Genomic DNA, 69,560 nt, shown 5'->3' with positions numbered 1-69,560 from the left:
TCTTCAAGGTGCTCTCTCAGTTTACTCATGGACTCTGACTACTCCCGAGTGGTCAGCACAAAAACAACACTCTTCCTTGAGGGCTGCACATAAGCCACCCTCCTTCATAAACAGGAGGTCTAGTCCTCTTTTATTTTGCAGGACTACCTCAGATAGAGACGTCAGGGATGCCTGTAGAGCTGTCACAGATGCTTCTATTTCTTTTAAATCCTGATCTACTGCTGCCTGTAATTGAGCTAGATGCTTATCTCCCAACACTAGAGCTGTGGTCCCTGTCCCTATTCCCGTTGCTACTCCTAACCCTAGTAACACAGCTAAGGTGAATGTCACAGGTTCTCTCTTAGATATATAGTTGATCTGCGATGCCTGGAGGTAGTAGTCTCCTGGGTGGAAGGTTATGCGAGGAAGAACCTGTACAAGAACACAAAAATCTGCAGACTTGTTAAAAACAGCAGTTGCTATACAGGGTGATAGGCCAAAATTGCAGGCCCAAGACGTTCCTGGGGGTGGAATGAGGTAATTATTTGGCTTGAATTTGGAATGAATCTGGGCACAGAGTTGTGCTGTCAGTGCTGGTGGATGGCTGGAATCTCCAAGACAAGTTCCTCTACCTGAGACATCAGGGAGAGTCAGCTTGTGGTGATTGTTCCAGTCACAGGCAGATGAGCTAGAAGAACTGACAAAGGTTAAATTGAGGGCCTTTCCTTCATAATATGGGGGAGGAGCAGCCAAGCATAATCAACATGATTGGGTGAGATCAGGTTGGGTATGATTTAAAGCCATGTATGCTCCTTTAATCAAACTGAATAGGTTAGAATGTGAATATTGAGGGGCAGGTACATGATCTGTCTGGTGTAGCGGAGCTTGAGAAACCGTTATGGCTGAGGGACTTACTGTGGTTATTTGAACAGTAGTAACAGGATCTGTAGTGGGCTGATTGTATTCTGGATTTGGATAATATTTTGGCTTTAGAGCAGAGTTTGGGCCTATGGGCACAAATGAAGTCTGTAGGGGAACCTTTTTTATGAGAATAAGACTTTTTCTGTCTTTACCTGACTCATAAACTCGCAGTCCCCAGGTGCGTCCTGTCAGCCAACCTGGGTCCTCAGGAGTGGTGACAGTGACGTTTAGAACCTGACAGGATATTTGATTGGCCAGTGGGTAGTCACCTAAGCTGCACCCCGGTGGCCCCCATGTCAGTTTAAGGTGTTTATCGGGGAAGGCAGGTTGCCACCCTGTTGCAGCTGTTTCACAGCCCCAATAAGCACAAAAATATTCTCCCGGGGAATTACAATATGAACTGCCCCCGGTTGCTGCGGGACAAATGTAAAAATGACTTTGTTTGGGACATTGGAGCCCTGGAAAGAACCAACAGGGTGTGGGCGCAAACCATGGACTTCCTGATCCTATCCAAGTCCAAACCACCTCTTGGTCTTTCCAGTGACTAAGCTCCCATTTCTTTCTTTCTTTTTTTTTTTTTTAAATCTCGACTTGTAAGAATGGATAAGCTCCCATTTCCAGGGTAGATAGGGCGGTATGGAGAAGGGAGCGTGGCAACGCTATTTTTATTTTTATTTTTTTTGTCTTTTTAAATAAAAACAACCCTACATTTATTGCTCCCAGTAAAAACGTAAGGGTAGACAAAACAATATGAACAAACACTTTACAAATACTCCCAAGGCAAACCACTTAATCAGCTGCCTTTTTTATATGGGTACATACTATAATTGACATTTACCTTAATTGCCTGCTATTGCTTCTCACTGCTGTCTTAATTCATTGATCATTTCTAGTTGGAGACACTTTGTAGCAGAGTAATATTATCTCCTTTCAGCATGATCTGACCCAGTTGTTTTCTTGACTTGGTTTTAGAATGAATTTCTTCTGCATCATCTAATCGCCGTTTTTTTTTTGTTTTGTTTTTTTTTTGTTTTGTTTTTTTTATCAGTCCCGGGCTTTATATTTTACTTTTATTATACCGGGGAATCAAACTCACAACCTTGTGCTTGTCAGGCAAGCACTTGTGCCACTGAGCTAAATCTCCAGCACCTTTGTTTTTTTTTTTTTTTTTTTTTTTTTTTTTAACAGTACCGGGGATCGAACTCACGACCGCCTGCTTGCAAGGCATGTGCTTATGCCACTGAGCTAAATCTCCAGCCCTTTTTTTTTTTTTTTTTAACAGTACCAGGGATTGAACTCATGACCTTCTGCTTACCAGGCAGGCACTTATGCCAGTGAGCTAAATCCCCGGCCCCTATTTTTTTTTTTTTTCCACCAGAGTCAGTATGGAGGTGGCGCCATTTTGAGTACCCTCGTGGTCTCCAGACAAAGGGAGTGGTGGCATGTCGCCATCTTGAAAAGGCTCCGGGATCTCAAGGACAACAGAGCCGGGAGGGCTGGGCGCCTTAGATAAGCTGGGTGGAGTACAATTGCAGAAGGCAGATAATGCAGCTCAGAGATTAAAATCCAATATGAAAAAGCAGTTACAGGAACCTTTTTTGGACCAAAAACTTCATAATAGTCCTTAAGAGCATCTCCTACTCTATTCCACCTGTTTAAATTAATCGTACCCTCTAGGGAGAACCATGGACACACTGAATGTATAAACTGAAACTACTTTATCAAATCTTTGTCTTATAACCTTAATCTCTCTAATCTTGAGAGCCTCCCTGAGGCCAGTCACGAACAATTCGTGCTCACTGAGTGCTTGTCCCATGTTAATGCCGTTCACCTACCGTGATTCAGGCGAGACGTAAGGTGGCCGTCTGCACAGATCACAGGAACGAAGTCCTTGAATCAGTCACGCTGGCCAGCGCTTTACTCCTGTGAACGGGTCCCGCGTCGTTATCCCTCGTGCCAGGTGAGGTCCCTTCGTGGTCGCCACTTGACCCGCCGCACGTTGGGCACCACTTGACCCGGCCTGCGGACCAATCTATGGGTCTCAACCTGGAGAGGGGATCGGGGATGGGGGCAGGACAAGAGAAAAGAGAGATGGAGACAGGATGAGATTCCAATCGAGTCTCGTTTATTTTCAAAATGGCTACAACTTACATAGGGTGGGGGCGGGCCATAGGCAGGAAGAGGGCACAGAGTGTTATCTGATAGGTCACCATCACATCCGGATATATGATGTAAGCAGGAGAGGATTGTGGGTAATGTAGGCAGGCTGAAATAGGAAGTTTGCTTGTCATGTGCTTTGCAGGCAAGGGGAGGATCATGGGAAATGTAGGCTGACACACAAAATGCCCTCAGGCAGGAGGGCCAGGGCAGCAGCAGCTATTCAAAACCGCTCCCTACATATACCTCCACTTCTTCATTCACATTCTTTATTCTCAAGTTATAGATTTTTTTGTCATCTTGTAGCCTTTGTATTGTTACTGCTTATTTCCTTGTTATTTTAAAAAAGTTCTCCCTTTCATAGTCCCACATTGCAAAATTGTCCTCCAGTTTGGATAATCTATCCTTAGTTTCTTTCAAGCTGATTTGTCATCTTTCCATAGAGTTTTTAATTTCCTGAATTTTTTGAATCTGCTGTTTATGGCCATACCACCCTGAATGCACCTGATCTCATCTCATCTGAATCTGCTTCATGTATTCTATATTTTTAAAAAATTCTTCACCAAATGGTTCTCTCCTTTGTTTGAATTCCCCACTTCTTCTGTCTGTGTCTGCTTGAGGGGTGCTTAGTATCTCTCTTATTAATCTTCTTATATCTTGCTTTATTTGGCTAAATATTTCACTTTTGAACTCATCTATGAGGTCCCAAAGATATCTCTGTATGTCCACTTGCGCTGTGTCTGATATTGCATGTTTGCTGTTCTCATTCTCCTTTGTATTTACCTGTCCTGGGTCAATGTTCTTAGAGTTGGTGCCTGGGGACTTTTTGTTGTTGCTTCCTCTTCCCATCTTTTTTGCTTCTTCCAGAAGGCCCCAGTTTCTTTCTTTGTTGTTTACAATTCTTCTGAAGCACGCTGGCTAGGTGACCCTTCCCACTGCCATGTGTAGTGAGTTGCAGACAGGGACAGTGTATGCTGGCCCCTCCCCTCTGGATCAGTCAAGCTGCTGGGGCCTGCACTGTATTGCTTTGCACAACCTCCCTCCGGATCAGTCAAAATTCTGAGGCTTCACTGGATTAGTGTGGTTAGTGTGTGCCACTGCTGCAGAGACCTGATTTCGCCTAATTGGGTCTCAGCCAGGTCACGTGACCCAGGCCTAGCTCACTCCACCAATCCCATTCGGGAAGGGAACAATTGACTGAAGTCACTGCTGCCCCTTGTACTTGCCAGTCCGGCCCTGTCACAGAATGTTGTCTGCCTGAGCTCCCCTATTTATGGAATGACTCCACTCCTGTCACTCACCATGGTTCCATGTAGGCACCCAGCTCTCTTTTCAGCTTGCCGACCCCCTGAACTCAATGAAACTGCGCCTCCAGTGAGTTGAAGCAGTGGGACTTTGGATGGCTCAGCAAGTCCCCTTAATTTTTTCTTGGGATGAGAGAATTCATCTCCATCTGTTTGGGGCTCCCCACTCTGTATTACGTTGAATTCTAAATTGACTATCTCAGGGAGCCTCTGTAGCCAGTTGTTATCTATCTGCTATCTTTGCTCCCAAAGACTGGATCCCTTTCTTAACAGTAGTGTATGAAATTTGTGTTCCCTAACCTTACTAAAACTCTTCACACTTTAACCTGGTTATTTTCTACTTTCTCTTTTGTCCTCAGCCTTTTAGACCGTGAGTGAGCTCTCTGAGGGCAACCTCTGCCCAGCTGGGGAAGCTGCAGTTACTCACTTCTTGTCCGAGTGTGGGTGGGGCGGGACTGGGGGAAAGTCCTCTAATAATGTATATAATGATGCAACTCTGACCTAAAGCTGCAGCCCTTTACAAGCACAGATGTGCTTCTAAAGAGGGCCAATGAGTTGAGGTTTGTATTTGTGGTGCAATGCCTTTGAAATATCTTTTTAGATGCTGGAGTAAAAATCTATGGCTGTGCATCACCCACTGGAGGCTCTAAGGTATTGGCTCAAGAGGTGTTGGCTCCCTGGCACCAGTTTCCTTCTGTTCATGAAGTTTTAGGGTTTGACACAATCTGAGAAATCAGTCAGATCCCATTACCATGAAGCGCCCATCCCCTGAAACCCCTCTCATTATGTCAGGGAATGTATCCAGAAACACGCCTGCACCTCAGTCTATTCAGATGCATGAAATGAAATTGTGTTAGCATCATTTGTGCAAAAATGTGATTTAGCCCTTAGGAACAGCACAAACAAAAGTTTGGTAATGGTTTGTTTGGATTAATCATCACATTAGTATTTTATGCATTTACTTTTTGTCACATAGTGACTTACCTTAATGCTAATTTAAACAATAGAAATAGGATTAAGATGATGACTACTTGCTCAGTGATGTGACCTTTGCCCCAAAGATGTCACCCTGTGGATTTCACACCTAGGGGTATTTAATGTACAGGCACTGGCCACCACACACTGATTGGAACTTCAGGAGAACATTTCAGTCTCTGAATATAAAGATGGAATTGCCGGCAAATATGCTTTCGGTATCCCATCTGCCCTGCTCGTTCTTTGTTGAGTGGGTGCAGACACGGAAGTGGTTACATTTTCCCGATGTGTTTTCTGGAAGATTTGTGAAGCACACCTTCCTGATTTTAACATAGGAAAGGTTCCTGAGAGCCTTTGCCCATCTTCTTGGTGGGGTTTGTGTATCACTGGGGTGATGACTGCTTTCTCAATTTTGTGGAGTCAGGCAGGAAACCACTCTTTTTTAAAAAATTTAAAACAGGGTCCCACTATGTTGTTTTTGTTTGTTTGCTGGGTTTTTTTGTTTGTTTTGTTTTTGTTTTTTTGACACAGGGTCTCCTTATGAAGTACAGTTGGCCTTGAACTCACTTATGTGGCCCAAACTGGCCTCAGACTTGTGGTGATCCTCCTGCCTTAACCTCTCAAGTGCTGGGATTATAGGTGTGCCACCACACCCGGCCCTCAATATGTATTTTTTTTCTTTTCTTGTTTTGAGACAGGGTCTTGGTATGAAGCTGAGATTGGCCTTGAACACATTGTGTAGCCCAGGATGGCCTCAGACTCTTGGCAATCTTCCTGCCTCAGCCTCTAGAGTGTTGGAATTACAGGTGTGAGCCACCATGCCCGGCTCACTATGTATTCTAAATTGGCCTTGAATTCACTATGTAACCCAGGCTGGCCTCAACATCATAATTGTACCTTAGCCTGAAGAGTACAACAATCATATGTATGTACACAGCACCATTTTTACCCCTTTGGTTAGTAATACTGTAATTGCAATCTGCCTCTCTAAATTCAGGTGCAACTTATACTATTTCCTAGTGCTACACATCTTAAGTTGGGAACACAAGTTTAATCTTTCTTTGGAGACTTGCTTTTTTAATTTTTTCCCCCTGTACCAGGGATCAAACTCAGAATCTTGTGCTTGCCAGGCAAGCGCTGTGCTGCTGAGCTATATTCCCAGCCCCAATGACTTATTTTTTTACTTCTGGAAAGATGGAGAACTTCTGCTGATTACCCATTTCCCAAATGAATTTAGAGTTCTTTCTTAAAATACATTTAGAAATGATTACTCTCATTTCATTATTACCTTTTCATTCCAGTTCTTTAACAAATATTGAAGTTGTGGGAAGCTGTTTCCCAGAAGGACTGGAGTCCTCACTGCTACCATTATAGTTGTGGCCTTCAGATCTGGCTGCCAGCACTGACCCTGTGCCACAGCGACTAGGGGAGAAACATTTGTGCCTCTCCTTTTAGAGGTCTTCTTTCTGCTTCTTCAGCACTGCCCCTTCCTATGAGAGGACTTGAACTCATCACTTCTGCTGAGAATGGAGGACAGCTGCTGCCTAGAGGCATCTGCTTCTGGTTTCCAGGATGACTTTTTTCGAGGCTGTTACTCTGGGGCTCCTGTTCACTTCTTTCTCAGTGATCAAGAGATGCTGCTATATTCTTTATCACATCTTCTGAGTAGCTCTATTCTTCAGTACAGACATATCTTGCAAACTGTCATTGCTCAGTGTGAAACCTTGTCTTTTGAAGGCTTTTGGTGTGGTGCATTGGATGAGGAAGATGATGATATTTATGACTTAGAAATTCTGTCCAAGTGTGACATCGTTTTGAAGGATGAGGAGCCCGGAAGTAGACCCTATGGTTAAACAGCACCCAGGCAATATAAAAATCAAAAAAGTAATTGCAGACTTGCCCCCAAGGGTGGAAGTAAGTGTCAGGACCTCAGAAAGGAGGGATTTCAAGATCCATACATGGAGATCCATACCTCCATGGAGCACGGGGTGTGAAGTATGGTCAGAGGAGCAAGATGGAAAATACAGTGGAGGGAAAGGAGAATGCAAGACAGAAGTGGCATTTGGACCAAGCCAAAGCCAAAGCCTCTTGTCAAGATAAGGCCAAGTTGGAAAGAAGGCGAAGACTGAGATCAGACAAGGGCCAAGTGGACAGGTGCCCATGCTGCTGGTCAGGGCTGGCCGTGGGTCAAAGGGAAGCACTCAGGGCTCAAGGAACTGGGCAAATGGCCAGAACAGGTCAACCTGAGGGGAAGATCAGAAGCCCAGGCATGGGGTGGGTGGTAGGGACACCAACAGCCTGCAGCACAGGGAGCATGGTGCCCAGCCCGTCTCCCCACGTGGGTCTCTGGCTCTTAGAGAACTCTGTTTCTTTTTAATTAGTGCATATTAATTATGCAGAACATTGGGTTACACTTGGCCATTTTCATGCATATATGTCCACACAGGAGCATATCCACTCTCTCTCCTCTCCTGCAGGGCCACTTGCTCTTGTCTGACAGTCCTCCTATGGATGTCTCCTTGGCATCAGAGATGGATGTCTCCGCAGCCTGAATCTGAAGTCAGGGTGGTGCTTGCTGCACTGTGACTGTGTTAAGTAGGGTTTCAGTTTTTCAATCCAGAAATGGTGCAGGGGGCAGACAGTGTGGAGTAGGTATTAGCAACAACTGATTTGGAGCTGATCAGCCTTAGAATTGAATCCCAACCCTAGTGCCCACTGAGACCTTGGGTACAGATTCCAGCTTCTTGGGGGCATCAGTGTCGATGTCCGCTCCCGGCCGGCAGGAAGGACACACGACAAAGTCTGGTAGTGGACAACCTTTTCTTTTTATTTTCCTTCTCCGTACAGCCTGCCCTGGGTTCTCCCAGCTGAAGCCTCCTCTGGTCCGCTCCCCGCGGCTCCTTTTGTGCTTCAGTCTGCCCCAAAGCCTCTACCGGTCCGCTCTCCGCGGCTCCTTTTGGGCTTTTACTTCTGGGCTTCTACCTGGCTTCTTCTTCCGCCCAGGGGTGGCACCGGTATATATACGGGTACAGTGTCCAATCATGTTAAAGTAAGCAAGGCAAGCTGATTGGCTAACATCATCAGTTGCCAGGCAGACTATATTGTTGAGCGGGTTGTTTACGCGGTAAGCAGGAAACTAACATATTCGATGGGAGGGGTAATCTACCTCAGGCTTTGCTCTTTACCACAGGCCGCACGTCCGCCGCGCAAGGCGAGCTATCACAGACGCGGCTCCCAACATCTCCCCCTATTTTATTTTTTATGAATGTGCGCATCGTAGCCCTTCCTGGACTGGGTGCAGAGGCTTATGCCCTATGTGTAGGTCCACCGTAGGTCCTTGGCTTAGACCCTGGTTGGCCATGCCATGGTCTGCCAAGGCCCTGAGGCCCTCGTCCTTTTTCTAGGGCCAGGCACAAACTGGACGGAACCTGGATGCACACAAGCTTGCACTCATTTCCTCTCCGTAAAGAAATCCCCTCGGAGAGAAATTTAGACCTGGGCAGCATCTAACAGTCCAGCGGCTTACGTGCAGGATGGGGTAGGGCCTGGCTTAGGTTGAGTCGCACCGGGGGAGTACGCTCTTACCCGTCATTGACTCACCTACCCTGCTGTGTATTGTCACCTTATGGAGGAGAATGAGGGATGCCCGCCATATCTAGACTCGGTCGTGGGCCGATTGAGCAAGCCATGCATATGCCTGAGGATCTTCTTGTCCATTTCGAGCTACCGCTATTTCTATTCATCTTATTGGTTGGTCTGTGATGGATCTCCAGTAGGGCAGGTCTGATCTTCAGTCGAGGGCTTTGTTGCCCGTGTCAGTCTCTCCGGTATCCACAGTGGTTCTCGTCCCGGTTCCTGTGGGAAAACACAAACCGCGCCTCGGTTCCAGCTGACCACTGGATCCGGGCCCATCCATTGTCCTGTCAGGACATCTTTCCATTTCACCCACCCTTTATGGTTGGGGGAAGGGTTGCAGTGCTCCACAGCTGGGGAGCGATTATCATTATTTAAATTTAAAAAATTGTGTGTGAATAGTGCCATGGATAATCGTGCCTTTGGGGCCAGGCCTTGGCCTACTTTTCCTTTTTGTTTTTTATTTTTTATTTTTTATTTTTATCTTTTTCGTTTTTTTTTTTTTTTTTTTTTTTTTTTTTTTATTGGTACTGGGAATTGAACTCACAACTACCTGCTTGCAAGGCAGGTGCTTATGCCGCTGAGCTAAACCCCACTCCCTTTTTCCTCGACCGGCGTTTTTCTCAGCCTGCTCGGCAGAGAACTCTGTGTACCAGGCTCGCCAATCCAGGTAACTACCCGAGGGCAGACACGCCTTTGCCAGCTGAATCCAGTCCGCGGGGGTGAGGGGCCCAGAAGACAGATTCTCCAGCATGGCAATGGTGTAAGGCGCAGTCGGCCCAAAGGTTGTAACTGCATTTTTAAGTTCTCTAATCTGCTTTATCTCAAAAGGCTCCCATACATTGCGTCCCTGGCCCATAGCTACTTGTACAGGAAATATCCCGTAGGGGCCACTATCTATCCCAGGTGGATGTACCTCATGAGACAAGCGTCCCCCCTGCCAAAGCCGCCTGTAAAAATACCGACCCGCCGGCGGCGGAGCATAAGACAGCGGCCGTGATTGGGCGGAAAATGGGGGCCCGTGCATCACTTCCTGTTCTGGCGAAAGGGGAGAGAGCTCCCAGGCGGCCGCCTCGTGGCGAGGAATCGCCTCCGGAAACGGCCCCCAAGGTGGGGCGGAAGGCTTCGCCTCCCTCTCGCGCCGGGGAGCGCTCAGGAGCTCTCTACTCCTCCGCAGACCAGGTTGAGCAGAGCGCAATTCGCGGGGCAACGCTGGAAAAGAACCCTGCGACTCCTTATTGAGCGATTTAGGCTCCTGACAGCTGGTCTCTTTGGCCTCCTTGCCATTCAACTTTCCCTCGTCCTCGGAGTCAGACGACTCCGAGGCTAGAGCCCCGTCCTCCTCCTTAGCATCCTTGTTCCCCTTGACGGACCCCTCTCGGGAGCTCCCTGACTGGGCCTGCTCAGATACCCTGCGTACTTTTGTAAGCTCTTGAGAGCTTTCTCCACAACCACCCTCGCTCTTAGTGTTGCTACCTAACATGTTTCCCATCTTTTAATATGTTACTCACCGCGTGAGGCCCAAGGAATCCGCCACTTACGCGTGAGCCTGAGGGGAGTCTAAAAGCCCTGTAGGTGCGCGCCACCCAGAGCCCAGGCTTATCCCCAACTCACCTGTCTCGCAGCTCTGTACTGGAGCGTTGTCCACTTCCACGTCTCGGGGGTGATCAGTCCCCGGGCGGGCCTCCAAATGTCGATGTCCACTCCCGGCCGGCAGGAAGGACACACGACAAAGTCTGGTAGTGGACAACCTTTTCTTTTTATTTTCCTTCTCCGTACAGCCTGCCCTGGGTTCTCCCAGCTGAAGCCTCCTCTGGTCCGCTCCCCGCGGCTCCTTTTGTGCTTCAGTCTGCCCCAAAGCCTCTACCGGTCCGCTCTCCGCGGCTCCTTTTGGGCTTTTACTTCTGGGCTTCTACCTGGCTTCTTCTTCCGCCCAGGGGTGGCACCGGTATATATACGGGTACAGTGTCCAATCATGTTAAAGTAAGCAAGGCAAGCTGATTGGCTAACATCATCAGTTGCCAGGCAGACTATATTGTTGAGCGGGTTGTTTACGCGGTAAGCAGGAAACTAACATATTCGATGGGAGGGGTAATCTACCTCAGGCTTTGCTCTTTACCACAGGCCGCACGTCCGCCGCGCAAGGCGAGCTATCACAGACGTGGCTCCCAACACATCAGAATCTTCATCTGTGAAGTGAGAATAAAGTCCATTCCAGAGGTTGGTGTGAGGCTAAAATGGCATAACTGGGCATTTGGCATACAGATCCCCGACTGAATCAACAGTCCGTACTACACCAATTTAAAAAGTCAGGAGGTGAGAGCTGAGGTAATACAGTCTAATCAGACATGTTTAGCTGTTAAGCAGTTTTACTGATAGTGATTTTTCCCTCTTGCTATTGGGAATTACATTGAGCTACATCCCCAGCTGTTGTGGTCAGCGTTTACAAGGAAAAAGATTTATTACAAGACACATAATTTATAGGATAATTTTATACTATTCACCCAAACAGTCAAATGCAAACAGTGCAGGAAATCTGTCTATGCACTAGAGACCTAAAGAATCCAGCTGAGGGCCTGGATCCCATGCCAATGTCCTGCATGAGGCCAGCTGGAGGCCTAGAGCCTATGGCAGTGTCCTCCATGAGTCCAGTTAGAGTCTACTAAATGTCTCATGCAGGTCTGTATCAAAGATCTATACCAGGAAGGCCCAATGGTCAGTGGGAGAAGCTAGAAAGCCTGCACCTGTGGGATGAAGGATCTGTGCCAGTAGGTTGAGGGTTCTTTACTGGAGCCAGGAAGCATTGCCCAAAGCAAAGATCAGAGCTCCCCTGAAAAGAATCACAGCCATTCTCAGTGACAACAAGGACCCGGCTCCAATGATGAGAACAGCTGAGTCCATATCAGGAAAACCAGCGTGACAAGCTTCTCCAGGAGAACTGACATCGCACCATCTCCCCCTCCAGTTCTTTTATGCTGTTGGCAACAATCCTCAGGTGGTTCATCCAAACTCAGCACCACAGATTCAGTTCACCGAGGTGTTCCAAGGCGAACATTAGCTAATCTGCCCCACTAGCCTTTAATGTTTAATTCGATGCAGAGTCTCAATAAGTCCTAAGTTTCCCAGTCTCGGCTTGAACTTGCAGTCTTCCTGTCTCAGCCTCCCAGGTGCGCACTACTGCACCATTTTTTTTTTTTTTTTGAGACAAGGTCTTACTATGTAGTCCAGGCTGTCCTTGAACTCACTGTGTAACCCAGGCTGGACTCGAACTCATGACTCTCCTCCTGCCTCAGCCTCCCAAGTGCTGGGATGATAGGCTTGTACTACCATGCCTGGCTTCATTTCTGTTTTTTCTAATTGTTTTTTTATGCTGGATATTGAACTCACAACCTCATACTTGCCAGGCTGGCACTGCATTGCTGGTGCTATATCCCCAACCCCTATGGCCTAATTTTTTTTTTTTTTTTAGTTTCTAATTTTTCTACTGAGAATATAAATTATTCTTATAACTCAAGATAAATAATATTAATATAACATAGTATATTATAATTAATATATAACCATATCTAATTTATTTAATGAGCTGTATTATAGAACTATTGATATCATATTTATATTATTACCAATATTTCATGTTAATTATATCATACCATAATGTAATATATTATTAAACAGTTTTTAGAAATTGGTAGAATTAAATTGATTCTAATCTATATCTGCATTAATACATGCTAATTAATTATACTACTAGTCAACACATCAATTAACTAAATTAATAACATTAATATAGTAGTTCTTTTTTTCCTGATATATTTGAGACAAGGTCTTGCTATGTCGCTATGTATTGTTTTCCTCAGGCTGACCTCAAACTCACAGCAATCCTCCTGCCTCAGTCTCCCAAGCACTGGGATCACAGGCATGTACCACCATGCCTGGCTCAAATCCATAATAGTTAACAATAATATATTAAATATGTACTATAACTAATGTACTAATACATTTAAATTTATATATTTAAGTTCACCTTCTGGGCCAAATTTTTTCCTTGCCCTTATACAACAAAGATTGCCACCCTTCCCCACACCAAGGCAGTGCCTCCACAGTGTCCTCTGGTCCCTCTCAGCTGTGGCCCCAGGCCCATAGCTTCTCTTCTGTCCTCTCTTCCACTCCCAGGGCCAGCACTTCTGTAGTTCTGACTGGATGTTTTTTCACTCAGTGAATCTATCTTCATTTTACCTAATCTCCATGGTTGACTTTCATTTTATTTTTTCATGATTAGTAAGGCTATAATAAATATTCTTTGTATTAGAATACTGTTATACAAAATGGGTTGCATTTTGACATATTAGTACATCTATGTAATATACTTTGATTGTGCCCCTTATTACCCCTTTCCTTTCTCTCTCTCTCCCCAATTCCTTTCCTCTTCTCTAATAGTCATAACCTTTACACTGAATATTCTTTTTTTTTTTGTCTTTTTGATTTTTATTGGTACCAAGGATTGAACTCACGACCGCCTGCTTGCAAGGCAGGTGCTTATGCTGCTGAGCTAAATCCCCAGCCCCTACACTGAATATTCTTATAGCTGTATCTTTAAGCATATTTATCCTTTTAACATTCTTCAGAGTAAATTTATGAATTAAAATTTGTGAGTATTAAAGGATAAAAAATTCTAAGAATGTGATCTTGAATCCCAAATTACCCTTCAGAATTTTAGGAGTTTTAGAAGCTAGCAAGTTCAACTGAGTTGAAGGGCACACTGGTTTTATGGGGAGGGGTGGTCACCCACTCAGCTTCCTTAATGAGGCAGGAGATTAGGGCATGGCAGACTGGCTGGAGAAGTGGGCGTGACCTGTTAACTACAAAGTTCCACGACACAGGGGCAGAACAGTTCCCAGAGGCCTGCACATGGACTTCAAGAACTCCAGCCATTTTGGACAGTTTGGACAGGATGGCCTAGACTTCACTGAGAAGTGGAAGATACAAAAAGACAGTTGCCACTGAGGTCAGGGTTCCTGTAATGCACTCCCACTCTGTAAGACTGTACCTTTTCCCCTACTTTTTCTTGGCCAGACTCACTCTGCAGAGCATGTTTCTTTTCCCACCTTTAATAATTATAAAACCTTGCTACCATTTGCACTTGTCCTGTGAATGCTTTGTTCAGGACAGAAAGAATCTAGAGACCACCTCTAGGAGGAGGCACCAGCCCCCAGAACCTGGTAACATTATCAGGGGCAAGACTTTAGCTCCTCTGCACTGTGCGTGCGCCCTGCATCAGGACTGAGCCAAAGCTTATGTACGTGCTTGTCCTAAAGAAGGAGCTTTCGGTCTGGAAAATACAGTTCGAATGCACAGACTTTGGCAGGATTGCCCCAAGCAGGAGATACTGAGATTCCTGGGGGTCTTTGGTGACAGTGTGTCTCCATGGCCCGTGGACAATCTCTTCCTTCAGGTCTGAGGGTGTTGGTTTTTCCCTGTCCTCTGCTGTGATTATTATCTTCTGTTACAATTTCATTTGTGAAAAGGACGAAGGTACCTTTTAATTGTCCTCAGGTCAGATTACAGGCTGACCTGATTGAGCCGCCTTTGTCCCTTATTTGGGTTGTTGCTAAGGAAATCTGGAGGTACAGTCAGCTCCCTAAGCTTCTTCACTTCGTTTGACAAATGACTCCCACAGCTGTGGTTTCTGTTTTGCCCATAATTTTCCTCTGGATGGTTTTTCTGGTGACCTTTTACTCCACAGAACGTCTGTGGGCTTAGCAACTAAGGTCTTTTTTTTTTAAAGCAATGCTGAGGTATCGTCTCAGAAGGCCACAGCCTAGTGTCCTGGTGGCTAATCAGCCAAGGGTGGTAAGGGTGAGGCCACCAGTCACTGTGTCAACAGAGGTGTGCGGACTTTACGTGTCATTCTGTCTTCACCGAGTGAGGTCACCCGTGACATGCACTGTTAATGTCCCTGGAGATAAGAAGCTCATGTCTTTGCCTCACTCTAATTGTCCCTACTTCTGAAACTCATGATGTTATTTTGTAGTATCAGAGAAAGACCCCGGCAAAATTTTAGAAGTATTTTCCTAGGCTTTGAAACCTTTATCATCTAAGAAAATTTTTAAAAATTCATTAAAACAATTTTATTTTATGTTAGGGACTTACATATTTGCTGTTATATAATCCAGCTTGTTCTGTTAACTGAAATAATGGGGAAATTCTGTTTTCCAGAAAAACATATTGTGAAGCTGAGTGTGGTGACCCATGCTTGTAATTCCAGCAATGGGGAGGCTGAAACAGGAGAATTGTGTTTGGACTATAAAAAGTGAGACCCTGTCTGGGAAAAAAAAAAACAAACCCTGCATTAGAAGCATCAGCTAAGCTGTATTCAAAATGTTTACTGCTAAATCCTCCCGTGGAATAGAATCCAGGGACATCCTACCACTAAGTGACATTATCAGCCCTTTCTTTTTTTATTTTGAGACAGGATTTCACTAAGTTGCTCAGAATGAGCTTGAGTTTGCAATACTCCTGCCTCAGCTTCCTGAGTCACTGAAATCAAAGGAATACACCATTAATCTTTTAAATCCAAACTTCAAATTAATGGTTATTTCCATTAAAAGTGGCATACCTCAGGCTGGAGCAGTAGCTTCATAGTTGAATGCTTGCCTGGCTTGTATGAGGGCTTAGGTTCCAGGCCCAGCACCATGAATACCATTCTAGGTGCACTGTCACTCCAGGAAAAGTAGAAAACTTCCCCAAACTATTAGAATCCACAGTCCTGATTCCTTCTGATGCTTGGAAACTAGCATGAGACGTGTCTCCAGGACTCCATGGCAGTGGCTGAGTAGAGGAGGGGAGTGGTCAGCAAAGTGGATCAGGTCCAGGGAGAGCTGATGGCCCTCTCCCGACTATCTTGTTTTTGTGGCATTTTGTTCCAGAGTGTGTGAAATGTGTGCTCAGGCCTGGCAGGGCTCTTACTTTGACTCAGTCAGAGCCTCCTGCTGGCAACACTCATGCATCGAGCTGGTAGGCGGACGCTGGGGCTCAGGAGGTGCACCTGGCCGCTGTCAGGACTCCCTATTCAGAGTCTTCCACACTCCAGTCAGCCTTCCTATTTTCATTCAGCAAACATTTGTTAAGTACCTCCAAGAAGGGCCTGTGGTTTCTCAGAATAGAGGAGGCCAGGGGGCAGTGCAGCCTGAAAAACCACATTTGGCTTTCTTGGAGGCTGGGGTTTGTTTAGCCCCAGTAGTGAAGACAGTCTTATAACAAACAGATACATGTAGAACAGGGTTTAAACTGTAGCAAGTTGCTACTGTTACACCAAAGGAGAACGTAAGGCTTTTTCATAGGTAAGAAGAGGAGACAGTGTTTAAAATGGTAGAGAAGTAGCCGTGTGATTTAAGGTTCAACAATAAACCATGCTGAGCCTAGGCTGGCTCAGCAGGAGAGCACAGGCCCTTGGGAGGCCCTGTGTTCACCTCCTGCATCCGGCAGACACACAGGTCACTAAGTCCCCTGCCTGGGGAGCCCCGTCGCCCCCGGTGAGGGTGTAGCAGGACTAACACAGCACACTGCTCAGCCCTATCAGTGGAGAGGGGAATCCTGGGTCCCTGGTATCCTCCCTGGGGTGGGGTTTTGCGCAAGGATGACTCAGAGGAGGGCTCTGTTCCCCCTCACAGGTGGGCGGGTGCTCTAGGTAGTGGCTGAAATCCCAGCTCCTACAGTGAGAGCCCAGACAGAACAGGGCCATGGCTGAGGGAGAACAGTTTGAAGTTAATGCGGTGTAAAGATGGGGCATGCACACACCCCGCTTTTCTCCCAGGCTTTTTTGGATTCCTGCCCTTTGTCTTTTCTCCTTTTGTGTTTCTTTGTCCTTCTTGCTGTCTTTCTCTCTTTTTTTTTGTTTCTCCTTTTTTATGTATTTTTATTTTTTATTTTTAGTACTGGGGATTGAACCCAGGGTCTTAACACTACACTACATCCTTCATCCTTTTTTCTCTTTATTTTGAAACTGGTCTTTCTAAGTTACTAATATCTCTGAATGGGGCTTGAATTTGAGATCCTCCTGCCTCACCCTCTGGAGTGCATGTATGTGCCCCTCTACCTGGTTCCTTCTTCTTTTCCTCCTTTGCCCCCTCCTTTCCATCCCTTCCATCTGCTGGAGATTGAACCTAGGGCATTGTACACACCAAGCACACGCTGTACCACTGAGCTACATGTCCACCTTTCTGGGTTTTTGTATGGTACTATGTGAATCTTTGATGGCCAATTTGGGAGTCTCTGTTTTTCAGAAAAGTTAAATCACAATAAGATGAATATTTAAAAATGAGGTTTCCTGACAGTGATAATGTCACACTTGCCTGGTCATTTTTTATTTGTTTTTTGTTTCACTATATAGTTTAGGCTGGCCTTGAACTCATGGCAGTCCTCCTGCCTCAGCCTCCTGAGTTTCTTGGTCTTTCCTATGGCCACATGGTCGAGCCAGGCAATATCTGACAACTACCTGGAGAGTGGGAAATTCCAGGTGTACTGGACCCTGCGGGATGAGTGAGGGTCAGCACTGTGAAAACGCTGTGAGCAAATCCAGTGTGTCCCTGGGACTGAGGGCCACAGCCAAAGCGGGGCCAGGGCTGCTCCTGCTGCAAGTTCAGAGTTGACAGCTCCTGTTTTTAGGGAGCTTTGACTTGTGTTCTGCCTGTCTCTCTCACAAGTGAGGGAACCTCACCCACACTGTCTCCCGCCAGTAGGCCAATGCCTGATATGGAGCCAGTACCCAGCAAGGGCTTGTGCCACCAGGAGTGCGTGCTTGGTGGGAATCTCTGTGCTCTGAGCCAGGGTTTAGCTGGCAGGACCATGGGAGTGAGGCCACTTCAGCCTGGGGTCTGCGGCACAGGGAATCAGGTTCCTCATCTTGGGATCCCTCGCACACCCTACAAACCTGAGTACTATTGTTGTACTTCTTCTCCCCTTTTGGGGGTGGGGATTAAACCCAGAGCCTCATGCACTAGGCAAGTGCTCTACCATTAAGCTATCCTCCGTCATGAACATTCAATTTTTATTTATTTATTTATTGAGAGAAGGTGTAGCCCAGGCTGGCCTTGAACTTGCAACAATCCTCTTGCCTCAGCCTCCTGAGTACTAAGTGGGATTATAGATATGCACCACCATCAAAATTAAAAATAAGAAAAGGGCTGATATGTAGCTGACTGGAAGGCTGTGAGTTCAGTACCCAGTGAGATACACACACACACACACACACACACACACACACACACACGGTAGAAAATTTTGGTCCTTTGTCGTCTCACTGCTTAGACATAACCACCATTTACCAAGCATGGTAGTGTATGCCTATAGTCCCAGTACTTGAGAGACTGAGGCAGGAGCATTACTGGGAGTTTGAGGCCAGCCTGGGCGATATGGGAAACTCAAGTCCAGCCTGGACTACACAGAGAGACTTTGTCTGTCCCCCTTCCAGGGAGGGAGGGAGGGAGGGAGGGAGAGAGAGAGAGAGAGAGAGAGAGAGAGAACCACCATTAAAACTTCGATGCATATTTTTCTGATTTTCCCTTTTACCTTAAAATGTAATCACCTTTTAAATATGCAGTTGTTAATATGAACATGGTTGTTTATTTTGATTTTTTCCTTTGTCATAGTTTATCCCGAGGGAAATCATTCTTCACGTTTTCTGGGCTGGGGCCTGGTCTTATGTCCCTGTTAGTTGGCATTCATTTCTTAGATGGCCCTGCCTTGAGGACATGTTTGACCCTGGGCCGTGCAGTGCCTGCAGTGTGTGCCCCTAGGTGCACCTGCCTTTCAGCGGGACACCTGCCATGCTCTTGGTGTATCTGCCGAGCTCTGGCTCTGTCCTCAGCCCCGGCCTGAGCCGCTTGAGGGAAGTAAAGACAAGCACACTGTTTGTTCGGTGGGGAAAGACGTTACCGAAAAACTTGCACAGATGAACGCGGGGCAAATGAGTTTTCCAGCGACTGAACGGCGCCTCCGAGCCCGCCCCGCACCTCCCTTCCCCGCGCGAGTGCAAGGGGCGAAGCTCTAGCCCGGCGCTGCCCGCCGGCCACGCCCGGAGCAGGAGCTGGCGTCTCCGCGCAGGCGCGTCGCTGCACCCACCCGCCCTCCACCCAGGCCCGCCAGACCTGCTGAGCTCCCCTTCTGTTTCCGGTCACGCTTTGAAACCCGTGGGCTCCACCTAGTGCCTGAACACGGCGTTGCTCGGCAGCGCTAGAGACCTTTTCCCCCCGGCCCTTTCTGGTTTCCTCACTCATACAGGTTTTTAAAAGTAAAACTCTGTGTACAAAGGTGGGAGAAGAATATTTTAAGACTCTGATACAGTTTGACTATGGAGCAAACAAATAAAACTAGTTCTTTCGGAAGAAATCACCATTGATCCTCCCCTTCCGCTATCTGTGAGCGACTCCTGTGCACTGGCATCTTACAGTGACATCTCCTGGTAAGATGTTTAGACTGCTTTTTGTCATCTCCTTGAAGGCTGCGTTAACAAATATCTGATAAAGTGACCCACATATATAAGTAGCATTAATTCCAGTATCCACTGTATATTTTCCTACAGTACACATTTAAATATTGGTTTGGTTAATTAGTTCAGCTTTCAAAGAGATGCTAGAAAGAAGAGTATGAAGCTTGGGAAAATTTCAGTGAATGCAGTTCTCATTTGCTTTAGTTGTTTAAATTTAATTTAAAATTGGTGTCAGAACTTAAAAGATATTTTGTGAGATAATTACTCCTTCATTATTATTCCTTCCATTCTTTTCCAGAAGGCCCTTGCTGCCCATAAAATAATTTACATTTAATGTACAAGTTATTTGGGGAATGTGATTTTCAAAAACTAGCATTAAAAAATCAAAGTTCAAATTCTGAAATGGCTGATGAATTCTAAGACTAGAAATTATGGGCATTTGTTAACTGTGTTTTGAAAATAGCTGCACTCCTGAAATATCTTGAAATTTTTCTTTAGGTAGAAAAGTTGATTTAATACTTACGCTACTTCTGCTATCAAAATATTTTGTTTGTTTTGATTAACTGCAAATTAACAACCCATGAAAATGTTTTGATTTCAATTGAGGTAATGAGTCTAGGCCCATGCAACTTGTTTAGCTTTTTATTTTCTTTATTCTTTCTTTCTTTCCTACTCCCAGAATTGGGGGATGAACCCAAAGTCTTCACTCTAAGATTCATTCCCATCCTTTTTCATTTTATTTTTTTGTTTTGAGGCAGGGTCTCCCTAAACCAACAAGTTTGTGATTCTTCTGCCTCAGCCTCCCAAGTAGTTAGGATTATGAGTGTGTTACCATGCCCAGCTTTAGTTATTCTTAACTGTTTGTTTGTTTTTCTTTTGGGAGATGGTTTGAGGCAGGATCTCACTATGTAGTGTAGGCTGGCCTTGAATTTATTTATGTAGCCCAGGTTGCCCTGGAACTAACTGCAATCCTATTGTGTTAGCCTCCCGAGTGCTGGAATTATAGGCACGCAGCACCGTGGCCAGAATTAATTATTATATGTGTTAAGTTATGCTAATTTTTAGTAACTTTACCTATAAGGCAAATTATTATAAAATAGTTTTTTTGTGTGAAGAGAAGATGACATATGAAGAGCTGACATTTATGTGCCGAATTCTGAGCTCTGAGATTCAGGTGACTCTGAGGTCATCCTTCTTATGTCCCTAGGAGAGTAGGGATTCTTGTTACTCCTGTTTTAAAAATGAGGAAAGAGACTTAAAGAGTATGGGCCATGAGCCAGAACCTCAGGGCTAGCTCTGGAGCCAGGCCTGAGCTGCTGTCTGGCGCCGAGCTTACCTGAGGTTCCATTACAGCAGGCGAGTAGGCTTTCTGCTCTGACTTCATCTCTATCCGGTCATCCATTATAGAGGACCCTGCTTGGGTTGCACAGTGCTAAACTGAGGTTTCTGGCCGCCTCCTGACCAGCATGTCAGTGTGTTGTGCTAATCTGTTCCCCTCTGAAGCAGAAGCAAATCAAAGTACAACAGTGGTTATGTAAAACATTCTTATCAGCCAGAGATGCAAGGTAATGTATTCATGGCTGAAATGATGAGAGGTCTGCGATTAGCTTTAAAATATTTCAGGGGAAAAACTGGGTAAGTAGGTAGGTGAGGCAGCTTGGGAAAGTCTAGTTGCACATCTGTTGAAACCCGGGAGCAGGCATGTTGGGAACTGTTGTAGTCAGGGGTTGTACACAGAGAATAATTCAGATCAGGACATGGAGTTTATAATATTTTTATAATGGTCACCAGGAGTTAACACCGGAAAATGCAGGAAATTTATCCACAACACCAAAGACATAGATTATTTAGTCAAGTGTTTAAACCCCACAGCACATGTCCCACATGAGTCCAGATAAAAACCCAGAGCTCAGGACATTGCTTCCCACGAGTCCAACTGGAAGCCCAGAGCCCACAAGAAGGACTCAAGCCAGTCTCTTTTACGGATCCGTGCCGGGAAGACCCAAGGGTCAGTGGTGGAAGCCAGAATGTCTATGCCAGCAGGATGAAGGAGCTGTGCTAGTGGGATGAGGGTTTTACACTGGAGCTGAGAAGTCACACTCACAACAAAGAGCGGGGCTGTCCTGAAAGGCACCACAGCTGTCCTCAGCGACATGGAGGCCCCGAGCTCCTCCGACGACAAGCACAGTTGGGTATGTGCCAGGAAGCAGCATGACGAGTTCATCCTGGAGACCAAGCAGTACATGTCTTCCCCTCCGGAGCCAGGAAGTGATGCTCTTGATGTGAAGACCAACGCTTCTCCAGGAGAACCAACATCTCAGACAGCAACTCCTAGGAGAACCCACAATACCTCCTTAACGTCTCAACCCTCCAACACCTCCCTTCTTCTCCACCTATTTATCCTGGCAACCCTCCTCAGGTGGAGCATCTTCTCTCAACGCATGCTGATGTAATCCAGCTGGCGTTAAGTTGACCACCAGTTCTCAAACCATAACAGGCACTCAGAAGCCCAGTCTTTTAGGCTTATGCATTTCCGTTATAATTAAAACACAGTGAATAGCATCTGGGTCACTGGGCTGTTAGGCACCTTGGTTGGGTTCCTAATGTCTAGAGAGAGAGAGAAGGACCACTGAAAACCTTGGGATCCATATCTACTTTAGAAGTTGCTTCTGGGCCCTCTCTATGGACCTGTGAGCAGAGTTACTATATTCATTTCCTTAAAATGCCTGCTCAGCCTGGTGTGGTGGTGCACACCTGTATTCCCAGAACTCTTTGAGGCTGAGGCCAGAGGTTTGCAAGATCAAGCCCAGCCTGGGCAAGTTAGTAACATAGTGAGACTCTGTTAAAAAAAAAGAAGAGGTGGTGGCTGGTGATATAGCTCAGTACAAAAACCCCAATACTACCCAACCCCAAATATTTTTTTTCCCATGAGACAGCAAGTTCATACCTGAGCAAACTGCCAAGAGAAGTGAGTGAGTTTGCCCATCGAAAGAGCTTCTCACAATTACTTTTACCCATAATAGTGTAAAGCAATGCATGGCATGGTGGTGCCCACCTGTGATCCTAGCATTCAGGACTTCAGGTCCAGGCTGAACCATACAGTGAGACCCTGCTTCAAAAAACAAAACAAAAACAAAAACAAATGCAAGTTGAGAATGACCCAAATATCAGTGAACAGACCAAGGATTATATAATATTCATACATCACACTGCTACTCACCAGATGTGGTGGCACACACCTGCAATCCCAGTACCCAGGAAGATGAGGCAGGAGGACCACAGCAAGTGTGAGGCCAGCCTGGGCTGTGTATTGAGAACCTGTCTTAAAAAACAGAACAAAACTCCATATGTAATACCACTCAGCAGTAAAAAGAAATAAACTATTGACACCCACAGTGATACAGATGAATTTTCAAGGCAGGATATTGAGAGGAGACTGACACAGAGGAACCCACTTGATGTTCAAAGGCAAGTGATAGAGTAACAGAGTTACTTGGGTCATTGAAACGAAGGGGCATGTGAGTCCCCTCAAAGTGCTGGATTGTTGTACATTTTGCAGCATACAAATGTAAGAATCAGCTAGCTGGGCATTTAAGGTGAGTGTACTTTGTGTACACTAATGTACTCTGTGTAGTTATGCTATCTATATTATAACTAAATTTAAAAATAATTAAAAAGAAAAACCTGGAAGTGTCTTGAATTTCTAAAAGAGATCTAAGTCAGTGAAACTTAAGCTTTTATATATATGTATGTATGTATTTTTATATACTATATGTAGTATATATACATATATTTTTAATTTTTTTCAGTGCTGGGGATTGAGCCCAGGACTTGCAAATGCCAGCCAAGTGTCTGCCACTGAGCTAGATCCTCACCTCCAAGATCATACTTAGGGTCTAAACCACTCTATCTGAGTTTCTGGCTCAGGGGCTAATGTCCCCTTGCTGGGGGAAGGCCTCTCGGAGTATGCTGGAGTCCAGGGTCCAGAGATGGGCCTAGATTCCATCCAAGGGTCCATCCTGCTTTTTCCTGTTTATAAAACATATCAGCCCTGTTTAACTGGTTGTTTGTCCCACTAGCGAATAAAGAATCCATTCTCTTTCTAGTTTGTTTAGTTGTGAAAAAACTGGCATCAAAATCCTAACCCTCACCAAGAGGACTCCCTGACCACGGTGGTGGCCTGGTGGCTGCGGAGTGCAGGAGTAGGGGCAGGCTTGAGGAAGGGGCGGACTGCTCTCCAGGAAGCGGGGAGGGGACAGGCTGGGGTGAGGCATCAGTTTCTTCTCCTCTTCTATTTGTCCCTTTCGCTCTCCTGACCTTCTAGTCCCTGGGGAGGCCCCAGGCACATGACCACTCAGCCTCTCCCATCAGGTGCTCACTGCAGACTGAGACAGGGTTGGAAGTGCAGCCAGGGCCCCCGGAAACCCTCAACCTAGGGCAGAGACTGCAGAAGTGGTGCTGGGGAGGTTTCATCGAACAGGTGGCATAGCAATATAAAGACCCAAATCAGATATTTTCCAGCCTGTGAGCTCATCAGGAGCAAGGCAGAAGCTACATAAAAGGGTTCGGTGTTGGAGGGAGAGGTGGAGTCCAGGGTAGCTGGCTTATGACAAGCATGGGGGGCGGTGTGTGAGGAGGCCTGGGCTTCATCCAGCAGGGAAGGGCCACAAGGGCAAGGCCTTTGACAGGGGTCACATTTCCAAGACATCACCAGGGGATATGTCAGAGCTAGGGAGAGGGAGGAGAAGCTGAGAATAACAGAAACTTTCAGAGTGGGACTACCAGACATGTCAAATAAAAATACAAAGCTTCCAGTTAACTTCGAATTCCAAATTATGAATGAATTGTTTTTAGTATAAACATCCCTGTGCAATAATCAATCTGAAGTTCAAATTGAATTGACTGCCGTTTTTTGTTTTTGTCTTTTTTTTTTTTTTTTTTCGTGAGTGTATGTGAGGTGCCGGATTCAGACTCACAATCTCATGCTTCAAAGGCAGGCACTATCTCCCTGAGCTACATTCCCAGCCCACGTCCTCTATTTTTTCTGGTGATCCTACTTCAGAGTCATCTTCCTGATGCAGGTCTGGTCTGTGTGGACCATTGCTGTGTAGACTTGACTTCCTGCATGAATAATCCTTGGGCCCACAGAGATTTATACTTCATTTTGCTGGAGCATTAACATAGCAAAAAGCACTTTCCAGCACTGTGTTTGATTCAGTGTCATGGATTGCCTGTGTTGTCATTGGTTCAGTGTTTACTAGATCTATCTTCTTTTAAAAATTTTATTTAAAGAAAGACTAAAGAAAACAGAAAATAGGTAGATATAATACATACGCCCAGAGAAAAAAATAAACAGTAAGAACTCACTAGTTGATGTTTACATATTGTTGTTTTACAAATAGTTGTTCAAGATACAAAAATGGAACTTGGAAAGTGGGAATTCAAACAGCGAGACCGTAAACAGTTCTGTTCAACTGTCCATCAAAAACTCAGTAACATGGTTGTAAATCCTATACATTTAAACATACATGCAGTTATCCATATCTTCATTTAGGTTTAGATTAAACAAACTAAAGCAGGTTAAAATCATTCTGAACTAAGAATAATAGTATTGCTGGATTTCACATCATGACACTCCATGATCAGCACTGGGTACTGTAGTGTTGTTTTTTTAATTTAATTTAAAGAAAGACTAAACAAAACAGAAAATGGGTAGAAATAATACATACATTCAAAGAAAAAATAAACAGTAAGAAATCACTAGTTGATGATTACAGATTGTCTTCTTACAAATAGTTATTCACGATACTAAAGTGGAGCTTATAAAGTGGGGATTCAAGCAGTGAGATTGCAACCAGTTCTGTTCAACTATCCAACAAAAACTTAGAAATATGGTCATCAATACTATACACTTAAACATACATGCAGTTATCCATATCTTCAATTATGTTGAGATTGAATAAACCCAAGCAGGCTAATATCACTCTGAACAAAGAATAATACTATTGCTGGCTTTCACATTATGGCACTCCAGAATCACCACTGGGTATTTTAGTGTCTCTTTTTCTTCAAAGTATCTGTTCATTCCATCATGTGTCATGATCAGTTCTCATAAACTGTTCATAGATTCTACACATGCATGAGTCTTCACATGTATTTCTATCCTTTCTGTATTAGAAGGAGAAATAAAACAAAGCAAGGCAAAACAAAACATATTCCTATAAACACAGGAAATGAAAAAGACATATAAGACCGTTGTACAAAGAGTTCTACCATGATTCCTGTGTTGTCTCTTGTTATCTCCAATAGAATTGGCTATATCATCAGATATAGTATAATTGAATATATCAGTTCATAACAGTATTAATAAAAACACAACTTTGTATATAGTATAGAACTTCAAAAACTGGCAGTTATCAAACCAGAGTGTGTATGGTAGAGTTTTGTCATCTTCAGTGTAGTTGCCTATACTCTCAGACTTGATACTATCAATCATATCAGTTTTGAATAAAATCATCTGTGCCTCATTTCTGTTATGCTCTTTTTTTTGCCATCAGTTGTCTGCTTATCTTCTTCATTCTGTTTTTGGCTCCATTCATTGAGGCCTCTCTGCCACTGTTCCTGGAACCCTGGTACTTTTCTCTCTGTCTAGAATGCCCAGCAGTATTCTCTGTAGAGTTGGATTGGTGGTTGTGGATTTCCCAAGTTCCTCTTTGACTTGGAAGCATTTTGTTTCTCCATTAATTTGTAGAGACAGTTTAGCAGGGTATATCAATCTTGGTTGGAGGTTATTTTCTTTCAGGGCTTGGGATATTTCGCTCCAGGCTCTGCCTAACTTGATGGTTTGTGTCGAGAAGTTTGCTGTTATTCTGATGGGCCTTCCTCTATAGGTTATCTGTTTCTTGTCTCTAACAGCTTTTAATATTCTGTTCTTATATTGAATTTCTGGGATCTTGATTATTATTTGCCTGAGTGTAGCTCTGTTTGGTTGTAGGTGGCTGGAGTTCTGTATGCCTCATATATCAGAATATCATTTCCTTTTCCTATGTTAGGGAAGTTTTCCTTAATTATTTCTGTGAATAACCTTTGTAGTTCTACTGTTTGTATCCCAGCTTCTTGATTCATGTTCTTTATTCTCAAGTTATAGATCCTTTTGTCATCTTCTAGTCTTTGTATTATTACTGCTTGTTTCCTTGTTATTTTAAAAAAGTTTTTCTTTTCATACTCCCACATTACAAAATTGTCCTCCAGTTTGGATAATCTATCCTCAGCTTCTTTCAAGGTGATTTGCCATCTTTCCATAGAGTTTTTAATTTCCTGGTGATCTCTTTGAATCTGCTTCATGTATTCTATATTTTTTTATGTTCTTCACCAAATGGTTCTCTCCTTTGTTTGAGTTCCTCCCTTCTTCCATCTGTGTCTACTTGAGGGGTGCTTAGTATCTCTTTTATTAATCTTCTTATATCTTGCTTTATTTGGCTAAATATTTCACTTTTTAACTTGTGTATGAGGTCCCGGATATATCTCTTTATGTCCACTGGTGCCATATCTGATATTGCATGTTTGCTGTTCTCATTCTCCTTTGTATTTACCTGTCCTGGGTCAATATTCTCAGGGTTGGGGCCTGGGGACTTTTTGTTGTTGCTTCCTCTTCCCATCTTTTTTGCTTCTTCCAGAAGGCCCCAGTTTCTTTGTTGTGTACAATTCTTCTGAAGTTAGCTGGCTAGATGACCCTTCTCACTGCCATGTGCTAGTGAGTTGCAGACAGGGACAGCGTATGCTGGCCCCTCCTCTCCAGATCAGTCAAGCTTCTGTGGCCTGCACTACTATATTACTTTGCGTTGCCTCCCCTCTGGACCAGCCAAAACCTCTGACCTATTGGGTCTCAGTCAGATCATGTGACCCAGGTCTAGCTCACTCCACCAATCCCATTCAGGAAGGGAACAACTGTCTGAAGTCACTGCTGCCCCTTGTACTTGCCAGTCCTGCCCAGTCCCAGAATGTCATCTGCTGTAGCCCCCCTATTTATGGAATGGCTCCACTCCTGTCACTCACCACAGGTTGATGTAGGCACCCTGCCAACTCAGCTCTCCATTCAGCTCACTGACCTCCAAACTCAATGTAAGTGCACCTCCAGTGAGTCGAAGCGGTGGGATCTCAGATGGCTCAGCAAGTCGCTGCAGGACCTCAGATGTCTTGGCAAGTCGCAGCGGGACCCCAGCCAGTCACGGCACCCCAGCAAGTCGTGGCACCTCGGGAAGTCACAGCGGGACTCGGATGGTTGGCAAGTCACCTTAATTTCTTCTTGGGACGAGAGAATTCATCTCCCTCTGTTTGGGGCTCCCCAGTCTGTATTATGTTGAATTTTAAGTTGACTATCTCAGGGAGCCTCTGTAGCCAGTTGTTATCTATCTGCCATTTTTGTTCCTCCTCTAGATCCATCTTAAATGTTCTTGCTTTTTAAATTCCGTAATACCCATGAAATCACAGGAGCAATGGGCAGATTATTTTTTGTATACCTATTACAAAAAGCACAGGGATATAATTGTCTCTTTGTCCCCATGGTCCTTAAATTTTGCATCTGCACCCTGGGAAGTGCCAGTAGAGCAGGGAGCTCTGGGGCTGGGCTGCTGCAGCTCAACCTGGAGCCTGGATCTGTGTTTGCTGTCTGGGTGGGATAAGAGTTCCTGGGGCACTTGTAAACCCTGAGCTGGACTGAAGTGGACCAGGAATAGGTGGAGATAGGCAAGTGGGAATTGGCACTCTGCTTCCAGAAATCCAGCAGGTCCCAGAGGAGTGGGGCCACCTGTGGCTGGGGTTCCATTGCATCAAAGAGTCACATGGGGTCTGATGAGGGCCAAGGACAGGACTGGAAGTGGCAGTCAAGGAGTTTAAGTCCCTGATGAGCTGTACCTCCCAGTGAGTAAGCTGGTAGTGGAACACGCTCTCAGGGTTTGGACTCAGACTGTGAGCTCCCTTTTTGCACCCTGTCCTGTTGTGGGTTTGTTAAGAAAGCTTCTCCTTGTGGTTGAGGACAGTTCAGGTCAGTATGAGCCCTGGGATGGGCACAGAGTTTTCCCGGGTTTCTGAAGGTAAACTGGAGCCACCAGGGCCATCAGCACTTACGTTTATCTTGTCTGGGCATTTCTGACCACCTGGTTACACCAGGAGTCCAGAGTGTGGAGTCTGATCTTAGCACTCCTCTGGCACAAGGGTCCCCATGTGGAGTTTCTCAAATGCCTTCAAGGTTCTCTTCCCTGGGGGTCACCGATCCACCCTATTGTAGACTCCTAGAGGTCTCCTGCACAGTCTGTGGATCCCCATGGACCCCTACCTGTGCCTTTCCTTGGTGGGCTGCTGAGCCATAGGGTGATCAGGGTCTGCCCACTGCCTGTGTGTCACAGGCCATCCTGCTAGAGTCAGGTGGAGGGGCTGCAAGGGAGAGTATTGGGTGTTTGTTATGTGCTATCCGGGGAGCAGGTACCATCATCTGCATTTTACAGACAGGGAAACCTAAACTCCAAGAGATTAAGCACATGCTTAAGATGGGAAATGCAGAGTTGGAATTTGGCCTCCTGAGTGCAATCTGTGTTCTTTGATCACATCCCTGGAAACCTCTCTGAGGGACAGGGGATTGCTGGCTCACACTGACTGCAGTAGGTGGGGGAGCATGTTCTGTGTGCCGAGGCCAGAGTTCCACCACAGTGACCGCAGTTCAGGTGACTACCTCGGGCAGACCTGCTGTTAACATTGTCTTGGTTCAGCTCCTATCCTGGATTCCCTATTGTCCCGAATCCCTTTCTTCATGACTGCTATCAGATATATACATTTGTTTGTGTAAATGTTAGGCTGCTATAACAAAGAAGGCCAAAATACAATACAGTAAAAAAAAATATGCAAGACAGTATACCTCAGAGAGGTTGTTCTAAGGCCTTAGAACCTAACTAATAATTGTTCATGGACACCCTACTATTTAACAGAAACTGCAAATATCCTCTATAATTGTTTATTTTTTTGGTATGTGTGTGAGTGTGTGTATGTGGGGGGAAGTTTGCACATAGCCAATCCAAGAGAGTTTTTCAGTTCTCCTTTCCACTGATTGGCTGCTGCCCTGTACTCCATTTCTGGCAGGTGAACCAGTGTTCCTACATCCTAATGGGTTGCTGGGCTGCATGTAGCTATCTCCAGTGTTTTGGTTTTGTTCTTTTTTGTTTTATTTTGTTTTTGTCTTTTTGAGACAGGGTCTCGCTGTGCAGTTCACGCTGGCCTTGAGCTCACTTTGTAGCTTAGGCTGGTCTTGAACTCTCAATGATCCTCCTGCCTCAGCCTCCCGAGTGCTGGGATTATAGGTGTGAGCTACCACACCTGGCTTGGTTTTGTTCTTAAAGCTCTAAGATCCCTAAAATGAGGTCGAAACACCCTACACCTTTTAAGGCTTTATTAGTACAGGACTTTTATTAAATTAATTGCGTAGCTTGGGGAGACCTAACATATTTAGGGTTTAAACTATAAAATAGGCATTTTTCTGACCATATCTGATATTTGTGGTTTTTCACAATTCACAGGTGCTCTAGGAACATAACCTTTGTGAATTTCAGGGGTCCACCGTAGCTCAAATGTAAACTTATTTCTACCTCATATGAAATTATAGGCCCATTTGCTCCACAATGGCTTCCTTAGCTCCAGCAATCACATTCCTATCAGGTCAGAGGAGAGCACATGGCTTCTTTTGAAGGGCCTAGTCTGGAAAATGGCACGAACAACTTGTACCCACATCTCATGTTGACCCAAACATCATTATACAGATAATCATAACTGCAAGGGAAGTTGGAAAAATTCAGACTTTAACTAACTTAAATCACCAGGCAGATGGCAGGCGCTATCACAGTAGCTTCAAGAACCCCTGGCAAAATGGACAGCCCATTCTTATTTTCTTAGCAAGTCTGGACTTAAGAGTCAGATTAGCCAGCTTAAAGCTGTGATCTTCCACTGAAGTGTGATTTGGGCACGTTGTATGACCTCTCTGAAGCTCCGTGTTTTCTGTACGGTTAGGTAATGGAAATTATTGACCTGCATATTCAGTGGGATGTTGGAAGGCCCAAATGAATTACTGTCTTTGAGAGCCTGGCATGGGCTGCCAAGTCAAATGGGGCCACAATGGATCACCCAAAGGAGCTTAGCTGGGTTTGGGTTTTAAATGGTAAGCCCTTGAAACCAGCTCCCACAGTGATGTGGGGTGAAAGCCACACGTTCAAAGCTGTTCAGCATTGTCTTTCGCTCTATGGCATAGGCTGTGCTACCACCAAAACATGCCCCATTTATTCTTGCTCAGTCCTGTTCCTTCTCAGAAGCCTCCCCTGATTCTCTTCCTCCAAGTCTGGGCCAGGTCCCTCCTGTGGAATCCCTTTCATCCCCTGGAGGATCCTCATCCCAGCCCTGGTCACTCTGGGCTGTCCCTGGCTGAAAGGGTGGTATCTACCTCTCACTAGTCTGTGAATTCCCTGGGGCAGGTCCAGGCCTGGCTTGTTACAGATGGGCCCTGGCATCACCTACAGGAGGACCATACAGTGGGTTCTCTCTGGGGTTCAGTGATTCCAGAATGGGGTAGGCTCCCAGTAAGCTCCCAGTGGGTTTTCTCTCTGTCCTCCAATTTAGAGTAGGAAAATAGTATCTGCTGTAATAGTCATTGTACAAAAGAGAGGAAAAGAAAGTGCTCTAAACTATATAACTGCATGTATATTTAAGTGTATAAGATAGAAAATGATATCACAGAGTTTTATTGGATCATTGAACAGAACTGTTTGCAGTATCATTGTTGGAATGTCCACTCTACAAGCTTTAATTTTGTGACTTGAACAATTAATTCTAAGATGGCAATATGTAATCCATTAACTAGTGATTTCCTACTGTTCATTTTTTTCCCTCTGTAAATCTGTATAACTTGTACCCTTTCACTGTTTTTTTTCTTCTTTTCTCCTTAAATAAAATTAAAAAAAAAATAAATAATTTAGACCAAAAAAAAAAAAAAAAAGAAGAAGAAGAAGAAGAAGAAGAAGAAAAGAAAATAGTATCTGCAGTGGCGAGGGGCCATCACTGGTCTAACCTTTGATGACCCCTCACTCTGGGAAGGCACTCAGTCCTTTTTGAAATCTGAGTCTTTTCTTCAAGGGTACGCAGGTGATAAACTTACATGACAGGATCTTTATTAGTATTTTTTGTTACCATAATGAAGTATCAGAGGCAGGCTGCTCTCTAACAAAAAGGTTTATTTTGGCTCATGGTTCTGGAGGTACAAGGACCAAACAGCAAGGCCTCCCATTGACTGTGTTACCTCATAGCAAATGACCTTCTGACTGGCAATCTTGAGATGGTGGCCCAAGGAACCACATGGCAAGAGACAGGTGTGCTCTAGTCAGCTCTCTCTCACATTATAATCCACAGGATTCAGTCCTGGTGTCTCCCTACCAATGACCTAATTTAATCATTTCCCGAATGGGCCACTTCTAAACACCACCAAGTTTCCATCATTTAATATATTAATAGGAGACTTTGGGGATTACATTCCTGCACAAACTTAGTGGAAGAGGTGGATCATATTGAAACCTCAGCAGGCCTCAGTCCTTTCAAAGTTCCTACACAAGGTTGGCATAGGACAGGCCTCATAGACACTGAGTGGGCACACAGCAGGATCCCTAAGGGGCTGGGTCCTGTGTAGTCTCAGTGGGAAGTGGGCTCCTATTTACCCGCCCCCTCCCAATAATCACCACGTGTGAAGGCCACAAAGGGAGAAAGGGGACAGTGAGCCAAGGGACTTAGGGGGCAGGTCCCTGGAAACTGGCAGCATGTGGGGGCGGGGCCTAGGGCCTACTGGTCCACACTGCTGACCATGCGGACAAAGATTAAGGCTCCTGGGTTGAGAGGAAAGAGATACAGATCTGGATGCTCAAGTCTCGGTGGTGGAGAGGCCAAACTGGAAGGTGGGTGCACACTTACGCTCCCCAACGAGTCTAGCCAGGGTCAGTGGGAAGGACGTCGACAATAAGTGTGACACTTTGGCAGCATATTTTATTGGGTGTCTGCTTCCGGCGCGACCCCCGAACAGTCCAAACAGGCCAGACCAGGTACGCGGCCCCCGAAGCGGTACGTGTACTTGCGCCCGCCGCTCTTTTGCACGATATCGCGGCGGTAGTAGTAACGCAGTCCTCGGCTTAGCTTCTCGTAATTCATGTCCGGCTTCCTCTTGCGCTCACCCCAAAGCCGCGCCACCTAGGACGGAGACCAGGCAGAGTCAGAGAACGCAAGGGTGAGGAGTGGGGAGGCTGTGCTACGATGCACGGGGCCGGGGTCTTCGGGGCTGGGGTCTCGAACCTCCAAGCCGGGCTAAAACGGGACTGGTTGAGTCTGGGGCCCAGGCGGGGACACTGCGGGGCTGAGCCTAGAGGGTGAGGCGGGGGCGGGGCCAAGGACTAGGCCCTGCAAAAGGCGGGCAAGGTCGCGCTAGGGCGACTCAGGCTGGACCGAGGATCGGGGGAGCTGTCCCACCTCTTTGGGATCACACAGTTGGAACTCGCGGCTGTTGCCGGTCCAGCGGATGCAGCTGCTACGCGCCCGGTCGTGGAGTAGCTCCAGGAGAAACTGCCACAGCTGAATGGGACCTGCGAGGCGCAAGCAGGTGAAAACCCAGATTTCGCAGACCCAGGCGCCGCTGCTCCGACGAAGGGAGTCGGGGTTCCCTCATCTCGAAGGTTCAAGGGTCCAGATCATGCCAACTTTGGACCCAAGAATCTAGAACTCCTTGAGGAATCTAGAACTCCCTGGACCACTTGAAGAATTCGCAAGTTTGGGGTCCTAAGTGTCTGCCTTGGCGGGGATTGTAGCGCAGGCCTATAATTCCTGCATTCTGGATAAGTGAGGCAAGAGGATCGCAAGTTTGAGTGGAGTTTGGGCAATTTAACTAAATTAAATTTAGTTCAGTGAGATTCTGTCTCAAAAGTTGAGTGGACAGGCTCCCCTCCGCTCACCTACATTTAAGCATCTAAGCCCCGCCTCTCCAGCCAGATTCCGGAGCCCCACCCCCTTGGACGCTGAGTCCCTGCCTCATCACCCCGACTTTGCGCCCTCGGGCGTCGGCCAGGACCTCTTACCTCGGTGGTTAGTTTTGGGGTAACGAGTCGAGGTGGCACGGTCAGGCTGCTGGCTCGGTTCGGAGGAGGTGGTGAGAGCTGAACTCTGGTACCCGTCCGAAGACATGCTGCAATCTGTATGCAGCCCCAGATTCCACGAGGAGATAGAGTTCGAACCCGCAGGTTCGCCCCACGCAATATAGTCTGTGCGAGGGTCCCCGTAGAAGCCATTGTCCCAGTAGGTGGCGCCGTTGGGGACGACGAAATAGTCCCAGCTCGCAGTGCTCCTAGCGGCCTGAGCGTGCGACCACGAGGTGGCATTGTTCTGGCCCGCAGCCCCAACGGAACCAGCGAAGGGGGCGGGTCCCGGGCCAGGGAGGGCAGGCTCCGGGGTCTGAGAGATGAGGCTGCGAGGGTCCGAGGCTGCGCGCTCCAGGTTTGTCCAATCTGCAGACCACATAGGAGTCTGAGGGACGAGATCTGAGAGGAAGAATCGAAACTAAGTGATGTCCTGATTCCTGGACTCTACCGCAGTTCTAGAGGGCCACAGGATGAGGACCTCCAAACCTAAGCTGAGCCACCTTGAGAATGCAGGTGTCCCCTCTGCTAGCCCCATCCTTCAGGTGGAGCTTTGGGAGCCAGGACCCAGTCCTCTCCTGTTACTGCCTCTGTACGCACACTCACCTGCTCCCCATGCATATTCTGGATGTGGTAACTCGGGGATCCAGTCTGGCTCCGGGAACTCTGCGAAGGACAGGACCGCAAGTGAGTTTAGGGATGGTGGGACCTTCATCGCCCACCCACTCCGGTCTTTGTCAGGGGCAGGGTGTTACTCACTGAGGACCCCAGTACCCTCCAACTTAGTGCGTCCCCCTAACTCACCGGGGGAGCCCTCTCTCAGACTTAGGAGCCCAGCCTCCATCCTCCACCCAGCCCCCAGGGGTCCTAGCGCGGTAGCCACCTTTCCAGCACGTTTCCCTTGTGGGCGCGTCCCCTTGGAGTGCCAGTTCAGGGAAATAGAAGCCAAATTCAGTTCCATCTGCAGGCAAAAACCGTTAAGGCCGGGTCAGGGGTCTGCAGTGGCCCCCATCCTCCCTAAATATTGCCTCAGCCCCAGCACCTACCCTGCCCTGACAGCTTGTTCCCTGGAGGCACTTCCTGTGGTGGGGTCTCATCGCAGCTCCACGCATCCATAGGTTCTTGTTTGGAATGATCTGGTGTAAAAAAAAAAAAAAAAAAAAAAAGTTCAAAAATGCCACCTTTAGGGACCCTGAAGTCTGGGCACCAGTTCTTGCCTCCCTGGGACTCAGGTGTCCAAGCTTCTGCTCCCTTTCCCCCCAGAAATCTGGCGCCCAGGAATGAGGGGCTTCGTTCCTCTTCCTGTTTCAAGTCCCCAGCTCCTTCCTAACCCAGGTACCCAGGCAACTATTCTGTCCCCACTTCATGGCTCACCTCCGGCGGATTCCTCTGCCCTCAGCCGGGGGTCTCAGCCCCATTTCATACTCTGCACCCCCTCCCTTGGGACCTGGGCAGGGGGGAATTTTCCAACACGTCAGAGCAGGGGGTCGCAGCCTGGGTCAAGTTGCAGGTCCCTGGGCGGAGCCCAGCCTCGCCCCCTGCCCCAGGGATGCAGCCGCTGGAGCTGTCCTGGTGCAGGAATGGCTTGGGGAACAGTGGGCTGGGCAAGACGGGGAACAGCGGTCGGGGGTGTTTATGAGGTGATGGGGGCTGGGCAGGGTGGACAGGTTCTCCATCTTTGGGATTTGATCCTGCGACATGGGAGGTGGAGGGAGGAGGGCCTGGGGTCAGCTGGGCTGCGCCAGGCTTATCTGCAACAGGAAGAGGGATTTCCTGCCAGATTCCCTGTCCCCAGCATTGGCCCACGTCATAATCAACAGGGTGACCAAGGGAGATGGAAGCAGAGCCTGCACACCCCCCCACACACAACTAGTTGTGGAGTAGTGTCAATCATAACGAAAGGTTAACATCAGCAACATGAGCCATAAAAATAGTAATAGCAACAGCTAATGTCACAGGAGGAGCTGTGTGCATGTCAACGAGCCATGTGCATTGGGTCTTCATTTAATCCTCTCATGCGGTAGATTCAACTCTTTCTCCTGTTTCATGAAGGGGAAAATTGAGGTAGACATCTTTCATTTTCCAAAGGCCATGAATTTCTGATATAATAATTTTGGACAACTGGGAAATTGTATGAATTGAATATGAGTTATCACATGGGCTAGGCATGGCAATGCAAGCCTGTAATCCCAGCATTTGGTAGACTGAGGCAGGAGGATTGCTGTGAGTTCAAGTCCAGTCTTACAAAGCAAGACCTGTCTCAAAAAAAAAAAAAAAAGAAAAAAAAAAGAAAAAGAAAAGAAAAAGAAAACAGATAACATGTGAAATGACTTTCTTAGACGTGACACGTGATGATCATGGTATTCTGTGAAGTCATTATTAGGAAATGAACACATATCAAGGGGTGAAGTGTTACAGTTTTTTTTTTTTTTGGTACTGGGGATCAAACTCATGTTATAATTTTATAACCTGTGTTAAATGATTTAGCAAAAAGCAAAAACAGAGATGTAAAGATTCATACATGGGCTGAGGATTTAGCGCAGTGGCTAAGTGCCTGCCTGGCAAGCGTGAGGTCACAAATTCAATCCCCACTACCAAAAAAAAGTTAAAAAAAAAAAAGATTCATACACACATGCAATACTCCAAACATATGCTAAATACTAAAAACTATCTAAAATTTAGTAACTAGTTGTCCTCTACTTTTATTTGATGAGTCTGGCAACCCTTGGACAACCTGGCTTCAGATACTGTGCATGTGCCCATATTTACCATTAAAAATGATGTCTTAACATGGACAGTTTCCTTACTTACCTAGCTCCTCGATCATGAACTATTCTCCATTCTGAAGGGCGGAGGGTAGTGCTGCTCTCTTGTTCATTTTACAGAAGGGAAATGATTTGAGAGGGAATCACTTGGGGCTGGGCTCACACCGAGCTTTGAGAGCCACTGAGCGGTGGGCATCACTGCCCGTCATACATCCACCTAAGGGCCTGAAACAGTCCTGGTCTGCACTGCCTGCTAGGCTGCCCCTGGAGCTGGCCTTTCTGCTCTTGGTGTGTCTGTCCATGTCTACCTCTCCTCCAGTTGGTGTTTGTGGCTCTGGGTTGCTGTCATACCAGCCTGATGCCATCGAAACCTCGTCACCAGTCTCCTGGGTGTTCCTGCCTCCTCTAGCTGTCTCTGGGGTTCCTCTTTTTCTGTGGCACTGACAGTCCTTAAGCTTCCCTGCATATGTCAGCTTCTGTCCATCTCTGAATGTGTTCCTTTCCACCATCAGGAGGATTCCTACACGTAATTTAACCCTCCCTTCTGGAATCACCTGTGGTCCCATGCCCCTGTGGAGAAGGGGGCCAGGGGTAGGAAGGGCCAGTGATGGGGGAAGGTTGTGTGGGGTGGTCTAGGCCAAGGGGCTTAAGGGCATTTCCTGCCAGGAGGCCCTCACCCCTTCCACCAGACTGGAAAAAGTGACGTCAGAGGGGCAGACAGGAGCAAGGGAGCAGAAATCCGACACCTCTCCCGGGTGATCTCTGTCTGCAGAGGCCTTGGTATCACACCGTCTGTCCCCACCCCGCCAACACACACCACAGGCTCCCCCCAGTCCAGCTTTCTGATGGCTATATCCCCAGAAGACCCTTACCCCTCCCAACCCTGCAGGCCTTCTCCAGCAGGCCTGCCCCAGCCTCCTTCCAGACTCAAGCACTCAGTGCTGAGGTCTCAGAGATGTTTCTGAAGTGCATATTTGTGACATCAGGCCCAATTGCAGCCTGACTTGTCCTAACTCCTCAGGACTCCCTGCTACGTGCAGGGTAAAGCTTAAGCTCTTGGCTTGCCATTCCAGGTCCTGCACAGATAGATACCTCTTCAGCAGGCAGAAGCAAGTCTGGAGCCAGGAAAAGACACAGACACAGATACTGAGACCCAAGAGTGCTGTAGGCTGGGGTTGGGCAGAATAGAGAAATGGCAGATAGCCCAAAAGACCCAGAGGGGAAGGATGACAGTGTCACAGTAGATGCTTCCTTCAAGAAGCCCTCCCTGACCAGCACATCAGTCAGCCATGCAGCCCTTTGTCAGTGGACCATGGTCTCTGAGCAGGACTGCGGGTGTTAGTCGCTGTGGTCCTTTGCACCGTCCACGCCTCTGGGCTGAGTTCTCAAAGGGCTAGGCCCAGAACTCCTACCTTACTCAGTGCTGACAGCACAGGCTGGAGCAGGATGAGCCTTGACTTTTACTTTGCCGAACCACCCTTCCTCCTCTAGAACTGGCTGCAGAGGGCAAGCCCTTAAGAAGTTTTGACAAGTATCAGCACACCACAGGGGCTCAGGAATGCCCGCCTGGATGGCTCCCTGGGTAAACTCCCAAGGTTCTTAAGGTGGCATTCTCTCAAGGCATTCTCAGGTGGAAGATGCCAAACCTGTCCCCTCAGAGTGTCTCCAAGTGCAGCCAGGGGTGTAAATGAATGTAAATTTATTGAAACTTTTTCAGGGTGGGTGGGTAGATAGTTGCAGGGTTTCCCAAACACAGCTACGGGGAGAAGCCAGCGCCCGGCAGGGTGGGAGCGGGTGCCCAGCCACAGACCCTATCTCAGGCCTAGCTTCTTCTTTTCCTTCTGCTTCTTTCGGACTACGTCCAGGTTCCGGTCCTTCCACATGCTCTTGCGGAGCTTGATAGGGCGCGAGCCCACATACTTCCCTGTGGGAATGGAGGGCTCAAGGTCAGGCATCGGCTCGATATGCGCCATACCCACTGTGTCTGGGGAGCCCTCACTCACCGTTCATCTCACGCATGGCGCGCACATAGTCACTGGGGTCCTTGAAGCTGACAAAGCCATAGCCCTTCGTCTTGCCGGTGCGCTTGTCACGGATCACCTTAGCCTTAAGGAAGGATGGGAAGCGGCTGAAGGCGCGTGCCAAGATGTCATCATTCACCTCATTGCCCAGATCACCACAGAAGATTCGGAAGTCATCTGGGGTTGGGAGAGAAGAGGTCAGAGGATGCAGATGCTGGTCCAGTGACTGTCCTTCTGACTGTGTGAAGGACCCATCTTCTCTGGAAGGATCCCCAAGCCCTCCCCATTCTGTCCCTGCAGTCTCTGCCTGGGGACCCTCAGTAATTACCAGTGAACACTTGTGTGGTGTCTAACCTGCACTAGGTACCCTATTAAGCACCTGTTTTTTACAACACATCTGGTGGCCCCCACAGCCCTTTCACAATGAGGCACACCGGTCAAGTCAATGCCCAACTTACATAAACAGGAGGTGGTGGAGCTGGGATAACAGTGTAGGCAGCTGGGTTTACAGTGTTTTAACCTTTAACTGAATCACTCTTCCTCACCCCAAGGCTGTCATCCACTCCACAATGAAGCTCTTAACTCTGACCTGACCTGGCCCTGGCCTTTCCTCTGAGGGCCCAGGTTCCTTAGTCTCCTGGACACCTCCCCATTATGTGCCCTTGGACTCTGCCATGCCCCAGCCTCCCAGCATGGCACCTCAGCATGCAGGCTGCACCTGCCTCAGCTCTGCTTTCTCTGCAAAGCCCTCCTAAGTTTCCCTTGCACTGGGAACACACCGCGTGACCCTTGTCCAAGGCTGACCCCTGCTGCCACTCTAGGGCATATTCTCAGGGTTAGGCCTATACCCCAAATCACCATATAAAACCCCAATGAATCACCATCCTCAGAGGTACATGATATCATTCCCTTTGTGGGGCAAGCAAGTCAGACTGGAAGGCTAAGGTGCCTGCCCAATGTCACAGAAGTATGATTCCAAGCCCACACTAGCCAGGCATAGCAAAGGCTGGTTGGCCCCGGTCTAGCACAGGTAGATGATCCTAGGAGAGGAGATGGCAGTCAAGGACAGGGCAGTAGGTAGGCTTTTTCCCCTCAACCATTGCTGTGGTTACTTCATGACTTTTGTGGTGACTAAGGACACTCTGAAAACAATTAGGTCACCCTAGAAGCCACCAACATGGAAAGGGGAGCTTTCTACAAGACAATTAGCCTGGACACTTTTTGGTTTTTTGAGACGGGGTCTCACTGAACATTCCAGGTTGGCCTGAAATTTGTGGTGATCTTCTTGCTTCAGTTTCCTATGTGCTGTGATAATAGACATGTGCCGCCATGCCCAGTTTGGTTTGGATGCTGACGCTGATTCACATGGCTGTGGAGGCACCTCCTAAAACCTCAGCAGGCTGGCTTCCTACCCCAGCAAGGGATTCACCAGCAGGTGTTCTTTTTACCCTCCTTCCATAAACCACTCTTGGTCCTCAGGCTGATAATCAATCCTGTGCGGAGTTTGCAGGTAGGCTCAGCAAGAGGTGTTCCAGCTCAGCAACAAGTGTTCTGGCTCTGCCTACCTGGGTCAGGTGCTGGCTGAAATTCATGTGCCATCCCCACCTGCCACTCCATTTGACATGAATGACTGCTCATTTGTTTTGGGTCAAGTGAACACCAGTATCTAACCACTGTTCTTTCACCCAGGAGATGGAAGCCAAGGTCTGGAGTGTGCTGGGCAAATGCTCTATTGCTGAGTTACAACACTAACACTCTTAGCCCAATTTAAATAAAACAGAAAAAAAGTAGAAAGCAAGATAAATATATAAAACTGTATATATTCTGGCTTGGGGAAAAAAAAAGCCATAATGGAGTTTTGGGGCAATTAGAAAAGTAACAACTGAATATAAGATGTCACTGAGTGTGGTGTGCACACCTGTAATCCCAGCACACAGGAGGCTGAGGCAGGAGGATCACTGTGAGTTTGAAGCCAGCCTGGGCTACAAAGTGAGTTCAAGACCAGCCTGGACCACATAGTGAAACCCTGTCTCTAAATGACAAATAAATAAATAACATAAATTAAGAGACATTACGGTAGCCATTGTTGATTTTTCAATTGTCTAGTTTTAAAGGCCTATAAAATGCCTTAATTATTGTTTTGATCAGTTTTATACTATTTTGTATGAACTGTGTGTGAAGATATAGACAACTATTTAAAAGAAAACAAGAGACATTATGGTAGCCACTGCTGACCTCCTGTTGTCTTGCTTTGAAATCTGTGTCTCTTACATTGTTTTCTTCTGATCTGTTTTGCTCTGTTATATTTTGTTTTACCCTCTTTAAAAAAAACCAGAATTACTGTTCTTGGATGTGATAATGGTACTGTGCTATGAAACAAAGTCTTAGGAGAATACTAAGATATTTAGATGTAATCACTTATAACTAACTTTAAGTACTGAGCATAAAACAGTAAGGTGCTGGGGATGTACCTCAGGTAGAGCATTTGCCTAGCACACCTGGGTTTGATCACCAGCACTGCAAAAACAACAGAACTCCACGTGATGAGCACAAATAAATGAACAGGAGGAATACAGTGAATAGGAAAAAATGTTAGCTGAAGAATCTATGTGGTGGGAAGGCCATTCATTGTATCCTTCTGGGCTTAAAAGTTTTCATTAGAACTGGAGGAAGCCAGGCATGGTGGCACACACTTGTAATCCCAGTACTTGGGAGGCTAAAGCAGGATGATTGCCACAAATCTGAGGCCAGCCTGAGCTACACAGTGAGTTCGTGGCCAGCCTGAATTACTCAGTGAGACCCTGTCTCAGTTCCTCAGGAGTACACAGCACAGAAAGCCTTGGCCTATCACCTGGGAAGGACCTGCCCCACAGTGCTGCAGTCTGGCCTTCCCAGAGATATGCCATGGCCCGCAGAGGCAGTAGGGCTTCTCCGTGGCTCAGCACAGCCTGATCCCACACTGAAGTCCACTCACCAGCATCCCACTCCAACAGGCTGGGGTCCTCCCAGCTGCTTCCGGCTGCTGTGCGAATGCAGCGTTTCAATTTCTCTGGCTTCCCTTTCTTCTTGTCTTCACCCATGGGCTCTGGCACCTGCAGAGCAAGGCAGATGGCGTACAAAGGACTTGATGCTACAGTCTTTCACTTTGCTTCAGACCTTGTCCCCCTTACTCCAGTAACAGGACTGATATGCTTCGGGGTAGAGTATGCGTGTCTGCCTCCCTCTCCCTTGAGTCCTCTCTGCTCTGGACAGAGGACTGTGTGTTAAAGCCCACAGATTCCTGCCTGTCTTCCCACTGCTATGTTCTCTGCTTACCTCAAGAGCCATGAGGCCGGGGGGTGGCTCAGGCCGAGGGGGCCGAGGTCGTGGACGAAGGGACAGGAGCTCAGGAATGCGCAATGGGGGCAGCAGGCCCCGTACTACCTCCAGTGGGAGGGGCAGAGGCTCAGGCTCAGGCAGTGGCATGGCCAGGGCCAGCGGCAGGCTGGGGCCAATGACCGCAGGGCCAGCTGGAGCACCTCCTGCTCCCACGGCCACCGCAGCACTAGCCTCCTCCAGCCCAGCCGCCGCTGCAACCACTGCCTCCTCCTTATCTTTCAGGCCTAGCCCCAGGCCTAGGCCCAGCTCTCGGGGTGCTGCTGGCTCTTCCTGTGGGTAAAAGTGGGACGTGAATATGTCATGTGACATGTATCAACTCCCCACAATGAATGAAGTCATTATATCCTGCTAACAAGTACTAATAAAAAAAAAATTTTTTTTTAAAAAGAGGGTATGAAGGAGCCAGATCATAGGCCTGTTATCTTATCTATCTCTACCCATGCAGTGAAGCCAGAGAACAGGTAAGAAAGAGGTCTCTAGTAAGGCAGAAAGCCTGAAACATATGCAGACAGACAGTGGTAAAAACACAAAAGAGAAATAGACAGACTGTCAAAGGAAAAAGAGATAGAAATAGACATACACCAACAGCAAACATTTCTCTCTCTCTATTCTCTTCAAAAAGAAAAATAGAGCACTGGGCTTATAGCTCAGTGGCACAGTGGCTATCTGGCAAGCTTGAGATACTGACTTCCATTCCTGATTAAAACAATAACAACAACAACAAAACTTCTCTCTCTCTACACACACACACACACACACACACACACACACACACACACAGTTACAAAGAATAAAGGCAGTCAGAAAGAGACCAAAACAGGGGTATGAATAATAATCAAAGTGTATTATATGCATATATGAAAATACTAAAATGAAACCCAATATTTTCCATAGTTAATATGCATTAATAAAAAGAGACAAAGGTAGAGAAACAAGCTGGAGAAAAGGCAGAACCAGCAAGGGCTTCCTACTCACAGCATTAGCTCCCCATACTTACCAGGGGAGGCCTCAGAGCAGCCATGGAGCTCAGGGGGGGACCTGGGGCCCGAGCCATTGGTGGTAGCATCATAGGTGGCCCAGGGGGCCCAGGCAGAGGGGGTCCCACAAGGGCCTGGTGCGGAGGCCGCAGGGCCATAGGCCGGGGTCCACCTGCTGCAGAAGAAAGAAGAGAATCTGTCAGGGTGTTAGTAGGAGAGTCGGAGGGCTTGGGGAGCGAGTTGTGTGGTAGTGATGACCCTGGCCCCCTCACCTGCTCTCTGTAGCACGTGAGGGACGAAGGCTGGACGCAGGATAGCAGCCCTCTGAGGGGCCACAGCTGTGAGAGAGAGAGATGGGGGTGTGTGTCATGGGGACAGGGGCACTTGGAGCAAGGGGTGAGCGTGCATGCGTGTGTGTGTGTTTGTGTGTGTGTGTGTGTGTGCATGTGCACGCACACATAGTGTGTTTCTTCTCAGCATCTAAGAAATCCTGAAAAAGTCTGGGGATCCTTCTGAGATGTGGGTGTCTTTCCATTGGTTCATTCAGCAAAAACTGACTTGTGGTAGATAATGCTAGAGACCCAGCATAGACCAAGGCTTCTCAGGAAGCTCCTATCAAGAGTAGGAAGGAGAAGACATTACTACAGAGTGATGGCCCGAGTTGATCAAAGCTCGAACAGGAGAAAAGCAAGGAAGAGGGGTCCAAGCCAGATGATGGAAGGCCTGGAAGCTGTCAAAGCTGTCAAAGCTTTGACCCGGGCAGAGGACTAGAGGTTTCTTAGAAAAAGAAAGCTGTGAGCTGAGCCCCAAAGGATAATGAAGAGTTAGGCAAACAGTGAATGGAAATGTTACCGGCAGGGAAAATCTGGATAAGCAAAATCTTTATACCTTAGCGGGACATGATGGCATATTTCTGTAATCTAGGCACTTGGAGGCTGAGGTTGGAAGATAGCCATGAATTCAAAGCTAGCGTGGGCTACGTAGTAAGTTCAAGGCCACCCTGACTACATAGTGAGAACTTGTTTCCAAAAAACAAGGAAATAACAAAAGCAACAACAGCAAAACTTTTTTCCCTTTTCAGCTTAGTGTGACTGTGACAGGAAAAGTGGCACGTTGGAGAGTGTTATGAAAGTGTTGCTATGGCAGCAGGTGTCCAAGCATAGCCTTCTTGGCTGAGCCTTGAGCGTCCTCCAGAGGGCACTGAGAGCAAGGTGAGATGATAGGCAGGATGGCTTCCAGTAGGGCCAATTTGCCTTTTGATCAAAACTTGCCAGGGATATGGTTCAATGGTGCAGTATCTGCCTGGCAAGTGTGAGGTCCTGAATTCAAATCTCAGTAACCTCCTGCCTCCTCCCCTGCTCTCCCCTCCCCCCGCCCCCACAGTTTTTGGGGCTAGGGATATAGCTCAGCAGCACAGAGCCTGCCTGGCAAGTGCGAGATTCTTAGTTGGAGTCCCAGTGCCAATAAATAAATAAAATAAAATTCAAAACCTTACTAAACAGTGTGTTAACATTTCTTAGATATTATCAGGTAAGCAAGTACAGGAGGATTTAGGAAATGTAATTAGACGAGATTGGGCACATTCAGGGTGGTATGGCCATAGATAGGAAATGTAATTAACAAGTTTGACTTAACAGATTATTATATCAGAATTTTATGTTCAAATGAAAACACATTTCCTTTTCATATATTTAAGAAAGTGATGTTGTAAAATTGTGTGTGCAGGGTTATCCGAAAATGTGGAGAATGGCTTGTGGAAAGGACAGCCTTGGAAATTACAGCTGACAAAGCAGCAACAAGGAAAAGGGACCTCAACAAAGCCTGGCTGGTACATCTTGGCAATGTTCAGAGCCTCTGGGGAGGCTGCGCAGATTTCTCTCTCTCAGAGCCAGGTTGTTCAGGGTCTTGACTATGTAAGGAGCTTAGTGCTTTTAAGGGGGAAATATTAGCCTTTTACTAGATACTAAGTCATGCTTATGTTGTGATAGGACCCAGGAGTTTTGCTCTTCACAAAGCTTACATTTTAGAGGAAGCAAAGATGACAACTATAGTAAGTAAAGGATATAGCTTGTTATAAAGTGTTAAGTACCGGGGAAAAACACAGCAAAGGTTAAGATTAGGAGTGATACTAGGACGATTGGTTTGCAATGACTAGGTTAAGTCCAAATTGATGTCAAATAATCAGAAAGTACACAATCAGGTTGTGCTTTGGAAGGATGACAACCTGAGAATGGAAAGGAATGGAGAAGGTGATTTAAAGCAGCAATTCAGACAAAAGGCTAAAGTCACTTATACCAGTGTTCCTGGTTTAATATGGGGTTCTTGACTCTGACCTACCTGCTCGCCGCAGGAACATGGCTTCTCGAGCCTCTGGACTGTCCAGGTGACTCCGATCACCAGGGCCAAAGCCAACTGTAGGGAAAGGAAAGATAAGGATGGTCGAAAAAGTGTCTTGGGCACTGCTTTTTATCACCCTGCTTTTTATCACCCTAGGGTTGATCCTCTAACCCTACTGTCAGCCACTCTTTACTTACCTGGGCCCACAAAAGGAGGACCACCCACCATGGGAGGAACTACTGTGGCTGCAGCGGCTGCCCGGGCCTCCAGAGTCTGTTGGACCTGTTGGGGAGAAGGTTGGGATAATGGGATGAGGGACTGGACTCAGTGCTTTCAATTAGTCCTGGTTGGCTCACCCGGGAAGCCAAGACTTTCATTCTTATGCTTTGTGTGGGGCAGGGTACCTATGAGGTCTCAGCTAAAATTCACTTCTCGGGGAGACTTTTTTTTGGTTTTTATGAGAGTGGGCATTGCAATAGTTCACACTGGCCTCAAACTTGAAGCAATCCTCTTGCCTTAGCCTCCCAAGCACTGGGATTATAAGCATGTACCACTACCTGTGGCACAGAGAGGCTTTTGAGATCACATTAGCTAAATCAGACCTTATCCTTCCCTCTGCGTAACTTCTCTCACCACCCCATTTCATCTTCCCCACAGCACTCTCTGAAGTCCAAACTGTCCTTGTCATCTCCAATACCACTATGCTGGCCCAAGCCACCATTACCTCCTGCCTAGAGTCACTACAGCAGTCTCTTTCTCAGTTTTCTTGATTTTATCCTTGCCTCTACAGTCCAGAGAGCCAGAGCAACTCGATCAACTTCAAGTTGAAACATATCACCTTCTGCTCAAAATCCTCCAATAGTTCCCCATCTGAGTAAGAGCCAAAGTCCTTATGGTAGCCTAAGGCCCTACTAGCTTTGGCTTAGATCACCTCTGTATCTTCTCCCAATGTCTTCTTTGCTCATTCTACTCTAACCACTGACCTCCCTGGAGTTCCGTGCGCGTGAAGTTACGGTCTTTGCTAGGCTCACTGCTACCTAAATACTTGCACAGTTCCATCATCTCCTGTGTATCTTTGCTTAAATGTTACTTCCTTACTTTTCTTGTCATGATAAACCACTGCCATCTTGCCATACCTTGACCTATCTCTTCCTAGTAAAATATAATCTTAGAAAGCATCCAATAACCATTTAACAGAACAGAATGCACCAGTTTCACTTAATAGTCCTCTCTCCCGCCTTCCCTTTCTTTCCACTAGCCATATATAAACGGACTACTGAGTACTTAAAATTTGAGACTGAGAAAGTAAATTATAAATTTTAAATATAAAACATTCCCGTCAAGTTCTAGTAGACAACATGCTCTAGAATATAGGGTATCGAAAGAAATACTGTCATCGTCATTACTACATTCTTAGAGCTTAGCACACAAAATATTTGTCATGCTATTAGTCAACAGGCCAAAATATCAATACCTCCACTCAAACAAACACTGCTCAAGTCATTGCTCTTCCTGACTTATACCTTAGCTAAAACTTACCTGTTGATATGTGTTGGTTGCAATAATTGGGCGGATCACAGGAGCTGCTGGGACCTGCATCGCGTCTACTGTAGGGACCGTAGGCACCGCAGGCACAGCAGTTGGGATTCCGGTTACTGGGGCCCCTAGAACTTCCTGCTCAAACCTGGAGGTTCAGGACAGACACCACAGGTCAGCGCCTTCATCCCTGCCAACATACCCAGAACCCCCAGCCCCAACACCATCCCGAAGGTCCCATTTCCTCATGGCAGAGCCATATCTTGGGCCTGTTAAGGCCTGCAGGTTCCAGGATTCGGTAGCTCTGGTTTTGGGATGGCTTTTACACTCCCTCTCGCGGGCCTTACAGGGCCATCTCCGCCTCCATTTCCTTCAAGCGTTCCTCGCCGCTCTTGCCGGGGATGCCGGCACCAGGGCCTGGGACCACAGGTCCTCCTGCACCCGGGAGTCCCGGGGCTGGCCCCGCCCCGGCCATTGCTGCTGTAGTCGCTGTCAACACTACTACCGTCTCGGTCTAGCCACCGCCGCTGCCGTAGGTCCTGCTGTCTTACTCTCCGGCTTCGTCAGGGTGGGCGCCTGTAGATGACGCATCAGTGAAAGCGACGGACGCCGACGCATGACGCTATACATCCGCCAGCTAGGACCAATGAGACACGGCCACACCCCGAAGAAGGACTGCTAGCCTACCCGAGTGCCATAAAGAAAGATTAACGTATAAAACTGGGTCTATCAGAGCGCGGCTAGGAAAGGCGGCCACACCCTCCTGGAGGAACGTGGGCTAATCAGAGCAAAGCAAAGTCAGTTGGCCCCATCCCTAGCGTGGAATCTGGACCTTTGAAAACGCGGAAAAGTTCGGAAGCCCCACCCATGTCACCGAGAGTTTCTAGCCAGTTTGTAAACACTGTCAAGTCCGCGTCTACCTCGGCGTTGGTCGAGACTGGAGACCCAGGGTGGATGGGGAACTCTTTCGCTGAGTGGACACGAGACTACTGGAGATTACCGAAGGATCAGAGATCTCGTGGTGGAAATTCTCTCCGACCCAGTTTCCTGGAGAAGGGGGCATCTGAAAACATTTGCTAGAGAAAGTGAGAAATGTTCTAGGTAGAAGCAACAGCTCAACCCGGGGCCGGGAGCACATGTTCTGAGCCTTTTTAAGGAAACACTTGGCTTTTTTTTTTTTTTTTTTTGATGGTTCTCAAAGCTTTTTATTATGACTTTTAAAACATACACAGTAGAGATAGTATAAAGAACCCTGTCCCTCTATACCTCAAAGACTACCAATATTGTACTCTTTTGGTTTCATCTCTATAATTCACTTATTTTTCCTGAAGTATGTTTAAAACAAATTCCAAACATCTATCAATTCATTTATAAATGCGTTAGTATATCTAACAGATAAAACAATTTTTTTTAAAAAAATCCATTAAGTATGCTGTTAATACCATCAAAATACTTCCTTAGGAATGGGCGTGGTGGCGCACGCCTGTAATCACAGGGAGCTAAAAGAGGAGGATCGCCTCAAATTTGAGCCCTGCCTGGGCTACACAGTGAGTTTAAGACCAGCCTTAACTACATAGCGAGACACTGGCTCAAAAAACTAATCACCACCACCACCAAAAAATGCCTGTTTCACTGAACACCCAGACTATATTTCAAAAACCCAGACTGTTCAATTTCCCCTGACTCGAAAATCTCATTGTACAGAATTGTAAAATCAGAATGTAAATAAGTTCACACATTGCATTTGGTTGATCTCTGCCCCATCAAAATTTACCGGTTGCCTTGGTATCTTTAAATCCCCATTTTAAGTCAGCAGAAATGAATGTTTCATTAATGCTGGCTTTCTTTGCTTTTGTGATAGATATGGGATTAAGGAGAGAATTGGAAATTTTCCTTTTTAACATTGTTAAAGTCCAAATTTTATTAAAATTTTCTTAGCATTTGCCTTGTCTCCCTATTCTGTACCTGCATCTTGTTCAGAATATTCCATTACATGTAGTTGTCATGTCTCTTTGAGTTCCTTTTGCTATGACAATTTCACTGATTAGTTTTTGATGACTTTGACAGTTTTTTTTTGACACAAGGTCTATGTAGTTCGTATTTTTTATTATAACCTGGTACTGCTTTTATTTCTCTATTTGTTATAACTTTTATTTTTGTTGTTGTTCCAGTGCTGGAGACTGAACCCAGGGCCTCATAAATGCTAGGTAAGCATTCTACCACTGTGCTATACCCCCAGCCTTACTCTTTATTTTTTGAGAAAGTGTTTCTATGTAGTTCATGCTGGTTTTGTACTGTGTATCCCTGGATGGTCTTGAACTCTAGGTAATCATTCTGCCTTACCCTCCTGAGCTGTTGATTATAGATGTATACCATTACATCCAGCACTTAAGATTATTTGTAATACTCAACAGAATATAATATATAGTTGTGTTAAGGGCATAATAACCAGAAAAAGTATACATGTTTAGTAAGGATGAAATTTATTTTTCAAATATTTCCAATCTGATTGGTTATTAAACTGATGGATGTGTTCAGATGAGGAATTTTCAGATACAGGAATGGGGATGGTGACTACTTCATGAGTAGTGTTGTCACATTGTATCTCATTGTATCCCCTCAGGAACACAGAATGTTGATTCTTTCTCCTGAGGTCAGTTGATCCTTGTTATCTTTTTCCCTAGAAGCTTTAACAACCCTTGATCTGATGGCTATTATCTCTACTTGTCTTAATGGAAGGAAAATAGGGGTCTTTGAGTCTCTCATTCTCTTTGAAATTACTAGGTAGGAAATGTGTGAAAGCACAGGCTAATTTGCTTTTCTCAGAACATCTTTTCTGAAAGCTCTCCATTTGCATATATTTCTCATTTTTCTGTGGCCTTGGAATTTTTCTTTTCCAGTTTGATATACACAGAAACATACACATGCACACAGATTTAGGTATAAATTGCAAATATTTTTGTCAAACTTTTTTTCCCCATACAAACTTTTATGTAGACAATTTTGTCAATATTTTCTCTTTTACATCTGAAATTTGAATTATATCTAGACAAGTTTTCCCAGCTAGCAGTTGATAAAGGGGTTCAGCTTTATAGAGCTCACATTCTAGTCAAGGGAGAGAAAAGAGATTTGTTGGGGACAAAAACTGAGCAGGGAGGATGGTTAAAGAACCTCACATTTAGAGTCTGGTAGGGAGGAGGGGACAGGACCCACCTATGGGAGGAGGATCATAAAGGACATGCATAGGATAGAAAATGTGTAAAGACAGGAATAGTAGCCAGGGATGAGGAAAGTTGGGAGAGGTGGCTCTGTAGGGAGAGAAGAGTTGTAAGGAAGGAGGTAGAGAAAGGAAGGATCAAGGGGCCAGGGATTTAGCCTAGCAGTGTAAGTATCTGCCTGACAAGCCAGAGATTGTGAATTTGATCCCTGTATCAAACAAACAAACAAACAAAAGTAAAAAAAAAAAAAAAAAGGATGAAAATCAGAGATGTTAAATCTCCTTAATTTGTAAATATACTGTGAAACCAATAAAAGTGGTTTATGGTTTGTTTCATTTGGGAGAAAAAAAATTAGCAACAAGAGGCTGAGATATCTTGGAGAAACTAAAGGCCTGAGTACAAGCCAGCTTGCAATATTACTATTACAAGACCTTTATAATGAAAGCACTGTGGCAGTGGCACATGGAGAGTTACTTACACAATGGGTCTGCAGTTTTTTTTTTTTTTTTTGAAGACAGGGTCTTGCTATCAGGCTGGCCTTGACCATTAGGCAATCCTCCTGCCTCAGCCTCTCAAGTGATGGGATAATAGGCAAGTACCACATGTGGCATGACAGTGTAATTAAACACAAATTTGGTACAGCAAAAGGTGGTGCTTTAAACCAGTGGGTAGAGTTTTACTTTATAATGGGAGAACAATCCATGCCATGCAACACACAAGGCTGTAAGAGTACAACGAAGGCAAGTGTGGCATATGCCTGTAATCCCAGCACTCTGGCAGCTGAGCCAGGGATATCATTGGTTCAGTGTTGGTTCAATTAGCCAGGACGATTTAGTGATTCAGTAAGCCTGTCTCAAAATTAAGCTGGGGATGTAGCTAAATGTGATGGACCTGGGTTTGATCCCAGTACCACACATATACAGAAAAAGTGTGAGGTGAGTTCTGACGAGTCTGTAGAGCAGGGGAACCCACTGCTCCTGGTATACAATGGACTTCCATTTCCCTAGAGCAGGGATGGCGAACCTTTTAGAGCTTTCAGTGATATGAATAGTGTGCTGCAGCATGCATGCCACAGGTTCACCACCACTGCCCAGAGTTCCTGTTCCCTTCTCTTCTCATTTGGTTCCTGCTGCTCACTCCTTTTCCAGTCTGAGAATTTACTAAGTCCACTGGGATAGATGTGAAATAAGAGAGCATTGAATGTGATTGCTAGGCTAAATTCCAAGTGCCTAGATTTAAATGTCAAAAAAGGAAAACTAAAAACTCTAAGGAAAAGCTGGGCCTGGTGGCGCACTCCTGTAATCCCAGCACTTGGGAGGCTGAGGCAGGTGGATTGTGGCAAGTTTGAGACCAGCCTGGGCTACAAAGTGAGCCCAAGGTCAGTCTGAACTGCATAGCGAGACTGTCTCAAAAAGACAAAAAAATCCAAAACAAACCAAAACAAACCCCGGAACACAAAACTCTAAGAAAATCTCTTAACTCCATCCCACCTTCCACTCCAAAGGGCTCCACAGTGGCCCTCATATGAGCACATTTCACCACTGACGTGTGTGCTGGAGCCTCCCTGACACCCCTGTGGCTCTGCTTGGGTCCTTTCCAGTGTACTGATTAAAAATCACACCTCCTAAACCCTCATTTCTTCACAGCAGTTTTCTTCTGATGTAACTGTACCTTACTTATCTCACCAACTGTCCCCCTACCCATCATGTCCTAAATGTCATTTTGGGCCTTTTCGTTCAGTGCTGTATCGCTGGCACACAAAAGAGGTGATTGACTACATTTGTTGAGGGTGACAGTGATGCAAGGACCTTAAGGGGCACACGGAGCGTTCTCAATACACCGTTCTCTTGGGTTTGATGGGATGAAAGGGAGGGGTGGCACAGGGGAGCAGTGCAACAGCCCAAGGAGGGTGCAGGGATGCTCAGGGACTACAGGCTTCTTGTCCTGACCATGCTTTCTTTTGAACATTTTACTGGGGGAGGAGAGGTGCTAGGGTGTCATTCTTGGCTCTCGCTTGAGTCTCTTCCTCATCTGCACAGTTGCTGTACAGCCCCCTGTGCCTGGACCCAACGTAGGCGCCACTGCATCAGGGACAGGCCCTGGAAGAGCTCCTCGGAGAGGGCAGCTTGGCCTGGCTGCTCCCACCTGGAAAGAGCATTGTGTCAGAGGGAAGCCTGGCCCTTCAGACTCCCCTGGCCTCCTGCCATCCCTGAGACCTGAGCCTAACTTCCAACCCAGCTCAGCCCTAATCACCCCATTTCCTTTTCTTACCAGTCTCCCACGACTCCCTGGAGTTCTGGGATTCGTTCCAGCGCCTGCTTCAGCACGTTCTCCAGCCTCTTCAGAGCCTGCCCCAGGCTCTCCTTCTGTTCCTTTTCCTGGGATGCCTGGATCTGCAGCACCTCTGGGGGTCAGAAGCCCAGGAGAAAGCACTGAGGTGTCTGGCTTGTTGAAGCCTCACAGTCAACATTGTCACCAAATCTCCTGTCACCTAGTCCTTTCCCCCCGTCCTGAGTCTGTATATCTCAAGAGCAATCTCAACACAGCAGGCCTCATCCCAGGCACTTTCTTCCCCATGACAGCCTATCAGTCTGCATGGCTTACCCACTCAGGTTCCCCAGTCTCTTCCTCTGTTCCCTACTCTTTCTGTTAGCCTCCCTCCTAGGCCCCAGGCCTCTCTTCTACTCTGGTCACCTGCCATTTGGCAGCCAGAATGATCTACCTGATCCCCAAATCTGATGTGTCCTACTTCCACCCCTTCCCCCACACCCCTTAGAATCTTCCAAAACTTCCATGCCCCCAAGCTCCTCAACTTGGTATTAGCGTCTGAGTTAGGTAGGTGTCCTGCTCAGTACTCTGGGGAAAAACTTGTCCTTACTCCAGCACCCAAGTGAGATACCATCTTTCCTTTGGAAAGCCCTTCCCAGCACGTGGCATCCCAGGGCTTTCTCCTCCAGCCCTGCATTCCGTTGGTGTTTTCCTCCAGGACAGTGATTAGGCCCAGTCCCTCTCTATGTGCCCAGAACACGCAGATCTCAGAGCAAGTGCAGAGCAACAGCATGTGTGGACCTGATCCTGACTTTATCCCATCCTTGCCCTGTGACCTCAGTCTTAGACATCTGTCCTTTCTTTAGCCATCTCTGCAGTCAGACAGGCATAGCTGCAGGCTATTGAGCAGGGGCAGATTGGGAACTTGGGAGACAGACCCACAGGACTCACTGACAGACTGAAGGGGGGCGGTTAGGGAGCTGGGAGGAATGAAGGATGACTCCAGGGTTTCTGCTGTAACAACTGAATGAGGAAGAAGGGATAGGTACTGAGGGGAGGAAACTAAAGGGAGAGGAACAAAACAGCCTTTTGGAATAAAGGGAAGTTCTCTTACAGATATGTTAAAGTTCAAGATGCCTATGAGGTGGGGACATGTTATGCCACATCTCAAACTATTCTGATTCCTCACATTTCCCTGTGGAGAAATGTGAGGCAGGGAGCCCCAAACTCAACAGCCTGAAAGTGGTCTCTTTGTACTTGGCTGATAGCACCCACAATTCTATTTTTTCCTCCAATACTGAGGACTGAACCCAGGCCCTTCACAGGAAGCTATATCCCAGCCTTTGTATTTTTTGTTTTGCAATGAGGTCTCACTAAGTCACTTAAGTTTCTCAGGCTGGGCTCTAACTTGTCCTTCTGTCTCAGCATTCCAGAATGCTGGGATTACAGGTGTGTGCCACTGCACCTGGCTCTCCCAACCTATTTCTTAGCAATTTACCTTCTACCTATATATCCTTTGATTCTTTTCTATTTGCGTCTACCATGGGAATTCCCTTGGGGCTGACAAGTTCTCCCCTCATACCCATCAAGCTGCCTGGGCCAGGATCCGAGTTCATTTCCTTGTCTGTAAACTGTGAATCTTTTTTTTTTAAACTGTGAATCTTAATTTTCCTTCCCGTCACAGTAAGGATTCAAAGAGATGGTGTGTATGCAGATAATTATTGTAATCACAGCAGAAACACACAATGCTTACTGCATGCCTGGCTGAATCTTCCCACTAGTTCTCTAATTCTTACTATATTTACTTCATTGAGGAGAAAACAAGTATGGGGAGATCACACAGTGAGGAAGAGAAAGCACCAAGGAAGAGAAATCCAGGTGATTTAACCCCACAGCCCAGTTTCTAACTGTTCAAGTATACTATCTGAGGCTGATGAATACTTGGCAAATGGATGGTTAGTGTTACCTAGCAGTTAGGAGCAGACACCCATGTCAGGCTACCTAGGTCCAAATTCCAGCTCTGCCATGTGGGCAAGATACTAAGTCCTCTGCATCCCAGCTCCCTTCTCTATAAAATGAGAAGAAGAGCTGTACTCACTGATAGGCTTGCTGTGTAGGTTTAATGACTGAGTATGTTCTAAGCACACAGTACACACTGGGGAAGCAGTAGGTTTGGGTGCTGGGAATGGTCAGGGGTGTAGGGTATCGGAACAGGACAGCCTACCCTGTGTGGATGGTCCCAGCGGCAGACTGGTTTTCATGCAAAGCAGATCCCTGCTCCGAAGACTCTGCTGGTCCTGGAGAAACAGAAGGTCCTGGCGAAGAGAGGCGGCTTTTGGGAGGAGCAGCTCTGGTCCCTGGAGGAAAGGGGAAGGGAAATCATTGAGGGCAGGTGTGAGGATGGTGATCGGCAGACAGTCCTAGGAGACAGGCACTTACCTTCCCTGCAGGTAGCCCCAGTATGTGGCTCAGTGCTATGAGGCTGAAGCCCTTGGGAGATGCAGGGTGTAGCTGGTAGATGGATGGCAGGATTGTGGGCAGGGGTTTCAACCTGGGGGAGAAGACCAGGCTTGATGGACCATGTAGAGAAGGTCTTGAGTTCCAGAAGCTCTGGGGCCAAGGAACTTGAAGGTGGTCTGGGGGCTAAGATGTCAGACTGGGCCTGGTAATCTGAGGGTGAGTGTGGACAGTCTGGGAAGGCTGTCACTGGAGTGACTTCTTTGGAGGAGGTTCTAGAAGTGACAGACCAGGCCAGGAGAGATGGAGGCTGGGCTTGGGATTACCCTTCGGGGCTGTGCCGTAGCAGGGGGCTCAGCAGAATGTGAGGAAGGTGCTGGGCTCCCTCTTCCAGGCAGCGCAGCAGCTCCTGGCTCTGTGGTGCCACTGCCTCAGAGGCAGGTATCACTTTTTGCTGAACCACAGCCAGCACCTGTCGGGAGGGAGAGTTATAGGTGAGCAGTCTTTGTGGATCCAGCCCTGTCCCAAGCAGATCTATCCTTGTTCACCAACCCAGACCTCGTTACCCCAATACCCATCTCACCTCTCCAGGGCTCCGGCCCAGGCGTGTCTTGCTAGCTGAGTTTCCCTTGATGAGTAGGCGAATATGTTCTTGGGTCTCCCCCTGGGGACCAGGAGGCCATGGAGACTAGCTGCATGTCCTTCTCACTTCCCAGGCTGAGGCCATCCCTTTGCACGGGTCTTGCTTCCCCCTGGGCCCCCTCCCTGCCCAGTGTTTGATCACAAGGCCCCACCCCTCAGCTCTTGCCCTCTTCCAGGCCCTGCTTCTCACCACCCGCTGCCGCCAATGCAAAATGCGTTGCTGCTTGGTCTGCAGTTCCCGCAGAAGCAGCTGCCGATGTCCAGACACATCCTCCAGCTCCTGGCACTGGGTACACAGGGCTCTGAGCTCTGCCTGCAGGCCACAGCATCGAAGGCCCAGCATTAGCACCTTCCTGCAGGACAAGCAGAAAAGAGCAAAGAAGAGGAAGGAAACTGAGACCCGTTCTAGAGAGGGAAATGCAATCTTTAGGCATGAATAATGAACCATAAAACACATAGACATATACTTCGAGGAAAGGGAGGCAGAGAGAGGAATCACAGGGACACAAAATGTCAGTGTTCTGAACCGCCTGGAAGACAGATGGCCTAGAGGCCTCTGCCAAGGGAGCCCCTCACCTCTTGCTGGGTCCAAGGCTGAGTCTCTCCACCTCTTCCACCAGGCCCTGGAGGCGGCCAGTCAGGACTTGATGCTCCTTCAGAAGGGTTCTCCGCTGGGCCATCAGTGCACCCACAGCCTGCCAGCCCTCCTGGGGGCAGGTACAAGGTCTATGTGGGCATGGTCCCTAGGGGTAAGGGGGGTGGGAATACTGGGAAGGTGGCTGCAGGTTACCTGGATGAGATGTACCATGGATGGCAGGGCTCGGCTGGAGTCTGTTGGGGTCAGGGCCTGGGGCCTGTGTGAGGGCACAGATGCTGAGGGAGCAGCCCTGTGTCCTGGCCTTGGATCTTGGGGGCAGCCAGTATCAGTCTGCACACTGCACTGGGCACTGGGACTCAGTTCTGCCCCATCAGCAGGTCACTGTGTCTGATCCTGACTCTGTCCCAGCTTGGCCTGCCCTGAATAGGAAAGTTCCACTCCACACCTGGATTTCTCCATATCGTCAAGCCCATCCCCAGCACACAAGGACCGGATCTCCTCCTCCCGCTCTGCAGCCAGGTACTCCAGGGCAGCGAGGACGTGGCCTGGGGGATGGTTTGTCAGCAGTGTCTGGGGAGGAGGAAGAGTGAAGTCAGGCCACACCAGAGGCTGGGTGGTAAGCCGGGGCTCCACAGGAATGAGACAGTAGGATTGAGGGTCAGGAGCTGACACCCTGAGGTTTGATCGTGGGCCTGGAGGGTGGGGCCTTTACAAGAGCCTCACTTTCTCACCTCTGCTGTGCTGAGCCACTGATGGTAAGAAGCTCCAAAGTGGTCATCATGTGGGCTTCTATGAGGTTGGGCAAGGAACATTATAAGACAGGAGCATTATAAGACACATCAGTTATCTACTTCTCATGACTACCCTACAAATTCAGGGCTCTCATTGCCCGCATTGTACACATGAGGAAACGGAGTCCATCTATGCCTGCTAGACTTGAGTTCCCCACTAGATTGAGTCTGTTATACTAGCTAAACCTCCTCATCAGTGTACATCTCCCTTCCCTGCCTCCTTAGCACCCTAACCTTTCTCCCTCCCCCACAGACTTGACCACCTGGCCATCACTGTCTGTTATGTCTCCTCCTTTCTCCAGCTTGGGAGCCCTGTCAGGACATAGCCTGGAACTGATACATCCCAGAAGTTCAACGTCTAAGCAATTAATAAGAGTGATTTCCTGCCTCCAAAGTATAGGTTGTTTGAAGGGTTCCTGGAGCCTGGGGACACTCACTGGACATTGCCTTCCCTGGCCTGGGGCATCAGGAGGTTCTGCAGGAACTGAGCCCGCAGAGTGCAGGCTGCTCGGACATCATGCTAGGGAGAAGATGGTGAGACACAAAGGGCATTCAGGTATCTGCCTGACTCGAAACTCCTCACCCTTCCCCAGGGCCCAGAACTCTTACCAGGACCACAGGCTCCACAGCCAGGGCTGCTGATGCCAGGGGTCCAAAGGTCACATCTACTTTGGCCTTCCTGGAGGGAGGAGTACAGTTAGTGTTGGTATCCTTGACAAAACCCCTGCTTGTGCCCCATCTCCTCCAACTGCTAGTGCAGTTAATCACAGCAATTGCTGAGCCTGGGCCCCAGGAGCCACCTTTGGGATTAGGCCTCTTTCATCTCACAGCAAGATTATTGCCTTTGGGGGCTGGGGATTTAGCTCAGCGGCATAAGCGCCTGCCTTGCAAGCAGGCAGTCGTGAGTTCGATCCCTGGTACCGGTAAAAAGGAAAAAGACCAAAAAAAAAAAAAAAAAAAAAAAGATTATTGCCTTCACTTCTGTCACCGGTTTCCATGATCTTGCCCTGCACCCTACAGTCTGTGTATCACCTAGTGGATAACAATCTTGTTAAAACCTAGGGAAGATCACGTCACCGTTTACATCCTCCACTGCAATGGATGTTTTCCCATTACCATCAGAATAGCAACAGTGGTTACCAGGCACTCTTCTGAGTGCTTTACACAACTCACTAATTGTCATCCCTAATGCAAAAGGCTGGTGTGAACACTAAGTCTATTCCACAGATCTTGTATTGAGGTGCCAAAAAGTTAAATATTTTGCCTAAAGCCACACAATTGTAAATACCCAAGTCAAGGCCGGAACTGTCTGAGTTAAACTCCAATACTTCTCCTGGGGCATCCAAACCTGTCCAACATCCTCCCCCAATCCCTCCCGCCTGAGAAACCTGGGCAGAACCCGCTTCTTGCCATCTTCCCACAGGCCAAGGTTGGGATCTCTGCTCTTGCCCATTCTAAGGAAATTCCTCCCCCAACTCAAATGTTACTTTCTGACATGTTACTGCCTGCCTTGAGCCTTCTCCTTTCTTAGCCATATAGTTTTGAACTTAGCTCTTCCTGAAACTATAGAATCTGTATCTTAGTTTATGGACTGGCTTTTTTTACATTAGAGAATAAGCTCCAGGAGGACAGAGAGTTGTCCTGGGTCTACTATTGTTTTTTCCAGAGTTGGTGTTCTGGCTATATAGTTGGCACCACTCTTGGAAATACAGAAAAATAAGGTGACACAACTCTGGCCTTATGAACCCTAAATCTTATAGATAGGAGCTCAGAATTCCGAAACCCAGAAAGGATTGGGGTAGAGGTCTTTAAGGATAACTACTCTGATGAGGGCTGGTCCCTTGCGTACTGAGGCCCACCTCTCTACGTCCTGCAGGCACTTGAGCTGATTCTGTAGCCACTGTGTGAGATCTCGGAGCCCAACCTTCTGTCTTCGCACAGCTCCAGCTTGGGCCCGGAGAAGGAGAGCTCGATGCTGGGTGTCTCGAATGCTCTGCAGTGCCTGCTCTGTGGCCATGTCTGTGGGAAGAACAGGGTGGTTGTCAGCACCTCCCCAAACCTGTATTCCACTACCCATCTGCCTGGCCCCAGGGTACCCTGAGTTTCATTCTCTCGCTCCATCAGCTCCAGGCTCTGGTCTAACTCTTGGATCTCTGCCTTTAGGCGAGACACAGTGGTTTCCAGCTCCAACTTCCGACGGACCTGGTGGGGTTAAGTAGAAGGTCAGATGCTTGGTTTGATTGGGGGTTAGCCTGGCCTGACTATCTTTTGGGGGACACTAGATTTCTCATGGAGTGGGGGTGGGGTTTCCTAAACAGGCTAAGGTACTATTTTGGTTCCTTCCTTTCTTCTGGGATTGCCTCACCTAACCACTCATTCTCTTTCCTTTTCTTTTTTTTTTTGGGGGGGGGCAGGATCTCACTATGCAGTTCAGGCTGACCTTGGGCTCACTTTGTAGCCCAGGCTGGTCTCAAACTTGCATTGATCCTCCTGCCTCAGCCTCCCAAGTGCTGGGATTACAGGCATGCATCACCATGCACAGCTTCCCTTATTTTTTTCACTGTCTTTCTATTTCTGGTATCAGGTTTTGGGGCACTGAACCTAGGGCCTTGCTACTGATCTTCATTCCCAGCCCTTTGTTTGAGATGGGGTCTCAGGCTGGACTCAGATCCTCCTGCTTCAGCCTCCCAGAGTGCTGGGATTGAGGTGTGCACTACCATATCTGGTTCTCAACCTGTTTTTGTCTGTGCTAGTAACACCCACATTTCTATCCCAGTCTTGATCTCCTCTCTGAGCTCCATACCTGGAGTACTGAAGCCTTCTGAAAGTCTCTACCTAGATGTCATTTGGGCTCCCAGGACCTACTGGGTCCCATCCTGGCCTCAGCATCTCCCCTCACAAATTTTGACACTTGCTCTTTCCTGGCTTTCCTGGGATTCTACACCCTGAGAGGGCACAGGGACTAGGGCTGTTTGAAAACCCAGTGTTTTCAGCATACCAAGCATCAGTCTGGGTCTAGAGCAGATCTAAAAGATTTTTTGGATGAATGAGAATCTTATAGCACAGTCTTCTCACCTCAGGACTATCCTGGTGGCCATACCTGAAAAAAATGAGACCACAGATAGGAGATGACTGGAGCTTCCAGGGAGAAGGTAGAAAATGTAAGGCTGTGGGTGGGAACAAAGTTAGACGGGAGAGGAAGATAAGGAGGGATGGCTGTGAGAAGTATTTACCAGAGTAGATTTCCCCGAATCTTCTTGACATTCCTACAGTGGAGATGGAGGAAAGTGTTACTGTGGGACTTGCCCTTGACCCCTTTCTCCCTCCTCCTTTTACCTAGTGTGGCTCACCTCTGACTGCGCACATGCTGCAAGATGTAGGCCCAGATGTCAGCCCCTTGGCCCAGACACAGCCTGTGAGGACAGTGGATAAAAGTTGCCCAAGGCATCAGACTAGTGGAGGAGCCTTACTTCTGGAGAGAAGGCTCATGCTTTGAGGGGTAAGATATTACCTCCTTAGTCACTGAGAAGGTGGCCCTTTCGCTAAGCAAGGGAGTATCCTGGATCCATAGCGCGGGCTCCCTCTCTCCTGGGAGAGGGTTATCTCTAGTCATTTCTCCAGGTGGAGTAAGGGATGTACCTGAGAACTGCTCCTGGATCAGACAAAGTCATCACTTCTACAGATTCAGTCCCCAGTGGGGACTTGCTAATTCCCAAGTGTCCTCACGGGGTGGTGGTGGGAGGTGCTGCGGGGTCAGCCTTACTTTGGAGACCCTGTTTCCACAAGGCGAGGGGTCTGCATTAGTTGAGGTACAATCCTCAATACCCTGGGAGGCATCCCTGGTTGGGGGTGGGAGTGTGAGAGTCACCACCCGGGTCCTCGCTGAAATCCAGAATTCTATCTCTGAACCTACTACTGCTGGGGTGGGGGGACCTCCGTAACTCGGGGGGTAGGGCGCGTCCTTGCTAAGGGATGGGCTCTCACTCCTGAAGCCTCTGTTAGTAGATGAGGAGTCGTCAGTCCTGCAGCGCCCTCACCTGCGCAGCGTCGACTCCGAGGCCCGGGCTATTGCGGGCACCTCCATCTCTTCGGCCGCCCAACGACCCAATTCCCGCGCTTCCCGCACTAGCTCCATAACAGAACCACCGCCTCCGCCTCCCGCTCTCTCTTGAAGTGTGGCGCCTGCCTATGACGTCACTCGCGCGCCGGCGGTGCGGGCGCGGCGCGGCTCCGATTTCCTGTCTTTGCAGAGTTTTCCAGCTCTCGCCCTTCCTATGGGGGACGCGTTGACTGAAGATGCTTCTGTCGCTGCCCCGCTCACCACATCACCACAGCTGTTCTCAAAGAGGGAAAATGTCTTTAACGCTTCCGTTTGTTTTCTGGGCAAATGAGGTTTGTAGACATTAAGAGAAAGAGGAGCAGAGGAGATCCCAAGCTTACTGGTTTTTCTTTCCATTTTCCCTTCTTTATATTTTCTCTCTTCTCTCTTCTCTCTCTCTCTCTCATTTTTTTTCCCTTGTGATTCTGGAAGTTGAACCTAGGGCTTCACACGGTATACAGTCCCAGTCCTTTATTTTTATTTTTTTTGGTGCCGGGGATCAAATTCACGACCTCGCGCCTGCCAGCCAGGCGTTTATGCCACTGAGCTAAATCCCCTGCACCCTCCGCCCTTTTTAGTTTTTGGATTTTATTTTTAAAAATATATTTACCAGCGTGGCGCGATAGCGCACACCTGTAATCCCAGCACAACGGAGGCTAAGGCAGGAGAATCTTTGCAAGTTTGAATCCAGCTACAAAGTGAGTTCAAAGCCAGTCTGAACTGATAATGAGACCCTGCTTCAAAAATACACAAAAATAAGGAGCCAAAAATGTATGTATATTTATTTAAAAATACACATATTTATTTGATTTTTATACTTTCACTTATTTTGTGGTACTGGGAATTAACTCATGGTCTCACAATGCCAGGCAAACACTATACTACTGAACCCCAAGCCCTGTTTTATTTTTATTACTATATATATTTTTTGAGACGTGTGTCTCACTAAGTCACTAAATTGCCCAAGCTGGGTTCGAATTTAACAACTTTTGTGGCTTGGCCTCTCAGAGCAGTGGAATTACAAGCCTGGCTACTTACTGTTCTCTGATTTTAGAAACAGGTCCTCTCTTGTTTGAGTGGGGAGTAGAGGCAGATAGTGTGATACTAATATTACCCTGGCATGCAGTCTTCCAGGTGTTCATTCTTGCTTCCCATTTCCTAAATGTTAATGGAGCAGACTGTCTTGCCTGATGCTTGGGACACTGTGGTGACAGGACAGCCTGGTTCCCATCATGTGGAACTCACAGCTTAGTCGGGGAGGCAGATGCATGTTCATTTGGAACAGGAAGAGTGCAAGAGATGACCCAGAGAACTTGAGAGTTCTGGAGAGCCCACCAGGCTCCAAGATAGCAATCTGGGTCTGTAGAGGAGTTAGTGTGAGGCCCAGAGCAAAGGAAAACTGAGCTCAGACAGGGTCCTGAGGAATGGCAAGCTTTGAGGACCTTTTGTTCACCAGCTGGATCTGCATGGGGCCTCATTCTGCCAATAGTTTTTGAATACACAAATAGAGGGAAAGGTGAGGATTGAAATTAAACCTGGGTATACAAGGAAAAGGCTGGAGCAAGTTTGGAGGTGGATGGGGCAGTGTTGGACCAAGATGTGCTGAGAGGAGGCGACAGCTGGGTCTGGCCTTGAGGTTAGACAGTTGTGATAGTAGGCATCAATGATGAGGTTCAGGGCTCTGGTCTGGGGCTTGGATCTGGATGGGGCAGATTTATTTATTTTTGCCTTTTTGAGACAGGGTCTCGCTGTGCAGTTCAGGCTGACCTTGGGTTCACTTTGTAGCTCAAGCTGGTCTTGAACTTGCAATGATATTCCTGCCTCAGCCTCCTGAGTGCTGAGATTACAGGCATGTGCCACTGCGCCTGGCAGAGTGGAGCAGATTTTAAAATGGGAATCTGGAAGAAAGGGCAGTTTTGGAGCAGAAGTTGAGGGCAGTGTGAGAGCATGTAGGTGTAAGGAGCCCAGGAGACATTCAGGCCTCTGATCCAGGGAAAAGGGACTATGATCACCTCTGAGATAGGAGATTTGAGGGAAAAGCTGAGGGAACCTTCAAACACTGGGAAGTTGAAGAGAGATACTGGTTGCCAGGCAAGCTGGTGGGCTCTCAGGAGGAAAGATTGGCAGCTGTGACTCCTCAGAGTCTGCTTTTTCAACAGCTGCCATATCCCCCAATATCTCCACCCTTCTACCCTGTGTGAAGTGTTCTGCTACTTAAAAATAAAATCAGTGAGACATTGTTGAGTCTACAAGGTTTTCAGGGATCTTGGAACATGTTTGAGAACGTTAAAATAAATCGGCTATTAAAAGAATGAAAAGATAAGTTGCAGACCAGGAAAAAATATTTCCAAGACCCAAATCTTGTACAGAACTTGTGTCTTAAGTACATAAAGAACTCTTAACATTTAACAATAAGGAAATAAACAACCCAATTAGAAACACACAAAAGTCATGATCAGATATCTCACAAGTGGAAAATAAATGAAAACATGTTAAATATCATCAGGGAATTGCTAATTAAAACACCCACGGTTGGTGCATACCTGTAATGCTAGCTCTGTAGTGGAAGCAGGAAGATAACAAGTTTCAGTTCAACCTGGGCATCACAGTAACCAAGGCACCTTGCCTCAAAATAAAAAATAAAAGGCTGGGGGTGTAATTCAGTGCAGAGGCCCTGAGTTCAATAGCCTGTACCACAAACCACAACAACTGGAGAATTTGGGAGATTTGGGCCAGAAATTTTAGGCCAGCCTGGACTATGTAGTGAGACCCTGTCTTAAAAACAACAAAACAGGTATACCGTCAAACCTACTAGGATAGGCAACATCCAAAACACCAGCACCACTAAATGTATTTGGAACAAGAGGAATTCTCTCATTAGTGATGGCAACGTCCAGTGATTCAGTTGCTTTGGATGACAGTTTAGTAACTTCTTAACATACTTTTACCATATAATCTAGTACTTCCTCATTACTCAATTACTTATTTTAAAAGCTCCAGCTCTTTATGTTTTATGTAATCTATATTCTTTTCATTTTGTTTTGAGACAGGGTTTTATTATGTAGTTCAGGCTGGCTTTAAGCCCCAGGATGGCCTCAAACTCACTGTGATTCCCCTGCCTTAGCCTCCAGAGTGCTGGGTAATCCTAGGGGTGGCTATCATGGCCAGCTTCTATTCTTCTTTTGGATTTTTTGACAGGCTCTAGCATTATAGTTCATGCTGGCATTGTACTCACTATGGAGCCCAGACTGGCCTCAAACTTGCAGTGATCCTCTTGCCTCAGTCTCCTGAGTGCTGGGATTACAGGCATCTGCCCACATGCCTGGCTCTATATTTCTTTTGAATGGCATATACTTTCTGAACTGGCATAGTTTTATTATTTTTTTTAGTTAATCACCAACATATTAGTAAGCTTTAACACAAGTATAAAATCAATTTCTTAACTATTTTTAACATACTGATTACATTATACTTTCTGTGTGATGTGGCTACATATTAATATACTTGATGGTCAGAGAGTATGGTCATGATGACTCTTTTTCTTTTGTCGTCCTGGAGTTGGAACCAGGCCATCACACATGCCTTGGAAGTGGTCTATCACTGAGCTATACCTACAGCTCCTGCTCACTCCATAATCTCATCATTGTTGGGTGGCCATCTTGAGCTCTCTCCCTATGCCTTCAAGGCCTTTACTTCCCAAGATAATGCTCTCCTTCTGCTTAGGGGAAATGCCAGTTATATACTCTCCCAGCTTCCCATATAGCCAGAGCACCATCCCAGCTGTCTGTCCTTTCTTGACAGGCTGGGGTTGAACTTGTGATCCTCTTTCAACTTCCCAGAGTAGTGGGATCATTGGCATGTGCCACTGTTATAGTTTGTGTCCAGATGTCCTCTAAAACCTCATACAATCACAAGAGGGCCTTTTTCAGAGGTGTCTGGATCTGGAGTGTGACTGATTCATGGTGCGATGCTAGGATTAAGGGTGGGTGATTATTAAATCATTCCACTAGTTGATTTGGCACCACCCTAATTCTGGTAGACTTGATATGCTGTAAGGTTTAGAGAGATGCTTACCTTATGCTACCTTCTACCTGAATTGTTTCTCCTCTGCAATGCCTGTCTGCCATGCCACCCTGCCTTGGAACCAGCCAATGATGGACTGAATCCTTGATAAATTGTGAGCTAAATCAGCCTTTCCTCCTTTAACTTTGGGTAATGGGTATTTTGTCTCAGTAATGGGAGGAAAGTAAGAATTGGTACCAGAGAAGTGGGGTCATTGCTGTGACTGTATCTGACCATGTGGTTCAGAAGCCTTAGGGGCTGACAAGTGGGAAGAGTTTAAAGAGGTTTGGAGATGCCAGTTGATAAAGTAGAGCTAGGATACCTTTTGCTGTACTTGGTGGGAAATTTTTGGTCAGAGATCAGAAGACCAGAAATCTGACAGAAGTGTTCTGGTAAAGACCAAGTTCAGGAGATTTCTGCTGAGAAGAGGGATTGTATTGGCCAATAGACTCCTGACTGTATGTGTTACACCTTGGCAGAAAGTTTGCTTGCATTTTGCTTGTGTCCAGAGACTTTTCCTGAAACTAAGATTAAGGGTGATGGACTAATTAATCTTGCAGAAGGAACTTCAAGGCAGTGTAATTTAGAAGCAATGGCATGGCTACTGTTGGGGGCTTTTAGCCAGATTTATGTTGAGAATCAAGAGCAAAAAGTCCAGCAGAATGATTCAAAACAGTGTGAATTTGGTCAGAAAGGAGCTACAGTAAAGTTGCAGTCTGTTAAGGTGGAACAGAGAAATTAGTTGCTGTAAAAACTTGCAAGAAAAAGCTAAGTATTTCAGAAGAAGACAACAGGAAAGATGGCTTGAGGACATGACAAGAACTAGCAGGACTCCAGTTAAAGGCAGAGATATTTCTTTGAGAAGAGAACCGCAGAACACAATGTTCCAGAATGGCAGTGGCCTAGGGAAATTGTTCCTCAGGATTTGGTTCATAGGCACTAGAAACCCTACATACAAGAGAAAAGAAAACCTTGCTACTGCTCCAGCTGGCTGGCACAAGACCCTGGTGTCATTCATATGGTGCTAGTTTTAGGTGCTTGCAGAAGGAAAGAGTTGTGGAATCAGGAAGGCTTCCACAAATATTCCATAAGGAGTCCTGGGAAGCCAGGCAGTGTGCTCCTGAGAGAGCGTTGTGTGAAGGTGAAGGTACAATGGTGGTCCCAGAGGTTTGGAGAAGCCAGGCACATGAATCATATGAGGAAAACTGCAAGGAAGGAGCACAGCTGGCCTCAAGCACGGCTGGCCTTGGGAGTCACAAGTGCTGACAGTGCTGCAGGAGTGGAGCTACCCAAGCCCTTTGGAGTTCACATATTGTCAAAGATTGCCCGGAACATGGAACTACAGGACTTAATGTTTGCCCTGCTGGATTTTGGACTTGCTTTGGTCCCATTCTTTTGTATTTCCCTTTTGTAACTTTTGGAATGGAAATGTCTCTCTTGTGCCATTGAATGATGGAAGTGTTAAACTTCCTTTTTATCTCTACAGGTGCTTGCAGCTAAGAGTTCTGCCTTAGCTTAGAGGAGACTTTGCACTTGGACTTTCAGCAGTGCTGAACTCGCTATTAAGATTCTGGCCACTTTTGTAGGTAGACTAAATGTCTTTTGCATAAAGGGATGTGTATGAGACTTTGGGGGCCAGGGGTGAAATGTTACGAGTTTTCTAGATGCCCTCCCAAAGCCTGATGTAGTCAGAGGTGGGACTTTTTCAGAGGTAGCTGAATCTAGTGTGTGTGACTGATTCATGGTGGAATGCTAGGATCAAGTGTGCTAGAATTAAGGATAGGTGATTACTAAATCAGTCCACTGATTGGTTTGGTACCATCCTAACACAGTATCCTAGATGTAATATAAGGGACAGAGAGAGGCCTGTTTCATCTCTGCTTTGCTACTTTCTGCTATGAACTGTTGTCCTCTGCAATGCCTGACTGCTATGCCACTCTGCCTTGGAGCCAGCTGATGATGGACTGAAACCTCTACAAACTGTGAGCTAAATAAACCCCTCCTGCAATTTTGGGTATTTTGTCCCAGCAGTGAGAGAAAAGTATCAAAGAACTGTCACATCTTGCTTCAATATTCCCAGCCCTACACCCATGATACCTCATCCCCACACTTTTCTCACTGCCCAGCAATTGTGCACAAGAGGGTATGAAAGCCACTGCCAAAGGCAGCTTCTGCCCACCCAGCTCCCATGCCAGAGTTCTTCCTAGCATCCCAATTGGTCATACACCCCTGGATAGGGCTCTTCTTTGCCAAGCCGTAGCCTTGTTTTTGTACCACTTATAATACCAGAATTAATGCCAAGTGCACATTCCAAGTAGATACTGGCAGAATTGAATGAAATGTTAAGACATCTAGTTGGCATTTGCTGGAGAATGTGGTGTCAAAATTGGTTCATGTCTATCCTCTATATATCACATCTGGTGTCAGAAGTTTGATATTGAGTGATGTGCAAGAAAATGAAGAATATTTTAGGTTTTTTTTTCCTGATATTTTTTGAGACAAGGTCTTAGTATGGCCTTAAACTCAAGTAGCCCAAGTTTTTCTTGAACTTGCAGCAGTCCTCCTGTCTCTGCCTCCTGGAGTGTTAGGCATGAGTCAGCATGTCTGGTTCCTCATGATTTCAAATAGTTTGGTACTCCAGACATTGAGGAGCAGGTGTCCTATTAAAACCAAATAGATGCTAACAACCAGGAATAAGTTGTACTAGTTTTTATATTTTGTGGTTTGTTCATGAGCTGGCAAGATTATCTTAGTAAGGCTGTGAGAAAAACATATAAAGGGTAGCTGAGGATGCCGAGAACAAGGGCAGTGATGGCCAAGCACAAAGCTATTTTGGAGGTCGTAGCTGCGTTTTCATAGTCATTTGATTGATTGTAGACCATTGTCTGAATTTCAGGGAGAAAGGCAGTAAGAAAAGATGGGCATAACAGGGCTATTGGATAGGGAGAGCTGCAAGACTATAAGGACTGAATGTGGGGGTCAGAACCTACAGGAGCACCCCACGTCTGCCCCTCGCAGGCTTCTAGCATGGGAGGGAGAATAAGGAAGAAGCTGAGTAAGACCGAGGGCTGGGACAAAGGGAGGAGATGGAGACTGGCAGGCTGGATGCAGATTCCCACCTTGTAGGATAAGATTATGGCCACAAGCCCGAGGGGGAAGCAAAAGATCACGGCCAGCACGGACAGGATGAAGTGGTTCTCGGCAGGTCCGTCAGATCTGGGAGGCATGCTGGAATCTCAGACATAAGTTGAGGCTCCTGAGGTAGAATGGGTTAGGTCTGAGTACGGCATAAGAACCCTTGCATTCCTTCCTACTCCCTCCCGTTTTACCCTAACACATTGTTGTTGGCTGCTGTACAGTCTTCACTTGATCCCTTTCGAATTCTCACTGCTTTCCTCTGACTCCTTCTGTGGGTGCGTTAACCTCTAATCCCTGTCCATTAGAATTTCTTACCCTGTGCCCTAAAATCCTCCCTTTTCCCCATAACCTTTTCTCTGCATCCTAAAATTCCCTCCCTGTCCTCATGGTTACTTTGAAGATCTCCAGAATTTCTCACTTGGCCCCTTCTACTGTCCCCTCCACATTCCCTGACTCTGATGACTTTTATTCCCTAAACCTCAACTGATACCTTATGACATTTTGTTCCTTTAACACTGTCATTATCCCCAAAGCAGCCTTCTCTTTGCTGCTGTAACACCCTATGAGGCCCTCACATTAATATTATCATTTTAATCTGTAAAACCGTCATTAAAAATTCATCATTCCCAACTAAATCTCACTCTGTAAAACTTCCAATGTCTACAATAATAGCTCTTTCACTGACCCTTTTATAATATCCTCCACTTTTCCTTATGAATAGGTCATGGTCCTACCCTAATTACCCTGACCAATTTGCTCTCACTTGGTACCTTCAAAGACAGCCTATAAACTGTAATTCCTCTCCTTGGTTATACATATGGCCTCTTCTTTGTCTTCTCATAAAGTCCTGGCCTCTCTTCCTCTAACATCTTCTCTTTACTCCCCCCCCCCCAAACAGCTTTCTGACCTTTTGAGCTCATTCACCATCCACTTAGAATAACTCCCTATTCTCCTAAAGCTGTGCCTCCTCTCAATATGTCTTTATTCACTTATCTCCCCTCTATGCCTCCTTATGATATCCTACCTCCACTGTTCCCTGTGCCTGCTACTCCTTGGTGTGTGCACCATCCCTGACCCCCAGTACAGCATCTGGATCTGTTACTACCCAGGCTAAGCCAGGCTCTAGAGGTTACCATGGAGACCAAGCAGGCCCTACCTCCCAGTCTTTCTACTTCTATTGGTTGATTGTAAGTTGTGTATAATGGGAAGCAAGGAGACAAAACCTGGCTGCTGATTGGTGTGATGGTCCTGCTCTCTCAGGTGATTGGTCAGTTTGGTGTGGGGTGGGGAGATGACTACCTGAGGCAAGAATGATTTGGGTCTGGGAGACTTGGATTGCACTGGGCACCCTTGAGTGATGTGATTTAACACTTGGAGTTAGGTTCTTTGGCAGTGGAGGGTGATCTTTACAAATATCTTCTGCTTATTTGACACGTGTGTATCTTCTTTGGTGATGAAGTATCTGTTCAGACTTTTGCCTTTTTTTTTGAGAAAAGGTCTCAGTGTGCAGTTCAGGGTGACCTTGAACTCATTGCATAACCCTATGGAGCCTGAAACCCACAGAAATCCTCATGCCTCAGCCTCCCAAGTGCTGGGATTACAGGTGTGTACCACCAC

General features: G+C 46.8%; 3 protein-coding genes across 5 annotated transcripts; all 3 read right to left on the bottom strand.

Annotated features, from left to right (window-relative positions):
* Positions 1–32,500: 32,500 nt before the first annotated feature.
* On the bottom strand, positions 32,501–37,261 carry Etv2 (ETS variant transcription factor 2). The gene is made up of 6 exons (XM_063253380.1): positions 34,703–37,261; positions 34,540–34,617; positions 34,263–34,322; positions 33,600–34,058; positions 32,998–33,110; positions 32,501–32,721 (listed from the first exon to the last, which is right to left on the bottom strand). Exons 1-6 carry the CDS (start codon positions 34,770–34,772, stop codon positions 32,521–32,523), a joined length of 981 nt encoding a protein of 326 aa, XP_063109450.1. The 5' UTR covers positions 34,773–37,261; the 3' UTR covers positions 32,501–32,520.
* An 842-nt stretch (positions 37,262–38,103) lies between these two features.
* Positions 38,104–47,267, bottom strand: Rbm42 (RNA binding motif protein 42). Of its 3 annotated transcripts, XM_003466649.5 has the most exons (10): positions 47,018–47,267; positions 46,674–46,818; positions 45,332–45,416; positions 45,135–45,209; positions 43,070–43,135; positions 42,818–42,993; positions 41,758–42,090; positions 41,417–41,534; positions 38,425–38,619; positions 38,104–38,345 (listed from the first exon to the last, which is right to left on the bottom strand). In XM_003466649.5, the coding sequence occupies exons 1-10, from the start codon at positions 47,143–47,145 to the stop codon at positions 38,233–38,235; spliced, it is 1,434 nt and encodes a 477-aa protein (XP_003466697.1). In that variant the 5' UTR covers positions 47,146–47,267; the 3' UTR covers positions 38,104–38,232. The 3 variants fall into 3 exon arrangements, with proteins under 3 accessions (XP_003466697.1, XP_063109449.1, XP_005002310.1); XM_063253379.1 differs by lacking the exon at positions 43,070–43,135; XM_005002253.4 differs by lacking the exon at positions 43,070–43,135 and having other exon boundaries at positions 42,818–42,972; positions 47,018–47,266.
* A 1,869-nt stretch (positions 47,268–49,136) lies between these two features.
* Haus5 (HAUS augmin like complex subunit 5) lies at positions 49,137–69,058 on the bottom strand. The gene is made up of 21 exons (XM_003466621.5): positions 68,968–69,058; positions 67,925–68,061; positions 60,682–60,978; positions 59,995–60,057; positions 59,878–59,910; positions 59,720–59,744; positions 58,741–58,846; positions 58,504–58,663; positions 57,254–57,323; positions 57,082–57,164; positions 56,585–56,642; positions 56,299–56,423; positions 56,046–56,109; positions 55,832–55,962; positions 55,446–55,608; positions 55,197–55,277; positions 54,940–55,085; positions 54,596–54,707; positions 54,381–54,513; positions 52,160–52,292; positions 49,137–52,033 (listed from the first exon to the last, which is right to left on the bottom strand). The coding sequence occupies exons 3-21, from the start codon at positions 60,777–60,779 to the stop codon at positions 51,916–51,918; spliced, it is 1,902 nt and encodes a 633-aa protein (XP_003466669.1). The 5' UTR covers positions 60,780–60,978; positions 67,925–68,061; positions 68,968–69,058; the 3' UTR covers positions 49,137–51,915.
* Positions 69,059–69,560: the final 502 nt, after the last annotated feature.

Source organism: Cavia porcellus, unplaced genomic scaffold (assembly GCF_034190915.1).
Source record: "Cavia porcellus strain 051 isolate PalLab524CR breed Dunkin Hartley unplaced genomic scaffold, mCavPor4.1 scaffold_7, whole genome shotgun sequence".
In the NCBI taxonomy this organism is placed as follows: domain Eukaryota; kingdom Metazoa; phylum Chordata; class Mammalia; order Rodentia; family Caviidae; genus Cavia; species Cavia porcellus.
Note: the sequence above shows the minus strand (reverse complement) of the source record. Positions and strands in the feature narration are given on the sequence as shown.

What these genes read in the sequence shown, in the direction of transcription:
- Etv2 (XM_063253380.1), bottom strand. Translation starts at nt 34,772, where the DNA reads ATGGATGCGTGGAGCTGCGATGAGACCCCACCACAGGAAGTGCCTCCA. An exon ending in GAACAAGCTGTCAGGGCAGG is followed by an intron (nt 34,618 to 34,702) that starts GTAGGTGCTGGG and finishes TTTTGCCTGCAG; the next exon opens with ATGGAACTGAATTTGGCTTC. An exon ending in AAGGGAAACGTGCTGGAAAG is followed by an intron (nt 34,323 to 34,539) that starts GTGGCTACCGCG and finishes TGTCCTTCGCAG; the next exon opens with AGTTCCCGGAGCCAGACTGG.
- Rbm42 (XM_003466649.5), bottom strand. Translation starts at nt 47,145, where the DNA reads ATGGCCGGGGCGGGGCCAGCCCCGGGACTCCCGGGTGCAGGAGGACCT. An exon ending in CCGGCCTCATGGCTCTTGAG is followed by an intron (nt 41,535 to 41,757) that starts GTAAGCAGAGAA and finishes CTTGCTCTGCAG; the next exon opens with GTGCCAGAGCCCATGGGTGA. An exon ending in CCTGTTGGAGTGGGATGCTG is followed by an intron (nt 38,620 to 41,416) that starts GTGAGTGGACTT and finishes TCCCAACCCCAG; the next exon opens with ATGACTTCCGAATCTTCTGT.
- Haus5 (XM_003466621.5), bottom strand. Translation starts at nt 60,779, where the DNA reads ATGGAGCTAGTGCGGGAAGCGCGGGAATTGGGTCGTTGGGCGGCCGAA. An exon ending in CAGCATGTGCGCAGTCAGAG is followed by an intron (nt 59,911 to 59,994) that starts GTGAGCCACACT and finishes TCTCCACTGTAG; the next exon opens with GAATGTCAAGAAGATTCGGG. An exon ending in CTACGGCACAGCCCCGAAGG is followed by an intron (nt 54,708 to 54,939) that starts GTAATCCCAAGC and finishes CTTCTCCCCCAG; the next exon opens with GTTGAAACCCCTGCCCACAA.